Here is a 72089-nt window from a genome sequence, read left to right as displayed (position 1 = left end):
TTATCTTATACGTCTCTATAAGATTCCCCCTCAGCCTTCTAAACTCCAACGAGTACAGACCCAGTCAATGTAGTCTCTCTTCATAGTCCAACCCCCTCACTCTGGTATCAGCCTCGTGAACCTCCTCTGCACTCCCTCCAAGGCCAATATATCCTTGCGCAAGTGTGGCGACCAAAACTGCACACAGTACTCCAGCTGCGGCCTCACCAGTAGCCTGTACAGTTGCAGCAAGACCTCCCTGCTTTTATATTCTATCCCCCTCACTATAAAGGCCAGCATTCCATTCGCCTTCTTGATCACCTGCTGCACCTGGAGACTGGGTTTTTGCGACTTGTACACAAGGACCCCCAGGTCCCTCTGCACCATAGCATGCTGGAGCTTTTCGCCCTTTAAATAGTAATCCCTCCTACTATTATTTCTGCCAAAGTGGATAACCTCGCACTTGCTAATATTATACGCCATCTGCCAGGTCCTCGCCCGCTCGCTCAGCCTATCCAGATCCCTCTGCAGACTTTCCACACTCTCCATGCAATTTGCTTTTCCACTCATCTTCGTGTCATCAGCAAATTTCATCACCCTACCCTCAACCCCCTCCTCCAGATCATCTATATAAATGGTAAATAGCTGAGGCCCCAGCACTGATCCCTGCGGCACTCCACTAGTCACCAACCGCCAATTAGAATAGTACTCATTGATACCAACTTTCTGCCTCCTATTAGACAACCAATCCTCTCTCCACGCTAACACCTTACCCCCAACTCCGTGTCCCCTAACCTTCTATAGCAACCTTTTACGAGGCACCTTATCAAACGCCTTTTGAAAACCTAAAAACACCACATCCACTGGTTCCCCTCTGTCTACCGCACTAATCACATCTTCATAGAAATCCAATAAATTCGTTAAATACAGCTTCCCCTTAATGAATTCATGCTGCGTATGCTCGATCAAACCATTCGTTTCTAGGTGCCTCGCTATTTCTTCTTTGATGACGGATTCAAGCATTTTTCCAACTACAGATGTTAAACTCACTGGTCTATAATTCCCTGCCTTTTGTCTGCTACCTTTTTTAAACAGCGGCGTAACATTAACCGTTTTCCAATCTTCCGGCACTTTCCCCGAATCCTGCGAATTTTGGTAAATAATTACTAAGGCATCCACTATCACCTCTGCCTTTTCCTTCAGAACCCTGGGATGCATTCCGTCTGGTCCTGGGGACATGTCCATCTTCAGTCCCATTAGTCTATCAAGCATTACCTCTCTAGTGACAGTAATCGCATTCAGGACCTCATCTCCTACCATCCTTCTATCTTTAATACCCGGCAAACTATTCGTGTCCTCCTCCGTGAAGACCGAGGCAAAAAATTTACTTAAAGCCTCAGCCATTTCCTCATTTCCCACCACTAAATCCCCCCTCTCATCCTCTAAGGGTCCAACATTCACTCTAGCCAGCCTCCTCTTCTTTTACTGTCCTTTTTTATATTTAGTGCTAGTTTAGCTTCATAGTCTATCTTTCCTTTCTTTTTCACCTTCATACTTTGTTGATTTTTAAATTTTTCCCAATCTTCTCCTCGCCCACTACTTTTAGCCACTCTGAACACATCAGCTTTTAACTTAATACTCTCCTTTATTTCCTTAGATAACCACGGCTGGTAATTCCTTCTCCTACATTCCTTCTTTACCATCGGAATATATTTCTGCTGAGCACCGAAAAAGATCTCCTTAAAAATCCTCCACTGTTCCTCAGCAGTCCTACCAACCAATCTGCACTTGCCAATTCCTCTCTCATCCTATCGTACTTCCCTCTGTTCAAACAGAGGACACAGGTCCGGGGCCCTACTTTCTCATCCTCCATCTGCATCAAAAACTCAACCATACAATGATCGCTCTTCCCAAGAGGATCCCTCACAACAAGGTCCCTAATTCTACCTGCCTCGTTACATAACACCAGATCTAAGATAGCTCGCTCCCTCGTCGGCTCCAGCACACACTGTTCAAGGAAACTATCCCGACAGCATTCCAAGAACTCTTCCTCAAGCCCACCGCATCCGACATGAGTCAACCAATCAATATGCAGATTGAAATCCCCCATAATTATTGCCATTCCATTTCTGCACGCATCATTTATTTGCTTGTTTATAGCCCGCCCCACCTCCAAGTTATTATTTGGGGGCCTATAGACCACACCCACCAGCGTCTTCCTTCCCTTACTATTCTGACAGTGCAGCACTCCCTCAGCACTGACCCTCTTCCAGTGCGGCACTCCCTCAGCACTGACCCTCCGACAGTGTGGTGCTCCCTCAGCACTGACCCTCTGACAGTTTGGTACTCCCTCAGCACTGACCCTCTGACAGCACGTGTGTGTCTGTGTGTGTGTGTGTGTGTGTGTGTCTGTGAGGAAGAGGCTCTATCTCTGAATTTTGGAGAAGGTACAGAAGAGATTTACTAGAATGGTTCCAGGACTGAGGGATTGTGGATAGACTGGAGAAGCTGGGATTGTTTCCCTGAGAGCAGAGAAGAATCAGAGGAGATTTGTTCAAGATGTTTAAAATCATGAAGTGTTTCGAGTAAATAAAGATGAGCTGTTCCCATTGGCAGAGCACCGATAATTAGAAGTTATAGAAAAAAGATGATTGAAAAAAAATTAGCGTTGACTTGATGAATAATGTTTTTACACAATATGTGGTTAGGATTTGGAATGCATTGTCTCATAGGATGGTGAAGGCAGATTCAACAATAACTTTCACCAGATTCAAACCTGGACTCTAAGGTATACCCAGTGCTCCTCCTGACATCTCCATCCAGTGGTTTGATGATAATCATAGAATGAAGGCTGTGCCCGCCTGTGGGAATGTGGTGAATACAATCCTGTTGCTCTGATGGCTCACTGCACCTCATGGATAGCAAATTTTGGGATCTGTCCTCAGTCTACTTTCCCAGTGATGATTAACAGGGTGAAGTACTCACTCATCAGCTGGGAAGGGAGTTGTAGTTTTCCTTGAATTTGTTTGACCTGAAGACATGAGACTCCATTGAGTCAATATTGAGGCCTTCACGTGTCAATGGGATGGAACATTCCCAGGTATAGTGAGGGAGGAGTCTGGGATGTTTCCAGATTGATACGTTTCAGTGAGTATCACTGCTACTTGATCAGTCTGTGCAGCTCTCCTCACTTGGGGACTTGGCCTCAGATGTTGGGAAGAGAAACTTCACAAATTTCACTGGGCTGAAATCACCTTAATCTTATTCTGACACAATGTCAGGATTATCCAGATCTCCCTGATTTTCCTCTCATTGGATTTTGTAGTGACTGTTTCTCATGGTTTGCTGGGCCAGTTCAAAGGACAGCTTAGTGTCAACCATGTTGTGTGGGACTGGAGTCACATGTAGACCAGATCAGTTGTAGCAGGTTCCCTTTCCTGAAGGACAATATTTGGGTTTTGAGGACAATCTGAAAATGTTCATGTTTTTATTTTGATTCTATTGCAATATGCAAAATGTAGTAAATTCAGTTTCACGGTATGGAATGATTGAGACAAATTACTTTGATGCTTTGCAGGGGAATGAGATCTGCCCAGGAGGGGGAAAAGGAACGGAAGGATGTGCCAGTAGAATGAGTTGACAAGGGATGAGGGGAGGCTTGTGTGAAGCATGAACACCAGTATGGACCAATTGGGCTAAATAGCCTCTTTCTGCACTTTAATACTAAGTATGTAACTTTCCGTGGTTGAATTTGAACTCTCATTTTGGATCATCACCTTCAGCTGTAATTCCTAGAAGCACATTTAATGAAATGTCCGTTCATGCTTTCTTTAGGATAAACTGGTCTTTATGATATAAGCTGACAGTGAATTGATAGCTGGTTTTTACATTCCACCTGACTGTCTTTTTCATTTCCCCCACGGTGCCTGGAAATATGGGGTCTGGGTTGAGGAAAGAAAGTCACCACGTGGTCTGCCCTGGTCACTGTCCAGTGTCCCTGCTGGAAACAGAGGGTGTGTGACAGTCAAGTGAGGAAAAAGAAAGGACTTGTATCTGAACCCCACAGAGGGGATTAGCAGACTGGCACTCATTGTGGAACAATCTCTAACTGAGGAGTGAGTCTCTTCAGCAAAGGAGGAAAGGCAGTTGGTTTGATTTAATTGCTGAGCTTTAGTGAGGTTTTACTATTACCATACTTTCTGGCCATCATGAGGATTTGCTCCCCTGTGACAGACAGGGAAACAGTCAGTTTTTTTATGAAATATTAGTGACAAAGACCCAGGATAAATATCTGGTATTCAGGACACAGACTATTCTGCAGCAAGCTCTCCTGGAGCTTCTTGGTCATCTGACTTTTAATGTCAGAGTTACATCATTAATATCATCATGGTGTCATTAACCCATTACTCTAATTTCTATACAATTTATGGACAGTACAGTGGCACAGTGGTTAGCACTGTTGCCTCACAGCTCCAGTGACCCTAGTTCAATTCTGGCCTCGGGTCACTGCCTGTGTGGAGTTTGCACGTTCTCTCCATGTCAGCGTGGGTTTCCTCCGGGTGCTCTGGTTTCCTCTCACAATCCAAAGATGTGCGGGTTGGGTGTATTGGCCATGCTAAATTGCCTGTTGGTGCTGGGGGATTAACAGAATAAATGTGTGGGGTTACAGGGATGGGACATGGGAGGGATCGTTGTCAGTGCAGGCTCGATGGGCCGAATGGCTTTCTTGTGCACTGTAGAGATTCTATGAGTTATCATCTTAATTGTTATATTCTTTTATTAAACTATTGACATTACATTTCCTGGGCTCTGAACTCCTCCCCCTTCTGTGGTATTTTGCTGTCCAGCTTCTCCCCTCCACCCTTACCACCACCCCCCAGGTCACTGTTCCCTGGGTCTTACAGAGTTCTTGCTCTCTTGTTGCCCATTGTTAACATTTGCCTTCACTTGTCTCTTTCTGGGACACAAACACATCGGTGGAGTAGGACAGCAGCTTCTGACCACTGCTGCAATCTGGCCTGTGATCTTCACCATGATTTGACTGCAAGGATTGTGAAACCTATTCATTGAAAGACTGATTCAGGAGAGAAGCCTTCCAGACGTAAACAATCACACTCTCTTGATCAGGAAGAAAGATTCAGCCTGAGATGTTCTGCTTCCTCTTTGCAGACTGGGGAAAAGGCCTGAGAAGATGAAATATTTTCCTATTTGATGAAGAATTATTCATTGCTGCATGGGCGATGAAAGAAGTATTCAATACCTCAGATTGGAATCAATCTGGAAGATGTGAAGATAAATGACAAACATCCTAGAGACATTGCAGAATATGAAGAAAACAAAACTTCTCTGTGACTCTTGGGGTGCTACTTGCACCTTCTGAAGGTAGTGGTGTCATTTCCATGCTTGTTTCAGTGTGAAGCAGCTCCGCTGTAGGCAATGGGATGACGGCGTCAGCATAAGAAAGTAGCACTACACCACCTTCAACAATGGATAAAACCCCCAGAGCTGGACCCAGATGAAATTCCTCATTTTGGGACTCTCCAGCTGGAGAAACTCAATAGTTTTAGCCTCTGTTTCTGAACTGAAGGATGACTTGAGTGTAAGCAGGATTTGTTGATGGGATTCCAGTCTGGACTGTACCTTTCTTTTGTACAAATTAGCAAGCTCTACATTTTATCCAAAATCCAAATGTCTCATTCTCCCTGGATATCTCACTCTTGTCGACAAATTCAGCCCTTCAGTAACTTCTTCAGCAATGTGAACAAACTCCTCAAGACCAGAGAGATTTCATCTGCATTGACAGTGGAGACAAAGAACCAAGAGTTCCTCTTCCAATGGATCACTTGTTTCTGCAACAATTTCCTTCTCATATACTCTGTCAACAAAGAGTCAGCCAAGGTGTAGAAGCTCCTCTGGCGGATAGTTAGCGTATGTTTCCGTGCCTACATTATCTGTGTGTTCCAGCCCATCTGAGAAAAGAAGGTGAGAGATGTGCAATCTCCTCCTCTGGTCCAGTGGTTACTGGCTAGTCCAACCTTGTTGTGTGGAGCCAGGTTCAGTTATTTTTCTCACTCAAGGGGCCAATGAGCAGATATTGGAAACAAAAAGATTGGCACAACATTAAACATGAGTTCAAAAATAAACCTCAGATATGAAAAGAAACATCTTGCTGAGCAATAAACAAACAATCTTGGAGCAATAAATTGATAATGATAAAACACACGTAATAAATAATGATGACCATTCAGGGAAGAGTGTGTGTCTGTCTGGCTCACTCCCAGTATCAGTGGTTGTGTGTGTGTGTGTGGCGATGACGGTGAATGAGAACCTTCAGATTGAAAGTTATCCAAGACATTATCACTTACTCACAAACACCCCCAACATTCTCACATGTAAACACATACGATACACTCTTACATTTGCACATATAAACAGATACACATACAAACATACTCCTCTTTCTCTGTGCACAGACACACACACACTCTTGTTTCTCTGAGACACATTCACAAGTACTCCAATTTCTCTCCTCTCTTTCTGACACACACACATACCAGTTCTGCTCTATCTTACATACATTCACACTCTGCTTTATCGCACACACTACCTCTTTCTTGTACACACACACTGTTTCACTCACACACACTCTCACACTGATTCCAATCTCTCTCCTCTCTCATGCTAATACACACAAACACACCAAATCCACTCTATCTCACAACATACACTCCTTTTTCTCTCCCTCTCTCTCTCTCTCACGCATACACACACTCACACTCCGCAATCTCTCTAATATCAAACACACACTTATTCTCTCACACATACTCTCACACATACAGTCACACAAACATACTCCTGCTCTCAATCACTCAATCCTCTCTCTCTTACACACGCCTGTTTATCTCTCTTATGCAGACACATAAATCTTTCTTAAACACACACTTACTCGTCTCTCTCTGTCTTATGCTTTACACACAAACAACAAACATTGACAAACTATCTCACAGACACACATTCCTCTTTCTCTCTTTCTCACACACACACACGCACACTCCTCTTTCTCTCACACACATGCACGCACACGCAGACACACACACTTGCCTCTCTGTCTTAAATTTACACACAAACAACAAACATTGACAAACTATCTCACAGACACACATTCCTTTCTCTCTTACACAAACACACACACACATTTGCCTCTCAATCTTACATTTACACACACACTAAACATTGACACACTACTTTCACTCACACACACGCATACACATTCTTTCTCTCACTCACTTATTCCACTCTATCTCAGAGACCACAAACTCCTCTTTCGTGCTTACACACACACACACACACACACACACACACACACACACACACACACACACACACACATTGTAATCCCTCCAACATAGACACGCACACATCCCTATCCTGTTGCTCTCTCCACCAGTCTTCTCTCCCTCTCTCACACAGACACACCTCTCTCTATTTCACACACGCACAGGTACACACAAAATCTCTCCCCCTCTCTCACTCACATCCCCCTTTCGATGCACTCACTCTCTATCATACACACTTACATTCATGCACCTCTTGTTTCTCTCACACACATGCATGGTCACACTGACTCCACTCTCACTCAGACACACAAATACACACATGTTCTCCTCTATCTCATATACACACTCTGTTGCTTTCTTACACACACACACACACACACACACACAAACTCTCTGCCTCTTTCTCTCTTACACATATTATTTCTCTCACAGTCTCGCAGACTGATTCCAATCTCTCTCCTCTCTCACACAAGCAAACACACATACCAGCTCTGCTCTATCTCATACACATACACATTCCTTTTTCTCTCCTTTACACACACACTCTGAAACCTCTCCAATATAGACACATTCATTCTTGTTTTTTCTCACACAGACACACTCTGTTGACAAACATACAGAAAACATACTCCTTCTCTCACTTACTTGTCTCTCACACACACACAGATAAACACACCCGTTTATCTCTCAAACAGACATATACATCTTCCTTACACACACACTTACTCGTCTCCCAGTCTTACGTTTATACAGATCCAACAAACATTGACACACAATCTCGCAGACACACATTCCTCATTCTCTCTTTCACACACACACACAGACAGACACCTCTTGTTTCACTCACACATACATGTTTACACTCCTCCTTCACACAAACACCTTTGTTCATTGTTCGTCGGAGCAAGCAGAGAGGAAGAGCGATTTGTAGCGGGAGTGTGAAGCTAAGCAGTTGACTTTTTTAGTTTCTCGCGAGGTTTCTCTTCTTTACAAGTGGTTTTAACAGTGAAGCAGAAGTGGGCCGAAGGGTGACCAGGGAAGGGTTTTTAGTGTGCGAGGTTTAAAAAGCAGGCCGCACTATACAGCAGGCAGCGTCGGTAGCGGGCAGCGGAATGAGCAGGTGGCAGAGTGAGAGCTAAAGGGCTTTGGTTCAACGGACTTAGGCGGAAACAGGCGAGGCAGCGTAGGTTTAATTCTTAGTTTCTTTTTCTGTGTTCTTTGAAGAAAAGGGGAATTATGAGTGTGAAGCCAGTCTGTTGCTCTCAGTGTCGTATGTGGGAGGTCCTGGAGTCTCTTAGCCTCCCGGACGTCCATATCTGTGCCGGGTGTGTCGAGCTGTGGTTCCTAACGGACCGTGTTAGGGAACTGGAGCTGCAGCTCGAGGACCTTCATCTGGTCAGGGAGAACGAGGAGGTTACAGGCAGGTGGTCACACCAGGGCCACGAGAGGCAGGCAAGTGAGTCACGGTTAGGAAGGGGAAAGGTCAGGTGCTAGAGAGCACCCGAGTGGATGTGCCCCTTCACAATAAGTACTCCTGTTTGACTACTGTTGTTGGGGGGGGGGGGGGGGGGGTGGGGACAGCCCATCTGGTAGAAGAGCAGTGGCCATGCCGCCGGCAGAGAGTCCGACCCTGTAGCTCAGAAGAGTAAGGAAAGGAGGAAGGCAGTATTGATAGGGTACTCTACAGTGAGGGGGTCGGACAGGTGATTTTGTGGAGGCAGACGGGAAACTTGGATGGTAATTTGCCTCCCTGGTGCCGGGATCTGGGATGTTTCTGGTCACATCCAAGAAATCCTGAAATGGGAGGGAGAGGAGCCAGAGGTCGTGGTACATATTGGTACCACTGACATAGGTAGGAAGAGGGAAGGGGTCATGAAAAGAGAATATAGGGAGTTAGGTAGAGAGTTGAGAAGGAGGAACGCAAAGGTAGTAATCTCGGGATTGCTGCCTGTGCCACAAGAAAGTGAGAGCAGGTATGGAATGAGATGGAGGATAAATGAGTGGCTGAGGGATTGGAGCAGGGGGCAGGGATTCAGGTTCCTGGATCATTGGGACTTCTTTAGGGGCAGGTGTGAGCTGTACAAAAAGGACAGGTTGCACTTGAATCCTAGGGGGACCAATATCCTGGCGAGAAGGTTTGCTAAGGCTAATGGAGAGACTTTAAACTAGAATGGTTGGGGGTGGGAATCAAAATGAAGTGACTGGGAGAGAGGAGGTTAGCTCGCAAATAGAGATTGGCGACTGTGAGAGGGAGGATAGGCAGGCAATGGAGAAGGGGGGCACTTAGACTGAAGGTTTGACATGTATCTATTTTAACGCAAGGAGTGTTGTTAACAAAGTGGATGAGCTTAGAGCATGGATCTCTGCTTGGATGTGGTGGCCATTACAGAGACTTGGATGACTCAGGGACACTTCAAGTGCTGGGTTTCAGATGTTTCAGGAGGGACAGGGAGGGAGGCAAAAGAGGTGGGGGAGTGGCACTGTTGATCAGAGATAGTGTCACGGTTATAGAAAAGATGGACGCCATGGAGGGGTTGTCTATGGAGTCTCTGTGGGTGGAGGTTCAGAACAGGAAGCGGTCAATAACTTTACTGGGTGTTTTCTGTAGGCTGCTGAATAGTAAAAGGGATGTTGAGGAACAGGTAGGGAAACAGAACCTGGAGAGATGTAATAATAACAGTTGTTGTGATGGGAGACTTTAATTTCCCAAATATCGATTGGAATATCCCTAGGGTAGGGGGTTTAGATGGGGAGGAGTTTGTTAGGTGTGTTCAGGAGGGTTTCCTGACACAGTATGTGGATAAGCCTACAAGAGGAGAGGCTGTACTTGATTTGCTATTGGGTAATGAACCTGGACAAGTGTCAGATCTCTCAGTGGGAGAGCATCTTGGGGATAGTGATCATAACTCTATCTCCTTTACAATGGCATAGAAGAGAGATAGGATCAGACAAGCTAAGAAAGTGTTTATCTAGAGTAAGAGGAATTATGAAGCCATCAGTCAGGAAATTAGAGGCATAAATTGGAAGGAGGTTTTCTCTGAGAAATGTACAGAAGTAATGTGGCAGATTTTCAAGGAATATTTGTCTGGAGTTCTGCACGATAACGTTCCGATGAGACAGGGAAGTTTTGGTAGGTTACAGGAATCGTGGTGCATGAAAGTTGTAATGAATTTAGTCAAGAAGAAAAGAAAAGCATTCAAAAGGTACAGGGAGCTAGGTAATGTTAGGGATCCAGAGGAGTATATGACTTGTAGGAAGGAACTTAAGAAGGAAATTAGGAGAGCCAGAAGATGTCATGAGAAGGCCTTGGCAGATAAGATTAAGGAAAACCCCAAGGCATTTTACAAATATTTGAAGAGCAAAAGGGTGAGATCTAAAGGGATGGGACCTATCAAATGTGACAGTGGGAAAGTTTGTACAGAATCGGTAGAAATAGTAGAGGTACTCAATGAATCCTTTACTTCATTCCACTGTGAGAAAGAGTGGAGTGGTATGTGTGTGTGTGTGAAAGGGTGGAGTGGTGTGTGTGTGTGGGTAAGTAGAGCGGTGTTAGAACATAGAACATAGAAAAACTCACAGTGGAAAAGGATCTTGGTAGTTGTAGTGCAGACTTGCAGCAGACTGAAAAGCTTGACTATGTTGACATTAAGAAAGAGGATGTGTTGGAGCTTTTGAAAAGCACCAAGTTAGATAAGTCGCCGGGACCGGATGGGATGTACCCGAGGTTACTGTGGGAGGCAAGGGAAGAGATCGCAGAGCCTCTGGCGATGATCTTTGCATCATCAGTGGAGACAGGAGAGGTTCTTGAGGATTGTGGTTCCTCCATTCAAGAAAGGGAAGAGATAACCCAGGAAATTATTGACCAGTGAGTCTAACCTCAGTGGTTGGTAAGTTGATGGAGAAGATCCTGAGGGGCAAGATTTATGAACATTTGGAGAGGTGTAGTTTGATCAAAAAGAGCATGGCTTTCTCAAGGGTAGACCGTGCCTTACAAGCCTGGTTGAGTTTTTTGAAAATATGACTAAACACATTGACGAAGTAAGAGCAGTAGATGTGGTTTGTATGGACTTCAGCAAGGCATTCAATAAGGTCCCCCATGCAAGGCTTATTGAGAAAGTGAGGGGGCATGGGATCCAAGGGGACATTGCTTTGTGGATCCAGAACTGGCTTGCCCACAGAAGGCAAAGAGTGGTTGTAGATGGGTCTTCTTCATGGAGGTTGGTCACTAGTGGAGTGCCCCAGGGATCTCTTCTGGGGCCCTTGCTCTTTGTGATTTTTATAAATGACCTGAATGAGGAAGTGGAGGGATGGATTGGTAAGTTTGCCGATGACACAAAGGTTGGAGGTGTAATGGATAGTTTGGAGTGATGTCAGAAGTTGCAATGAGACATTGATAGGATGCAAGATTGGGCAGAGAAGTGGCAGGTGGACTTCAACCCAGATAAGCGTGTGGTGATTCATTTTGGCAGGTCAAATAGGATGACGGAATATAACATTAAGGGTAAGACTCTTAGCAGTGTGGAAGATCAGAAGGATCTTGGGGTCCAGGTTCCTAAGACACTCAAATCAGTTTTGCAGGTAGAGGATATGGTTAAGAAGGCATATGGTGTACTAGCCTCCATCAATCGAGGAATTGAATTTGGGAGTCAGGAGATAATGCTGCAACTGTATAAGACCCTGATCAGACCCCACTTGGAGTACTGTGCTCAGTTCTGGTCACCTTGTTACAGGAAGGATGTGGAAGCCATAGAAAGGGTGCCAAAGAAATTTACAAGGATGTTACCTGGATTGGGTGGCATGCCTTATGAGGAGAGGTTGAGAGAGCTCGGTCTTTTCTCTTTAGAGAGATGAAGGATGAGAGGTGACCTGATAGAGGTGTATAAGATGTTGAGAGGTATTGATCGAGTGGATTCTCAGAGGCTTTTTCCCAGGGCTGAAATGGCTGCCACAAGAGGACACAGGTTTAGAGTGCTGGGGAATAGGTACAGAGGAGATGTCAGGGGCTGGTGGGTGTGTGGAATCGGCTACCGGCAGTGGTGATGGAGGAAGATTCGATAGGGTCTTTTAAGAGACTTTTGGATAAGTACACGGGACTTAGAGAGTTATAGGCCGAAGGGTCTGTTTGTGCTGTAGTTTTTCTGTGTTCTAACACCGCTCTACTTACCCACACACATACCACTGCACTCTTCCCCCCCCCACCCAACACACACACACACTGCTCCACCCTTTCTCACACACACACACACCCCACTCCACCCTTTCTCACACACACACACCGCTCCACTCTTTATCACACACACACACACCGTTCCACTCTTTACACACACACCACTCCACCCTTTCACACACACACACCCCACTCCACTCTTTCTCATACATATACATAAGAACATAAGAAATAGGAGCAGAAATAGGCCATCCAGCCCTTCGAGCCTGCCCTGCCATTCAATAAGATCATGGCTGATCTGTCGTGGCTCAGTTCCACGTTCCCGCCCTCTCCCCATAACCCTTAATCCCCTCGCGTATCAAAAACCCATCAACCCGCGTCTTAAAAATATTTAGCGAGGTAGCCTCCACCACCTCAACGGGCAGAGAATTCCAGAGATTCACCACCCTTTGAGTGAAGAAGTTCCTCCTCAACTCCGTTCTAAACCGCCCCCCCTTTATCTTGAGGTTGTGCCCCCTAGTCCTACTGTCCTTTCTGAGCAGGAAGAGTCTCTCCACCTCTATCCTATCCATCCCATTCATCATCTTATACATCTCAATGAGATCTCCCCTCATTCTTCTAAACTCTAACAAGTACAAGCCTAGTTTATTCAGCCTCTCCTCATAGTTCAACCCCCTCAACTCCGGCATCAGCCTAGTAAACCTCCTCTGCACTCCCTCCAAGGCCAAAATATCCTTGCGTAAGTGCGGCGACCAAAACTGCACACAGTACTCCAGCTGCAGCCTCACCAATGCCCTATACAGCCGCAGCAAGACCTCCCTACTTTTATATTCAATCCCCCTCGCTATGAAGGCCAGCATCCCATTAGCCTTCCTGACCACCTGCTGCACCTGCAGGCTGGGTTTTTGCAACTCATGCACAAGGACCCTGAGGTCCCTCTGCACTGTCGCCTGCTGCAGTTTTTCGCCACGTAAGTAATAGTCCTTCCTACCATTATTCCTACCAAAGTGGACCACCTCGCACTTGCCAACATTAAATTCCATTTGCCATTTCCTGGCCCATTCGCCCAGCCTATCTAGATCCTTCTGCAGACTCTCCACACCCTCCGCGCAATTTATATACACATTGCTCCACTCTTTCTCACACACACACACCGCTCCACCCTTTCTCTCTGTCACACACACACACATGCACTGCTGTACTCTTTCATGCACACAAACTGAATCTCACTCACTCACATCCCTCATTCTGATTCACACATAAATGCACTCACCTCTATCATCTCCCACACACATTGTTTCTCTCACACATGTATGCTCACGCCCTGATTCCAATCTCTCTCCTCTCTCTCACACTCAAGCCAGATAAAAATACCAGCTCTATTCTACCTCACACACGTATACCCTCCTCTTTCATAGTCTCACTCACACACATTGCATTCTTGTTTTTCTCATGCGCACTCGTTCACACTGACTCCCTCTATCTCACAAACACACACACTCTTCCTCTTTGTCTCTTTCACACACACACGTGCTTACATACTGACTCCATCTCTCTCTCCTCTCTCTCTCTCACTCAGAGTGTTTAAGGAAATGCTCCAAGAACTAGGGGATATGTTGGTGGTCATCTTCCAAGATTCCATAGATTATGGAACCCTTCCCATAGACTGAATGGTAGCTAATGTAACCCCACTATTTAAGAAGGGAGGTAGAGGGAAAACAGGGAATTATAGAAAGGTCAGCCTGACATCAGTACTGTGGAAAATTCTAGAGTCCATTATGAAAGATTTTATAGCAGAGCACTAGGGGAACAGTGGCAGAATTGGCTAGAGTCAGCAGAGATTTACAAAAGGGAAATCATATTTAACAAATCTACTGAAATTCTTAGAGTTTTATTTAGTTTCTTAAAAGTTTATTTGTTAATGTCACAAGTAATCTTACATTAACACTGCAATGAAGTTACAATGAAAATCCCCTCGTCGCCATACTCCAGTAAGTGTACGCAAAGGAAAATTTTGCATGGTCAATGCACCTAATCAGAATGTGTTTCGAGTTGCAAAAGGAGACCCACACACATATGGGGAGAATGTGCAGACTCTGCACAGGCAATAACCCAAGCTGGGAATCAAACCCAAGTCCCTGATGCTGTGAGGCAGCAGTGCTAACTACTGTGCTACCGTGCCACCCCGAGAGGATGTCACTCATATAGTTGATTAGGAGGGGGGAAAGGCAGAGTGTGGTTTATTTGAACTTTCAAAAAGGTTGACAGGGCTGTGTTTGTGGTCTCATTTCCGGTGCCTGGTCTGACACAGAGTGGGATCAATCCAGTTATTGTCTTCTTTGGGAGTTTGATAAAGTCCCACATAAGAGTGTAAAATTAAAGCACATGGGATAGGGGGTAGTGTATTGAGATGGATAAAAAACTAGCTGGCAGACAGGAAACAAAGAGCAGAAGTAAACAGGTCATTTTCCAATTGCAGGCAGTAAAGAACAAAGAACAAAAACAGCCCAGGAAACAGGCCCTTTGGCCCAACGAGCCCGCGCCGCCATCTTAACACCACCAGTCCCCCCACCCCCCCCCCCCCCCCACTCCACCCATGACCCTTGTCTAATGTTTTATGGCCATCCACATTGAGGGAAACTAATTTAGGGACAATTTATTCCTGCCAATCAGCCTAATAGCACATCTTTGAGGTGTGGGAGGAAACCGGAGCACCCGGAGAAAACCCACGCAAGCACGGGGAGAGTGCGCAAACTCCCACAGACACCGGCCCAAATCCATGTGTCTGCACAGCAATCAGCGATAGTCACTGAGCTGTCGTCTTGCCCAGTATCTGGTCCAGTTTAAGCACACACTAACGACACGAAGCACTTGGCCAATCTCGAACAACCAAGAGCAGCCCAAGTACGACCCATCGCGTGTATGCCCCTCGTTGGACCCAAGGTGGACCGACTTAAAACCTGTGAATGAAAAGAGAAAAAAAAACATTATTATTGTACCATATCCATTTACCTTACCAGGGACGCCCCATTGCTAATGACCCTTATTTAAAACAATCTCCGATATCCACTCATCTCCAACCCACTCATGTGCCTGTCTAAGTTACTCTTAAACAACTCTAGCGTGTTTGCCTCCACCACCTTACTTGGCAGAGCATTCCATATCCCCACTACCCTCTGTGTGAAAAACCTCCCTCTAATATCTGTGTTGTACCTCTCCCCCCTCACCTTAAGCCCATGGCCCCTTGTCCTATGTGTCTCTATCATAGGCAATAGCTCACCTCTGTTTACTCTATCTATACCCTTCATAATCTTATATACCTCTATTAGATCCCCCCCTCAGTCGGCGTCTTTCAAGGGAAAAGAGCCCCAATTTATTCAATCTTTCCTCATACCCCAGTCCTGCCATACCAGGCAACATCCTGGTAAACCTCCTCTGCACTCTCTCCAGAGTCTCCACATCCTTCCGGTAGTAAGGTGACCAGAACTGGACGCAGTACTCTAAATGCGGCCTAACCAACGTTCTGTACAACTGCAACATTAGACTCCAGCTCTTATATTCTATACTTCTTCCTTTAAAGGCTAACATACCATAGGCTTTCTTCACCACACTCTCCACTTGCACTGCCACCTTCAAAGACTTGTGCACTCGCACCCCCAGGTCTCGCTGCGATTCTATATCCTTATGGGCTTACCCTTTATCATAACTCCCCCCTACATTATTCCGGCCAAAATGCATCACCTCACATTTATCCAGATTAAACTCCATTTGCCATGTGTCTGCCCAATATACCAGCCTATCAATATCCCGTTGTATTGCCAGACACTGCTCCTCACTGCCCTCCAATCCAGCCATCTTGGTGTCATCAGCAAATTTGCTGATCACACCACCTACTCCCTCTTCCAAATCATTTATACACACTACAAAGAGAAGAGGTCCCAGTACTGAGCCCTGCGGCACACCACTCGTGACAGACCTCCAGCTAGAAAAGGACCCTTCCACTACTACTCTCTGACTCCTCTTTGCAAGCCAGTTCTCTACCCAACTAGATACCTGGCCACGTATCCCATGAGCTTTAATCTTCTCTACCAACCTACCATGAGGGACTTTGTCAAACGCCTTTCTGAAATCCATATAGATGACATTAACGGCTCGTCCTTCGTCGACCGTTTTTGTCACCTCCTCAAAAAATTCTACCAGATTCGTAAGGCAAGACTTCCCCTTTACAAAGCCATGCTGCGTATCCTTAATCAGATTGCAACGCTCTAAATGCTCATACATCCTAGCCCGAAGAATCCTCTCCATCAACTTGCCTACCACTGACGTTAAACTCACCGGCCTATAGTTACCCGGGCTATCCCTCCTACCCTTTTTAAACAACGGTACCACGTTCGCTATCTTCCAGTCCTCTGGGACCTCACCTGTGTCCAAATAAGAGACAAAGATTTGCGTCAGAGGCCCAGCAATCTCATCTCTCGCCTCCCTAAGCAGCCTAGGATAAATGCCATCGGGCCCCGGAGATTTATCGGTTTTAATGCTACCTAAAAGCCCTAACACTTCTTCCCTCGTTATCGATAGATCTTTCAATTGGTCTACCGCTCCCTCGATGACCGTACCAGACATCAAGCCCCTCTCCTTCGTGAATACCGACGCGTAACAAGTGGGGTGCGTCAGGAATCAGTGCTAGAACACCAATTCACATTGTATATATTAATGATTTAGATAAGGGAACTAAATGTAATGTGTCCAAATTTGCAGATGAAACGAGGCTGGATTTGAGGGTGAGCTATGAGGAGGACGCAGAGATGATTCAGTGCAATTTGCACAAATTGAGTGAGTGACCAAATGAATGGCAGATGCAGTACAGTTTGAATAAATGTGAGGTTTTCCACTTTGATAGCAAAAACAGGAAGGAGATAGCTCTTGAAACTAAAGGAATCAAAGGATTATGGAGAGAAAGTAGGAACAGGAGCTGGATGATCAGCCATAATAACAATGAATGTTGGAATAGGCTCAAAAGGCCAAATGGCCTACTCTTGTTCTTATTTTCTATGTTCCAATGACATCTGCGCAGCTGCCATCCTTACCTGGTCAGGCCTATCTGTCACTCCAGACCTGCAGTAATGTGGTGGATCCTTAAGTGGCATAACAATTTGTATCAAACTCCCAAAGAAGACAATAACTGGATTGACCCCACTCGGTATCAGACTAGGCACCGGAAATGAGACCACAAACACAGCCCTGTCAACCCTGTGACATCAACTTACTAACATCTGTGGTGTTGTGCAAATTGGGAGTTGCCTCACCATCTGTTCCAGCAACAGCCTGACTAATTATACCCAATGGGTGGGATTTATTGCACAACCCACTGCATGTTTTGTGGCAGTGGGAGGTGGCTCACCAGTGTCAACGGGGTTTTGTATTGAATGCACCCTTCGCCACCTTGAAAGCCACATTGGGGGTTTGCCATCTTCCAGTCGTGCCGGCCAGAAAGTTCCATTTAATTTCTCAGTCCATCAGCAGGACAGAAGCAGCAGAGGTGATGTCACAGTGGAGGGAGCTCCCCAGGAGACCCCAATCTGGATCTCTGCCTTATGAAGTCCTATTGGATCCAGCCAACCTCCTGTGCCTTACATCCCTCAGCTGATGAATCATTACACCTCCATGTTGAATACCACTTGCAGGAAGCACTGAGGGTGTAGTATGTATGTACTCTGGGAAGGGAAGGGGAAGCTTCAATATCCATCACCAAGAGTGGCCTGGCTGCATCACCAAAGATTGAGCTGGCCGAGCCCTCAAGATCACAGAGTCTCTGTGGCAGGTGAATGAAACAACAAGAGGGAAAACATACATGACTTCTTCCTCACCAACCTGCCTGATGCAAATACATCTCTCCATGGCAGCAGTAGTAGGAGTGACCATTGTACACTCCTTGTGCAGACAAAGTCCCATCTTCACAGTGAATGTTGTGTGGCACTATCACCGTGCTATATTGGATAGATTTGGGTTTTAGGATTGAAGTAAAAGTTCAGAATCTTGTTATAAGCTAATTTCTGATGAGAGTTACAGAATTATGGGGAAAGATCACAGACAGTGGTTCTTAACGGGACTCTCTGCTGGTTGGAGTCATACCTGACACAGAGGAAGATGGTGGTTATGGGGGTCAGTCATCTCAACTCCAAGACATCATGCAGGAGTTCCTCAGGTAATGTCTCAGGCCCAACTATTGCACTTGCATCTAATTATGAACAATAAAAAGAACAGTTTATTTAACATCTTAATAGTTGCATAGTCATTCTAATACTGACTACAGCTTGTTCCCTGGGTCACCTATACTGCTCTCTTAAAGACGCATAACACCCCAAACTATATGTACAACATTTCAAAAACTCTCAATAACATAATTTGAACACAATTTTAAATATTATGCAGGCATTGAAGCCAACCTATATACATGGTAAGAACTACTTACAAGAAAACATGGAAACACATGGAAAAAAATTCCATCCCCTCCCCCCCCACCTTAAACATGATAGCCAATCATGGGGGGACATTGATATAACTAAAACACGGTCTCTCAACATCATAGGGCAAGGCAGATGGGTGTAACTTGTTTCTTCTATAGTAAAGACCAATTCAAAGAATCTGTTCCATTCGCATACCAGATCCTTATTTTCCATTATTAATTCTGCAGGCTCAATTTCTATTGTTAAACACTCACTTTAAATAATTTCTGTTTAAAATATCTGTGAAAACTCTCAACATCTATCTTCAGATTTGTGGTGAGCTTTCTACTGAACTCTAACCCTCCTGTCCTTATTCATCTTTCAGTCATTCTTTACTATTTTTGATATTCTGCCAAATCATCTGATCTGTCACTCAAATATGTTTTATCTTTAACTTTGATAATATCTTTAACTGTTCTAACTAACCACAGAGGGTGGGCCCTCCCCTGGGAATTTATCATTCTTGTTGGAATGTATCTATTCTGTGTACTGTGAAATATTAAACTTATTTCAGTTTAGAATATTGGACTCAGACACACGCTTCCTCCCCTCAAACTGAATGCTGAACACCATCAGACTGTTACCTGATAACTGTTACCTTAGGGTGCCTCCACTCTGAGGTCATTAATTAATCCTTATTTGTGTACTTTCCCAGGTCTAGTATATAGTATATATATCTAGTATATATACTGTAGTATATATAGTGTATCTCATAGGTGGCAAAACATGCTGTTCTAATAAACTGTCCTGAAAATATTTATGAATTCCTCATAAATATGAATTCCGCCAAGGCTACTGTTGTCCATCTGATTTTTCTTGTCTATATCTAGATTAAGATCTCTAATGATAATCACCATATCTTTCTGACAAACTCCCATTAGCCTTTATATCTTGTTCATACTGTGTGGTTACTGTTTATGGGCCTGTCAATCCCACAAGAAACTTCTTCCCTTTATCATTTCTCTTAAATTTCTTCCTAAACTGTTTCCACATCCAGGTTCCCTGAGCTGAGTCCATCCCTCTCTCTTGTGTTAATACACTCATTGATTAATAGAGCCAGTCCTCCTCCACCTTTTCCTCACTTTTTACCCTTCCCAAACATCTTGTAATCTTCAATATTCCAGTCCCATTCTATATCATCCTGCAGCATTCAATGGCTCAGATCATACTTATTTATTTCCATTGTTGTATTAAAAATAATAAAAACTAAACAAAAAGATGAAAAACTGATGCTACTTCACAGTCTCACATTCATTCATTAACTCACTGTAGAAAAGTCACTGGGTAAAACAGGAAATGTTCATAAAACCCTTGTTGATGTAATCTGGTGATCAAAGTTGCAGTCCCCTGATGAGAGATCTTTAGTGAAGGATCAGTGAAGAGATTTTGACAGGCAGGGCAGAAGATATTTGCTGGGATCCTCTTGAAGGGATGAAGTTGGTTTCTGGTTGTTTCTTCAATTGATGAACAGTCAATTCATGTTTGGGTTGATGTTCAGGTAGAGATTCGTCTGCTCCTTGGTTTGTCACCAGAATGGATGGTTTCTTCTTGTTGTGTCCTGAGGCTTCAGAGAATGTGGTCGGAAAAGCAGTTTAATGTCTTTCCTGGTGTGGTCGGCAGGATGTGTGGTTCCTTTTTGTCATGTCTGGATCCCTTCTCTGGCTTATGTCAGAATGACAACTTAATTATTTTTACTGAAACCAGTAAGTAACCTCAAACCAACAGTGGCTCAGATTTCTCTAGAGTCTGCTGCTTCACTCAGGTTGCTGTCACCGACAGTCACAATCCTTTCTCTTTGTGAGGCAGTGAGTCAGTTCCCTGACTGGGTTCCGGAATCCACACAGCAGTGTCACCTGATGGTCAGAAGCAATTTTGTGAATGCAGTGATCTTCTTTCTAACCTAATATTTTAACACATTCTCTGTCCAATGTCCATACTGAAGAAGATCCATATTTTCGATGCTGTGTGCCATGCCTTACATGGCAGTATCCTCTGTGCCTGGCATCACACCAGCACTGAAACCCAACCTCCCAGAGTGACCCTAAACTGATGGGCCGTAACCAGGGAAAACCTGTCTCCAGGTGACATCACAAAGCAGCCAGCAGCCAATCACACAGCGGCCTGCAATGATGCCACAAAGCGGCTGCTGTGGCCAGTGTAAATGGACGGGGGGGAGGTGGCTTGTGTCCGGTCCCAGCTCCAGGCACTGGACTATTCAACTTCAACACTATCAAGAACTCAGTGCAGCACCAGATCCCTCACCCCTGACATTACTGGACTGAGTGGAGGTGTATTTAAGAGACAGCATCATCTCATTGGCTGTTCTAAAAGGGAGAAAAATAAATCAAAATGGATTGAATTAGAACAGGAAATTGAAAATTTAGTACAGCAACAAAAACTCATCAGCTTTTGATGGCCTCCCTCACAAAGGCTCATAAAGCTCTTGATAGTTTGCTTTCAGAACAAGTCAAAGGTGTTTACAATTTGTGAAACAGAGATGAACGCAATAACAGGGTGAGCTGCTGGTTGACATTTCATTTAGGCAAACAGAAATCATGCAATGTTGTTCCGAAACTTAAGTCACAGACACCCCACCACTTTTTGACCAAACCAGAGCAAACCACTTCTGCTTTTGCAGACTGCTGTAGGAATTGATGCCTGTTGGGATAGGAGAAAAAAATGAATGACTTTCTGCGAAGCATCAACGTGACGAAGTTGTCAGACAATAGCACTGAGGAATTGGATAAACATATCATAAATTTGGAAATCAACGAGGCAATAGATGCACTTAAAAGTAACAAAAACCTCAGCCTAATGACTACAAATTACTTCAGCAAGCCTATTATCACTCACTAGAAAGTGGAGCATTGGCTCCTTTGTGGAGAGATGCAGTCATATAAGTCATTCATAAAGAGGGTAGGGAGCAACGGTATGTGAATCATATCGCTCCATATTGTTAATTAATTGTGATCTGAAAATTCCAACATCTATACCGACCCAGAGAGTAAATAAGATAATAACGGAGATCATACACCCAGACCAAACTAGTGGAACAGGGCATTACTCTAGGGACAATCTCCACACGCTCCTTAATATCATGACTCATGCCCAGGATAGTGGAGTTGAGGCCATGACCTTATCTTCAGATGCTGAAGAGGTATTTGACCAGGTGTATCTATTTCAGACTTTAGACGGCCTGGAGTTTGGACCCAACTTTGTGAGATGGATCCAGATCCTTTATTCAAATCAACAGGCCTCTGTCAGAGTGAATGGTCATATTTCTGAAGTTTTTGGACTCAGAGGAGGACAAGACAGGATTGTCCTGTCCCCTCCTTCTATTCACTATATATATGGAACCCTTAGCACAAATGGTGAGAGACAATGAGGACATAAAAGGTGTTATAGCTGGAGAAGAAGAGCACAAATTGACATATTCTGATGACATCCTGCTATACTTATCAGATCCTACAACATCTATATTCTTTCTGAAAAGAGAATATTAAAAAGTTTGGCAGTTTACTCAGGTTACAAAGTTAATATTGATAAAACTGAGTAATGGAAATAAGTGGATAGATCCCCAATCATAGTCAGACACAAAGTGCCTTTAAATGTCCGAGGATGGGCAGTGAATATTCTGGTATTCCTGTCCCACCATCAATCAATGCAAGCAATGGAGCAAATTACACCAGAATCATTAATCATGTCAAGAGTGATCTGGATCGGTGGCAGACCCTAGCCCTCTTTCTACTAGGTAGGATTGAAGTTATTTGGATGAATGTTCTTCACATCTTGTTGTACCTGTTTCAGAAGCTATTCAAATTCCAAAATCTACATTCAATATGTTGGAACATCTGATTGTTTTATATGGTAAGGAAATGACCCTAACCTAATTTAAAACATTACAGCTTACTACATTGGAAGGACGTTTAGCATTCCCTAATTTTTAATTCAGTTTTTGGGCAGCTCAACTTAAATTCCTGACAGCTTGATTAGCAGAGAGAATCGAAACACGGTGGCTGAACCTGGAGAAACTTGTATGCCAACTTCCATTAAAAGCATTGTCATTTATGGAAAATAAGCACTGCAGAATGAGTGAATGGACAAGATTGACTATCAATGTTTGGAAAGAAATTCAGAAATGATTTGACTTATCCAGTTAAATCTCAGTTCTGACCACTAATAAATAATTTCATATCCTCCAAAAACTTTGAGAAATGTTCTGAATATGACCTCACCTTCCTCCACCAGCTATTTCAGCAGGATACTCTAAAATCATTTGAGCAGATCAAAGGGAAATTTGGCCTTCCGAATACTAACTTTCTTAGAAAATTACAGATAAGCCGTTTTTTTCAAAACATGAAGACATTAACAAAGTAAGATGTCCATCTCTATCAAAGGAATACATTGTAAACATTCAACAAAATGTCACTGTGGAAGAAGTAATAACCTGTCTATATCAGACATTTCTCTCCATGGTTCCTAGCAATTTCTTACATATAGAAAGGAAATGGGATGTTGAACTACAACACAAGATACTGGAGGAAAACTGGAATGACATTTGCTCTGAATCCTATCTTGTCAACTGTTCAACTATCTGGAGAGAATATAAATGGAAATTCATTCCTAGGCATTTTAGAACACCACATATTAGTGTAAACAATAGCTTCTCCTCCACAAGTAGTCACGGAGTCTATAGCATAAAAAGGTCCTCTGGCCCACTGAGTCTGCATTGATAACAATTACTACTGAAGTCACACAGTATTTCAGGTGAGGTTCCTCCAATACGCTAACTAAACCCCAACCCCTTTGTAATAAAGGTCAAAATGCTATTTATCTTCTTAACTACTTTTTGGTAGCTAGCAACCCGCTTGCTAGCTTTTTGTGATTCATGGACTGGAACACGTAGATCCTTCTGTACATCGCTCATCTGCAGTCTCTCTCCATTTAGATAATAATCTGTCTTTTGATTCCTCCTACCAAAGTGCATGACATCACACTTTCCCATGCTGAATTCCATTTGTCAGGTTTTCACCTAGTCACCCAATCTAACTATATCTCATTGCAGAATCTCAACATGCCCTTTGTATCATCGGCAAATTTGTAAATCTTGTTTCATTCTGTTTCATCCTCCAGGTCATTAACGTAAATAGAGATCAATTGCTGACCAAGAACTGATCGTGGCAGTCCTCCACTAGTTACATATTTCCACTCTGAACAAGACCCATTTATTCCAACTCTCTGTTTTCTGACAGCCAGTCTTCACTCCATGCAAACACACTTACTCCAATTCCATGGACTTTTACTTCATGCATCAGCGTATTATGTGGCATCTTGTCAAATGCCTTTTGGAAATCTAAATATAGTACATCTAGAGGTTCCCCTCTATCTATTCTCTCGGTTACATTCTCAAAGAATTTGAAGGAATTTGTTAAATAAGATTTACCTTTCAAAAAACCATGTTGACGAGGTTTGAATAACTAGGTAGTCATGGAATAATCTATCAGGAGTTGGACTCGTCAGGAGTCAAAGTTGTGGGTTCAAGTCCCACTCCAGGATTTGAGTGCAAAAATTCCTGGTTGACTTTCCAGTGCAATAGATAGGTGGAAGAGATTATAGAAATAGGGAGGGGCAGGCCATAGAAGGATTTGAAAACAAACTCAAAAATCTTACTGAAACTAATACTGAGCTTTTCTGGGAAGAGTGGGTTATTCTTGAGTTTTATTCCTGACAAGACTGTTACAACTGTTCCTAAACAATCAAACTTTCATTCATGAATGAAATCAGAATGGTTAATCAACAGCACTGATGGAAGACAATTCCTTAAGACGTCCATTCTAGCTGTTCGTGGAATTTTCAACAAGGTGGCAATTAGACTCAGGAAACCAATGTCACAGTACAAAAGGTAAAACTTTTATTAAAAAACAGTGATCAATAAGAGAAGTTATCTTGATGGTCACAATTACCGAATTCTCAGACAAGTTCTGAAGTTATCAGTAAAATCAGAACAGTTATACATTTTCTTTATCAGATTCCCTGCCCTTCCTAAAATTAATTTCATTTATGATCCACACATCAATACAAATCTCTGTCAAGCACCTTGGCAAACTGCACTGTACCTGCCAGCATGATGATATTTCATTCATCCATAAAACTCGGACGTTAACTCCCTTCTTGGCTAAAGCTACTTTCCTGTTGCCTGGTTATGGTAGATGCTACCGTAAGGTTCAAAAACAAAGAACAACACAGCACAGGAAACAGGCCCTTCGGTCCAAAAAGTCTGCGCCGCCATTTTAACATTCAGTGAATGCCTCATCTACCTTCTTCTACCTATGACTTTTCTCTACACCAGATTTGGGGAGGTCTAATTTAGGGACAATTCATTAACATCAATCAGCCTAAAAGCACGTTTTTGGGGTGTGGGAGGAAACTGGAGCACCCGGGGAAAACCCAAGCAAGCACGGGGAGAATGTGCAAACTCCCACAGACACTGACCCAAGTCGGAGATCCGACCCAGGTCCATGTATCTGCACAGCAAACAGTGATAGTCACTGAGCTGTCGTGTTGCCTGTCAATTGGTCCAGTTTAAGCGTACACTAACGACGTGAAGCACTAGGCAGCTCTTGAAGCAACATCCAAGAGCAGCCCTCGCACGACCCACCACGTGTATGCCCCTTGTCGGCCTACAAGGCGGACCGAATCGCCTGTAGATGTAAAAAAAAGACATCAATAAACATACGCATTCAAAGTGAATGTTCTGACTGGCTCACTGCCAAGATAAATAGACAGCTGTTCCTGTATTCAGGGGCATATCTATTCTGTGAATGGCCACTGACTGAACATATTTGTTATTGTTGCAAAATATGATCCCTTTTAGCTCTGCCAGTGCCTGTACATCTAAAATCTTAAGAGAAATGTAACATAATAGCTTCCATATGCCCCCCTTCTGATCATTTGGCAAGTCCATTACTGAGCCAGTTATAAATGCTTCGAAAGAACTATTATATTTTTGATGATCATTGACAATACTGCATCTCATACCATGTTATCCCTCAAATGGATGATTGCCAGTACATATTCTCATACACTGGAAGGGCACTTGGGACTCTTCCTTCACTAGAAGAAATGCAACTGCTACGACACCTCCCACGTACTTGGTTGCTAAAGAATAGCAACATCTGATTGCCCGTACAACGAAAAAAATCAAAATGACTACAATGAAAATCACTTTCCCTTGCACTAAATTTGTCCCCAGTGAACGCATCCAGCCAGTTGCCCAATCCACAGAGAAAAAGATTTTCGTTGTTTAAATTACTCAACTGCTTTCTGAATGTGTGTAACCAAATCAGTTATGTTCTCCCAAGTGTCTGGAATGTATGTGCAACACCTTGATCAAATTAAAACACATGCTCCACCCCTAGCTGCCAAGATGCCATCTGATTCTGTAACACAACAGTGCACATTGCAACATCTCATCACTGATCTCCGTAAGGGTTCTATCAGTACCTTTGGCAACTTGTTCCAAAATCAATTAATGTCTTCAATCTTGATTGATAGTCTTATATATGCATACAGGGCCTTCATTATACCAAGGAAATTGTCTAATCCCACAATAGCATGTCTCTTCCTCCCAACTGGAAGCTGGTAGGAATGATAAATGTACGGGACGACATATCCAAGGTAACATGACCCCTTCCAACTGATAGGCAACCACAGATATGCCTTATTTTCACAAATCCAATAAGTACTATTGAAGGTTGGATATGTGTGTTCCCGTCTGAAGCAAAATGGAATACTGCAAGTCAATCATTACTTGGTGGATTCAGACAAATTTGTTTGGTTACATCTATTGAGTGTTAACACTTACTTGTGTCCAAATTCCCTCCAGGGCCTCTTTTATTGTCAACACACAATATGCCTCGCTGCTTTGATTCTGCTCCAATTAACTGGATGTGTTAAAGGCAGATGCATAGGCCCACCAGTACAGGATCTATTTCTATAAAAGTCTACTCTATCACAAGTTCTGGGAAAACCTAACACTACTGCCTCATGATCTCTAAAAGACTGAATAAGCTGATCCCACACAATTAAATCTGCTAATGACAAAGGCACTGGGCATACGGGTATCCCTCCCTCAACATGTATAGGAATGTATGAGCATATACACATTTAGATATAGAGGCAGTGATTGCATACTTTTATGCCACGCAGAGATCAGTATTACTATGCAGTTCTCGATGGACTGTCTGCATTAAACATCGTAACCTCAACAAAACAGAAAGTTCACAAACGTTCTGATAACTCTTAACTGATAATTCAATATTCTTCTTTTGTATCTCCCAGTTACCGGTCAGTATCAAAAAGATAGAAGTTCACACACAATTCCATACTACCACATCAACTTTGATTCTGAATCTTGACAATTAGGTTTGGGGACTTGGTTGTAGGCTGTCTTTCTTCTTTTCATCTGACCTGGAACAGATAGTTGGAGTTGAAGTCTCACTCCAGAGACTTGAGCACTGAGGCTGACACTCCAGTGCAGTACCGAGGGACTGTCAGACGTACCATCTTTCAGATGAGCTAAACTAAGGCCTTTTCTGATGTCTCAGGTGAATGTAAAAGATCCCATAAAACATTGTCGAAGAGAAGAGGAGCCCATATGGATCCCACAATCAAAGTCACAGAAAAAGATTATCTGGTCATTGCTACCTTAAGGTTTGAGAAGGCTTGAACAAATTGACTGCTACATTTCTGATATTAGTACTGTGTCTACACTTCAAAGTGCATGTCATTGACTAAAAATAGTGTTCTCAGATGCCCTGAGTTTGTGAAAGTTAGTATATAAGTGCAAAGCTTTCTTTCTGAGGGAAATGTTGCACCTCCTGTAAACTGGAAATTATAAATCCAGTGATATAGAAGTGATATTGACCAATATATTGTGTGCAGGACTTTTACTGAAGCTTCTGAGTGTTTCAGTGAATTGAAACACACCATACTGATGAATCAGATAGTTTGGGTTAAGTTTAAAAACACAATTTATTGTGAACGATAAATCTGTGCAGAAGATTGATAAAGCAGCAGGCTAACAACACAATCTGCAGCTTAATCCAAACTAGGAATCAACTAAAACAGAAATGCATTTTGAAAATGACTCTCAATCTTTCTCAGAACATGAAATTAATCTAGAAAGAGTGTTAAGATGAACATATCACACCATTATCACATCGAGTTATGATGGGTTGAGGGAACTCAGGTTTGTAGAGACTCACTCCCACTCATAAGAACATAAGAACATAAGAAATAGGAGCAGGAGTAGGCCATCTAGCCCTTCGAGCCTGCCCCACCATTCAATAAGATCATGGCTGATCTGTTGTGGCTCAGTTCCACTTTCCCGCCCTCTCCCCATAACCCTTAATCCCCTCTCTTATCAAGAACCCATCAACCCGCTTCTTAAAAATATTTAGCGAGGCAGCCTCCACCACTTCAACGGGCAGAGAATTCCAGAGATTCACCACCCTTTGAGTGAAGAAGTTCCTCCTCAACTCCGTTCTAAACCGCCTCCCCTTTATCTTGAGGCTGTGCCCCCTAGTCCTACTGTCTTTTTTGAGCGGGAAGAGTCTCTCCACCTCTATCCTATCCATCCCATTCATCATCTTATACGTCTCAATGAGATCTCCCCTCATTCTTCTAAACTCTAACGAGTACAAGCCTAGTTTATTCAGCCTCTCCTCATAGCTCAATCCCCTCAACTCCGGTATCAGCCTAGTAAACCTCCTCTGCACTCCCTCCAGGGCCAAAATATCCTTGCGCAGGTGCGGCGCCCAAAACTGCACACAGTACTCCAGCTGCGGCCTCACCAATGCCCTATACAGCTGCAGCAAGACCTCCCTACTTTTATATTCAATCCCCCTCGCTATGAAGGCCAGCATCCCATTCGCCTTCCTGACCACCTGCTGCACCTGCAAGCTGGGTTTTTGCGACTCATGCACAAGGACCCCGAGGTCCCTCTGCACCGTCGCCTGCTGCAGTTTTTCGCCACGTAAGTAATAGTCCTTCCTACCATTCTTCCTACCAAAGTGGACCACCTCACACTTGCCAACATTAAATTCCATTTGCCATTTCCTGGCCCATTCGCCCAGCCTATCTAGATCCTTCTGCAGACTCTCCACACCCTCCGCACAATTTGCCTTTCCCCCAATCTTGGTGTCATCAGCAAATTTCGACACCCTGCACTCGGTTCCCTCCTCCAGATCATCTATATAAATGGTAAATAGCTGAGGCCCTCACCATATGAAGGTTAGTAGTCTTCCTAGACAGGGGAGTTCAAACATTACCCATGATAATAATCCTAGGATTAGTTACAAACAAATAGGATTTGTTTATAATTCACATCACAAAATAAGCCAGGGTCAGATTCTGCCTCATACTAACTCACTGAAGTTGGTTCACTTCACTGACACACATACTCACATCGGGGGAAACTCTCTCAGAATACTACAGACAAGAGTTTCTTTAAATTCCCTATGCTTTAGTGTGGCCCCAATCCCCAAATTCAGAAAAGACACGGAATCTTATTTTGGAGTCACTTTCCATCATAAAAACCCATCAGTAGTTACAGAGAAGAAGTGGTCACATGGATCCATGGACCAAACGGCTCCACCCCAGGAAGCCGCTCTTCCCCAGATGTGATGGGCAACGTTTTCTAATCCCCAACTCTCTGCCCTTTGATCCTCCATTCACAATGTTCCTGGAGGCATCAATCTGGTTTAATCATTCCCTCATGTCCACCTTCTACGAAAGGCTTAATTAACCTTTTCGCGTGGAGGGGGTGGGGCTACATTTCAATTTTTCTCACTCAAAGGCTGATGTGCAAATTTCACCTATTAAACGTTTGACACATCGTTCAACGTGACTTATGAAGGGAAACAGCTTGCTGAGAATAAGGACAGGTCACGTTGATAAGTTCATCATTTATAAAAAATTGGGTGACAGATAACGATGACTGTTGGAGTGTCAGAGGGTGAAAGTGTGTCCAGTTATTTTCCAGTCTCAGATGTTTCTTCACTTCCCCAGCACCAGGTGAGTGTTGATGTGTGGGGATGAGAGTGATTACGAACACTGTGACTGAGTGAGCTAGAGACTGAGTGAATCAGATCATACTCTGACTTCCCTCTCACCACCACCCCACACACACACACACACACACACACACAAAACCTTCTCACGCACACAGCCATTTGCATCCTATCACATGCACACACATGCCCCTCACATACACGTACGTACCCAAGCTCCTCCACCTCAATACGTGTGCATGTACACACACTCCTCACAGGGCCACATAGAGGGCTTTGGTGGACCACATAGAAGGGCTCCTTGAGCTACAATCTGGCCCAAATGGAAAAGCTTCAAATGTCTGAGGGGAAGGTGAAAGTCTTGACAGAAATACCGCAGTTGAAGAGTTTCTCCCCTTTCTGAATCATCAGATGGCCCAGAAAGGCCGAAGTTGTCACTTACACTTTCCCCAATGTAACAACGCTGAAGAATCAGGAGACTTGATGATCGTGGGAATGACTTGTCACACTCCTCACATCTAGAAGGTTTCTCCCCGTCTGATGGAGCAGGAGACTTGATGACGGTACCGCACCGACCTCCTCAGAACACAAACACGGGACACGGTGGACAGAGTATCCTTCGTCGTCCAGTACTTCCTCAGAGTGGAGAAGCTATAACATCTTCTCCGGAGTCTTCAAAATATCATTGATGAAGATGAACATCTCGCCAGGGCCATCCCCACAGCCCCACTTCTTACCTTCAAACAACCGCACAACCTCAAACAGACCATTGTTCGCAGCAAACTACCCAGCCTTCAGGAGAGCAGTGACCCCAACACCACACAACCCTGCCACAGCAACCTCTGCAAGACATGCGGATCATCGACATGGATGACATCACATGTGAGAACACCATCCGCCAGGTACACGGCACATACTCTTGCAACTCGGCCAATGTTGTCTACCTGATATGCTACAGGAAAGGATATCCTGAAGCATGGTACATTGGGGAGACCATGCAGACACTACGACAATGGATGAATGAACATCGCTTGACAATCACCAGGCAAGACTGCTCCCTTCCTGTTGGCGAACACTTCAGTGGTCATGGGCATTCGGCCTCCGACCTTTGGGTAAGCGTTCTCCAAGGTGGCCTTCACGACACACGACAGTGCAGAGTCGCTGAGCAGAGACTGATAGCCAAGTTCCGCACACATGAGAACGGTCTCAACTGGGATCTTGGGTTCATGTTGCACTATCTGTACCACCGTGACTTGTTTGGGTTTGCAAAACCTCACTTACTGTACTGTCTGGAGACAATACACATCTCTTTAACCTATGCCTAATGCTCTTTCCACTCACATTCTTGGCATCTTTAAGACTTGAATAGCAGGTTAGTTGTAAAGACTCGCATTCTAATCAGTAATCTGTAAACTGTCTGTGCTGTTATATGTTCTGTCTGAAGCCAGAACTCTCCATTCACCTGATGAAGGGACAAACCCTGAAAGCTTGTGAGTTTACTATCAAATAAATTGGTTGGACTTAAACCTGGTGTTGTCTGACTTCTTACTGTGTTTACCCCAGTCCAATGCCGGCATCTCCACATATTGGGGAGTCAACAGATGGAGACCTTATGAGCCTATAGAGTCCTCCTGACACTTGAACAGCCTCTCCCCTGTCGGAATGAGTCAGTGATTCATGAGGCTTGATTGAAGCTCTCACCACAATTGGAGTCTGCTCACACTTTTTCCCAGCCTCACCCTGACAGAGCACCCAAAACCAAACCTTCAGAAAGGTTGGTTCTGGTGGAAGGTTCCTCACCACTGACCAGTTTCAGATCTGATGATAAGTCAAAGCTCCCCTGATCTGACCAATTTCCAGAAGAGACTGATTTCCAGAAGATAGTTTCACTGCTCAATCTTCTCTGTGTTGTGCAATGCTGTGAAGGGACTGGATGTCTCCCCACAGTTGTGCAGTCGTTCCTGGGTGATAGTCAGGATCTGTGTCTATCCTCACTGTGTTCTCTAGTGTAGTGCAGTGAAATAGAACCAAAGAAAGAAAAAATGATTTCCTCCAATCCCTCTCCTCTTTTGTTGAAGGGAGTAAAGCTTCAATTTTTCATTTGTATCTTCACAGGATGCATATGTCACTGGATAGAACAACATTTATTGTCCATCCTGAAATGTCCCAAAATGTCCCAAGATGGCATGTGACTGGTACTAGTGTTCCCATGTTTCTGCTATCCTGGTCTTCTAGCTGGTGAACATTTGAAGGTCATCTCAAAAGAGCCTTGGTGAGTTTCTGCAGAGCATTTGTACATTGTGTACACTGCACCAGTGATGAAGCAAGTGAACGTTTGTGGATGGGGAGGATTTCTAGAGTGTTGTTTACACTGGACTTATCTCGGCAAGTGGAGAACATTCCATCACATTCCTGACTTGTGTCTGGTAAATGATGAACAGGCTTTGAGCAGTCAGGCCGGGAGTTATTCACTGCGGAATTCCCAGCTTTTGGCTCTTGTAGCCACAGTATTTATATAGTTGGTCCAGTTGAGTTTCTGGTCAATGTTAACTGCCAGACTAATGATAGTGAGGGGAAGAATTTGCAGCTATTCTGCAATCAGCGGATCAAATCTAATCTCTACAGTTCTGCCACATGTAGTCATCAAATGGTAGTTGGCAATCAAACAATTAACTGGAGGATGGTCTTCAAAATATCCCCATCCTCAATGACAGAGGAGCCCATCACATCAGAGCAAAAGATAAGACTGAAGCATAGGCAACAACCTTCATACAGAAGTGTTGAGTGGATGACCCATCTCACCCTCCTCTGAAGGTTCCCAGCATCACGCATGTCAGTCTTCAGCCAATTCTATCCACTCCACGTGACATCAACAAACAGCTGAAACACTGTGCAATACAGTTACCATGGGCCCTGACAATATTCCAACAATAATACGGAAGACCTGTGCTCCAGAAATTGCTGCACCTCCAGCCAAGCTGTTCCATTACATTTACAACACAGGCATCTAGCCAGCAATGTCAAAAACTACTTTGTCCTGTAAACAAGAATTCTCACCAGTCTATCCTCGATTATTAGCGACTGCTGATAACTGTCATCAACAGCACTTTCAAGTGACATTTTTTGAGCAATAACCTGCTCACAGATGCTCAGCCTGTGTTCTGCCAGGGTCACTCAGCCCCTGATCGCATTACAGCTTTGGTTTAAACATGGATAAAACAGCTGAACTCCAAAGTTGAAGTGAAAGTGACTGCTCGTCACCTCAAGGCAACATTTGACCAAATGTGGCAACAAGGGATCCTCGCAAAACCAGAGTCAATGGGAACCAGGAGGAAAGATTTTTTGCTGGTTGGAGTCATGCCTCACACAAAGATAGCTGTGGTGGTTGGAGGTCAATCATTTCAGTACCCGAACATCCACTGCAGGGATTCCTCAAGGTAGTGTCCCAGGCCCAACCACCTTCAATGACTTTCCTTCCATTATAAGTTCAGAAGTGGTGACGTTTGCTGATTACTGCACAATGTTCAGCACCATTCACGACTTCTCACTTACTGAGGCAGCCCATGTCCATATACAGTAAGTGAAAAGACAAACAACATTCACGCCACACAATCACCAGGCAATGACCATCTCCAAAAAGAGAGAATCTAACTATTGAACCTTGACATTCAATGGCATTACCATCGCTAAATCCCCCACTATCAATATCTTGGAAGACCAGAAACTGAACAAGCATATACATACTGTGGCTCCAGGGCAGGTCAAATGCTAGGAATCCTGCTGCATGTAACTCAACTTCTGGCTCTCATAGCCTGTTTATCATCTGCAAAGCAGAAGTTAAGAGTGTGATGGAATACTCTCCCCTAGCCTGGATGAGTGCAGTTAAAACAAGAAGCTTGACATCATCAAAGAAAAAGCAGGCCTCTTGATTGGCATCTCATCCACCGCATTGAACACCTTCTTGATTCACCGCTGAAGCATAGTGACAGCAATTGCCCAGTGAATCTCAAGATGCACTGATCAACAAACTCATCAACCCTCCTTCACCAGAATGTTGAAGCCCATGACAGACAGACAAAGGCAGCAGACACATGGGAATACCACCGCCACTACAAGTTCTCCACAAAGTCACTGACTATCCTGACTTGGAAACATCTTGTCATTCCACCACTGTTATTGGGTCAAAAGCATTGAACTCTCTGCCTGACAGCATTGTGGGCACACCTGCACCACATGGATTGCAGTGATTCAAGAAGATAGTTCACCATCATCTTCTCAGGGTAATTAAGGATGTGCAATAGATGCTGGCTTCACCAGCGAAGCCCACATCCTGTGACATCCAGGAGCAACAGAGAAGAGAGTGAGAGAGGAGAATGGTGCTTGGAAGTAGCTCTAGGAATTATGCAGTAATGGTGTGATACAGGAAGTAAGACTGTAAAGTGGGGAGTAGTTCTGGGAAATCAGGGGTTATGCTGCATCTCAGGCAGTAAGACTGTGACTTGGGGAGTGACTCAGTGTTCAGGGTGGAAACGCCTTGGGAACTTCCTCTTGCTTCAGGAGTAACTGACTCCGGGGTGACCAAAAGGAGGTGCAAAGGGCATCTAGTCGTTAAGGTGGGGAGAAGGGCCAGTGCCTCTCCTGCTGAGAATTTCCAGTATTTGTTTTAATTCTAGTTTTTTGTGCAAAGCAACAGACCATTCAGCCCATCTACCAATGCTATGCTCCACATGAGCTTTCTCCCTGCTTTTTTATTGCATCCTATCAGCAGCAGATCCTTCTATTCATTTCTCCCTCATCTACTTACTTGGCTACACATCAAAACTATTTGTCTCAACCATTCCCAGTGAGAGCAAGTTCCACATCTGAATCATTCACCTGGGAAAAATGTTTCTCCTGAAATCCTCATTGGATTTATTATTGACCATCTTATATTTCCAGCCCCCAGTTTTGGATTGCCCCACATAAGTTTTTCATTTATCCCCAAATTTTTCATTTTAAAGATTTCAATTATGTTCCCCTTCTTTTTTGGAGGGAAGAAGAGTGCAAGCCAGTTCACTTTTTCCTGATCGTTACAATCTCACAATTCTCAATATCATTCTTGTCAATGTTTTTGCACCTTCTCCAGTTCCTTTCTGTCCTTTTTCAATGTGTTGATTTTGAACTGTGCACAGGTCTCCAAGTGTGGTTTAAGTTCAACATCACTTCTCTATTTTCAAATTATATTCCTCTCAAATCAATCCTAGTCTTTATTGTTTGTTTTTTTTATATAGAATGTCATTGTTGAGCTGCTTTGTTATTTTTCGTGATTGATGAATGGGTAGTTCTGCCCTTGCGCAACTTGTAAATATGACCTTTGGTCCTCCCTTAACCTGCCCACACAAAGCTGTGAAGACAAACTGTTGTTATTTTTAAAGCTCCATCAATTCAGCCCATGGTCTAACCTTCCCTAAAGAGCACACAGTCAGCTCTTGGAACCCAATGAGACAAAAATCCTGTGAATGCTGGAAATCTGATACTCAGAAAATGCTGGAAATCCTCAGCTCAGGAAACATCTGTGGGAAAAGAAGCAACCTCTCTGCAACCTTTGACAAGATGTGGAGATGCCGGCGTTGGACTGGGGTAAACACAGTAAAAAGTCTGACAACACCAGGTTTAAGTCCAACCGATTTATTTGATAGTAAACTCACAAGCTTTCACCTTTGACATGGCCAACCACACTATTTTCCTGCTATAACTCTTGCGTTGTCCACTCACTGGGACTGCTGTGACTTGTGTAACTTCCTCCTCTTCAGTTGTACACAGAGAATCTCCTGCAATGGTGAATCTTCCCACCGCCATCGCTCTGGTTCCTACCAACGGTCAGTCTCTGCTTTTCAATTCGGGGCTCGCGCTTCCTCACATTCCAACTCCCGAACGCTGAGAGCCAACCGCCGCAGTGCGCGGCAGAACTACAACTCCCATCAGGCACCGCAGGCTGACTCGCCCCTGATTCCGTACTGCTGCTCCTCACTGCGCAGGCTCCGGGGACACATGCAGTATGGGTAATGTAGTCCCCAGCGGGTAAGGGGCTGGAAAGCGGCTGCGCAGAACTGGGTGGCGCACAATGCAAAGCTGCTCCGACATGTGATTGGCTGCGCCAAATGATTAACATGGCCATTGAAGGCGGATCCTATGCTCCAGCATTAGTTGATTGGCTGGTTGTGCCGTCAATCAGAGCGTTGAGCTGTTTGATTGGAGCTGTGTGTTAGATATTGAGTGTGTTTATTGGAAGCATTTCCCTTCTGATTTACAGGCTGAGTTTTGTTGATGGGTCATTACTGAATATGAGAAGGTGAGGTGTAATTATCTGGGAGAGACAGAGTGTCTGAGGATTATTACTGATTTCCTATTGTTGAGTTCTGTGTTGGAAGCTGGTTATTACCCTATGGACTGGGAATGGTCAGTTCTCACTATGGGATGTTTTCAGTCGTTTCAAAGTGTTCCTACCTTTCCATCTCTGAATTTTGGAGAAGGTACAGAAGAGATTTACTCGAATGTTTACCCTCCAGTGCCCACAGAGGGGAGCTGTCCTTCCAAAACATTGAATGTCTCAGCAGTGTCTGTCTCCAATCTCTTCCACCATCAACTCCATCATTTCAAGAAGGTTAATTTAGTGTTTGACCGCATCTCCAAACATCACCAAAAGAAGACATCAATATGTATAGAAGCTGCTGTATAAACTCAGCATCTTTTCAGTGCAGCGTCAGGTACAAGTCACTCTCTGAGTCACTCTGACCAAGAAGGCAATCAGAAACCAGTACAATCACCAGGAGGAGGAGCCATTCCTGGGCTAGTAATGGAGGGACTTCAGTTAGCCTCTGCATCTCTGGTCTATGGGGCTGAGAATCAGCCTGGAATTCCATTCCTCATCAGTGAGTCCAGCTGGGAAGTGGGGGGAGGGCAGGATGTGTCTCGGCTGTGACAGTCTCCATTGTCTCACAACATTCACTGTCTGGGCCTGCATATGCTGAACGGCCAATCAGCCAGAGCACAAAAGGCCCAAGTCCACAGTCTGTACCTTGAAGACTGGAGGGAATGTGAGAGGACAACAACTTGTATTTATAGAGTGTTTTAATGTAGTCAAACGTCCCAAAGTGTTCCATAGAAATGTAATCAGAGAAAAATTAATGCCAAGACAAAAAAGGTAATATTAAGAAGGGATGACAAAAATATGGCCTTTTTTTGTTCTTTCATGGGACACAGGCATTGTTGGCTGCCCAGCATTTGTTCCCAATCTCTAGTTGCCCTTGAGTGTCCATTTCAGAGGGCAGTTGAGAGTCAATCACATTGCTCTGGAGTCACATGTAGGCCAGACCAGGTATGGACTGCAGATTTCCTTCCCTAAAGGGCATTAGTAACCAGATGGGTTTTTCCCCAACAATCAGCAATGATTTCATGGTCATCAGTAGATTCTTAATCACAAATATTTTTTATTGAATTTAAATTCTACCATCTCCTGTGGCAGGATTCAAACCCAGGTCCCCAGAATATTAGCTGAGTTTCTGGATTAATGGTCTAGTGGTAATACCACTAGGCCATCACCTCCCCTGATTTAATCCATCAGCCATGTCACATGCATCTTCTCTAATCGGCCCAATTTCTCTTTTCACTCATAAAATGCCAACAGAAGACTTTTGGATTCCCTTTTGTGTTACCTTCCACAAGGTTCTCATACTTTCTTCTCTTATTTTGTTTTTCAACTCCCCTCTGAACCTACAAGAGAAGAACTAGGTGCAGGAGTAGGAATTCAGGTCTTTGAGCCTGCTCTGCCATTCAATACAATCATAGCTGATCGCATCTCAACCTTCAGAGTGAGTGAGACTTTTTAAATAAAACACACACAAAAGATCCTCAGACATTGTCTTAGATATGGCTCACGGTTTGCTATACTTGCACCTTAACTAAAAGGGATAGTTGGACACATATGGGAATCTGTTCGAATGGACAAACGGAGAAGTGTAAACCCCTAAAAACAAAAATGTAAATGTGTAACTCTTTCTGGATGATACTCCGACCACATGGTGACTGGGCAGAATCCACAGGCAGCTCTGGGGGAAATACAAATTTTTAAATATTCGACTGTCAGGAACAATGGGAGAAATCTGGACACAGATCGACTCATTACAACAAAGGTGGATTTGGCCATGCTAAATTTTTCTTCAGTGTACCCTTCCACAGTAAGTTTGTTACATTGCTAATGTAAGCCTACTAGGGACACTGATAGATAAAGAAATAAACAAATAAATTATTAATGAAGTAATTTTTGCATGAACAACAAAAGACCAACCCTCATACCAAACCCATAAACTATCCAAATAAATGGGAAAGTTCCTACATCAACTTGCTCCGCCAACTAGTGCCCCCACACCAATCCAATAAATACGACCCAAATCCACAGCACGACATTCTGCCCACCACAACATAAAACACCCACAAAGAATAAAAAGTCACTCCATCCCATCTATTCTGGGAGCGATGACAACAAAACACCCTTCAACCACAAACCTACCCACCAACAGCCCTATCAGGAAACCCTCAGGACATTTTTTTCCCACCGCCACACCCTGACCTCTTGCCACACCCAGTAGCCCACCTACTATTCCCTCAGTAGCCCACCCACTAACAAAAATATCCCCCCCCCCCCCCGCTGAAAGACAGAATCTGACTCAGCAACAGACACAAAAGCTCCCCAGCCAAGAAACAACAAAAAACTCTACAACAAATACAGTACTTGGTCGTCCATCCCAACCCATGGAAACACCAACCTAGCAGTTCCCTCCTCCTAACACACACCACCTCAACAGCCAGTCCTCCCCGATCATTTAAAATATGACAGAAACAGACCGTTGCCATGTTTTGCTTTGTTCTTTCTTCTTCCCCCCCACCTACTTCTCCTCTTCTGCCACACTGCGGTACTTCCTACACACAGCCCACACAAGAAAAAACTAACACAGATAATAATATATAAGAATAAGGCCCAGTGGGCAAGAAGACAAAAAGATAAAGGCAAGGCATCACAGGGAACAATAAAGGTTGGACGTGAGCCGAAAGAGAAGTGGCAGAGCGTGAAGGAAAGGGGATGTGTCCTCTCACTGTCCGACCCAAAAAATCTCCTGTTCGTTCACCAAAGCCCTTCAAACCTTTACTAATTAAAAATCTGTCCATCTCTTCCTTAAATTTTCTCAATATCCCAGCATACACCGCTCTGTGGGGTAGTGAATTCCACAGATTCATGACCCTTTGAGAGAAGTAATTTCTCCTCATCTCTGTTTTAAATCTGCTACCCCTTAATCATAATACTATGACCTCTTGTTCTAGGTTGCCCCACAAGAAGAACATGCAGTCTACATTTACTTTGTCAATACCTTTCATCATTTTATGTACTTCAATTAGATCTCTCATTCTTCTGAACTCTAGAGAGTCCACACCTAAACTGCTCAATCTCTCATCTCTGGAATCAATCTCATGAACGTCCTCTAAATTCCTTCTAATGCCACTATATCCTTCGCATATATGGGGGTTAAAACCTGCCCAGTACTCCAGGTATGGTCTCGCCAATGCCTTATATAGTTGTAGCAATACCTTCTTCCATTTATTCTCTATTCCTTTAGCTATAAATATCAAAATTCCACTTGCTTCCCATATTACCTGCATACCAGTTTTCTACAACTCATGTATGAGGACAGCCAGATCAGTCTGCACTGAAGCACCTCAAAGTCTTCCTCCATTTAAATAATAAGTTGCCAGGTTGTATTTTCCACCTGACATGGGTCATAATCACATTTTTCCTCCATCACCTAAATCTCTGTCTCTTTCGTCATCCAGGGAACTCTGGATTTTTTGTCCTGCCTTTCCTCTTTGTGGTAACGCTGTGCCGCTTTTGTAAAAAGACTTATGCATCAATCAAACCAGCCTCCCACGCATTGACTCTGTCTAAACTTCCCACTGCCTCGGAAGAGCAGCCAGCATAACTAAGGACCTCACGGACCCCGGACATTTTCTCTTCCACCTTCTTCTGTCGGGAAAAAGATACAAAAGTCTGAGATCGTGTATCACCCTACTCAAGAACAGCTTCTTCCCTGCTGTGATCAGACTTTTGAATGGAGCTACCTTGCATTAAGTTGATCTTTCTCTACACCCTAGCTATGACTGTAACACTACATTTTGCACTCTCTCCTTTCCTTCTCGATGAACAATATGCTTTTGTCTGTACAGCATGCAAGAAACAATACTTTCGACTGTATACTAATACATGTGACAATAATAAATCAAATCAAAGGAGTCTCGAGCAGAGGCCATTTCACAGGACCCGTTGGGCACCACAGCCTTTGTGCATTTCCTAGCACCGAATTTCTGGTGCCAACAGTTCCGTGCCAGAACTTGGTGGGGAGCTCCCTCATGTATTCAGCAGCTCATTTTAAAATGATGTAAATGCTGTTAGCGGGCCCAGAACTGAAAACTTTGCCCACAACAGAAGTAAGGCTCAGTGGTCTATAATTACCAGGGTTGTCTCTACTTCCCTTCTTTTCAGTTCCACCTTCGCATGCCCTTCCTCTCTCCTGTGACCCTCTCTAGTTTCCCTCTCAGCCCTGTATCCATCTCCCTCCTTTGCATGTACTGATCCCAGCAGTGCACATCCTCATTGCCTTGGATGCTGTGGGTCTTCCTCTTCTGATCGGCTGTCCAACACGTCTGAGGCTACACATCCCACACTGATGTTGTCGGTTTGAAGCCTCCAAGTATGAAGAATGCTATTCCCACATGAGCAATACACCAGGAAGTACGACAAGGTGAAAGTCAATGTTACAGTGGGAAACAGGCAGCTTTAGTGAAGATGTGAATATGAAGTTCGAAACTTGCCTCATAATCAATTGTTTTTTAAATTGTGGGATGTGGTTGTTGCTGCAACATTTCCTGCACATTCAGAATTACTCTTGACCACTGAGTGACCTTTTCAGAGGATAATCAAGAGTCAACAACATTACTGCAGGTCTGGAGTCACATGTAGACAAGATAAGGTAAGGATGGATGATTCTTTTAGTGAACCAGATGGGTTTTTAACCACAATCAATGATAATTAATCACCATCATTAACAAATTCACCATCACCAAGCTGTGTCTAAACTATTGAGTTGATTGACACAGAGAGCAGGAGACAGACAAACCCACAGCTCACCATTACAAAAATGGTGGTACAGGATGGGCTGGAGTCACGTTTCCTGAAATTTCAATTTTTAACCTTTTCTTCCCACTTCCTGATTCTCTTCCTCCCCTCATGGAAGGTTAATATCAACACAATTCCCCTTCATGTCTGATACATCAGGAATCTATGGTTCAAAGTGATGAAATTTCAGAGGGGCAGCATTTTTACCCTCATCATATGTTCCAGCCCAGAAAAAGGGGAAGAGTTTCTCAATGAATGTATCAGTGGAAGTGTGGAGAATGGACATATCATCAGCATTATAAAAGGTCACCTGTCCCCCCTCATGGTCTAGGAAAACTCTGATGGTTCTGGGGTTCACACTGGGGGTCAGGGGTACTGATGAGATATCGAGAGCTCCATATTCATTCCCATTTCTCAGCCACACAGCCCAGTAACCACTTTCAGGGCTGGGTTTTGTCCTTCCCTTCCTATTGACTGACTCTCTGGTTACACCCAGTGCCCAGTCAGTGTTGTTCCCGACCCTCACCTCCCAGTAATGTTTCCCTGAGGTGAATTCCTCTGACCCCAGGACACAAAGATACACATCAAATCTCTCTGGATTATCAGGAATAAGCTGGGTTCCTCTGTAACTGATTTTCACACTGGTCTGGTCCTCACTCAGGATGAGGTCAGGATGTTTGGGTCCAGCGTCAGTGAAGCTGCAACTGGGAAATAAAAAAGACAAACAATCGATCTATTAAACAGAGGAAGCCGTGTGAACAGGTTACTAGCTGATATATGTGTATAAGGAATTGGCACAATGCATAATTTCTGCAAAAGCAAATATCTCAGCCTGGGTACAGTGTATGGTTAGATATATTCCCAGACTCCAGTGTGTACAGTGAACAGATATTACAGACTAGGTATGGTGTATGGTTAGATATATTCCCAGACTCCAGTGTGTACAGTGAACATTATTACAGACTGGATATGGTGTACGGTTAGATATATTCCCAGGCTACAATGTGTACAGTGAATGGTCTACATCAACAGGAACAAAGTAGAAAGGGTCGTGAGCTTCAAGTTTTTAGGTGTCCACATCATCAACAACCTGTTCTGGTCCCCCCTTGCAGACACTGTAGTTAAGAAAGGCCACCACTTTCCTCAGAAGACTAAGGAAATTTGGCATGTCAGCCACGATTCTCACCAACTTACACAGATGCACCATAGAAAGCATTCTTTCTGATTGTATCACAGCTTGGTATGGCTCCGGTTCTGCCCAAGACCACAAGAAGCTACAAAAACTTGTGAATGTAGCTCAATCCATCACGCAAACCAGCCTCTCATCCATTGACTCTGTCTACACTTCCCACGGATCCTGGGCATTCTCTCTTCCACCTTCTTCCTTCGGGAAAAAGATACAAAAGTCTGAGGTCCCATGCCAACCGACTCAAGAACAGTTTCTTCCCTATTGGCACCAGACTTTTGAATGGGTCTACCTTGCCTTAAGTCGATCTTTCTCGACACCCTAGCTATGACCATAAGACTACATTTTAAACTCTCTCGTTTCTTTCTCTATGAACGATATGCTCTGTCTGTATAGTGTGCAAGAAACAATACTTTTCACTGTATGTTAATACATGTGACAATAATAAATCAAATCAAATATTAAAGACTGGGTATGGTGTACGGTTAGATATATTCCCAGATGCCAGCGTCTGCAGTGAAATGATAATAAATGATCGCAATCTGATTGTTGACCAGTGATTCCTGATGGATAGTCTGAGATTTTGATTGTGAATTAAAAGCTGTTCAGATTCACTCATTCTTCAATCCCACAATGTGATGTGCACCGTTAATAATAGTTCTTTGAGTGATGTACCTGATGTTGCTGCCCCAGTGATTCATTCATCTTCTGGAGAGAGGATAAAGAGGGCAGGAAACTGTCCAGAGAGTGGACACAAAGCTGGGGAGTTTCCTACCTGGAAAGATGATCTGTTTCATTTCCTTCCACACTGCATAGAGCAATGGGCCTTGAAATCCCATGTATCTCTTTCTTTGTACCTCCATTATCATCTTCTTCTTCCTTTGAATCTCAGATGTTGTTACCTTCCTCCTCCTCGTCACTCTCTTCGTGTCCCCTTTCCTCTTCGTTAGCCCATAGCTGTGTAAATGGGATTGATTTAATCACTCTGTGCTGGATACAGACTGTGATCACAGTGTAAAACCCTGTGAGAGTTTGGATTAGATACTCACCTCTCTCTCAATGTTTTCAGTCGCTGTGGGACAGAGAATCAGAAATATTTTAATAAACATACACACTGCTGTTTAGATTGAGTGTCTTTGTACTTTTTTCCTAATAAGGAGTCAGAGAGAGTAATTCAGATCTCAGAGCTTTCCTGGACACAGTTCCATTAGTCTTTCTCTGGTGTGATTCTTTTCACACACAGTTCAATGTCATTTCAAAGACAGAAAACAACATTGTCTGTGCTGTCAGCACTGATGGAAACCTCGGCCCTCTGGAGATAACAAATGTCCACACTGTCTTACTGCATTTGTTAAGTACATCTAACATCCTGCTTAAAAATATATTTAAATCGTGAATACTGGTCATAAGAACATAAGAAATATGAACAGGAGTAGGCCATCTAGCCCTTCGAGGCTGCCCCGCCATTCAATAAGATCATGGCTGATCTGAAGTGGATCAGTTCCACTTTCCCACTTTCTCCCCATAACCCTTAATTCCCTTGTCTGTCAAAAACCTATCTACCCATGTCTTAAATATATTTAGCGAGGTAGCCTCCACCATTTCAACGGGCAGAGAATTCCAGAGATTCACCACCCTTTGAGTGAAGAAGTTCCTCCTCAACTCCGTTCTAAACTGCCCCCCCCGCCCCCTTATCTTGAGTCTGTGCCCTCTAATCCTGCTGTCCTTTCTCAGCGGGAAGAATCTCTCTACCTCTGCCCTATCCATCCCTTTCATTATCTTATACGTCTCTATAAGATCCTCCCTCATCCTTCTAAACTCCAACGAGTACAGACCCAGTCTATTTGATCTCTCTTCATAGTCTAACCCCCTCATCTCCAGTATCAGCCTAGTGAACGTCCTCTGCACTCCCTCCAAGGCCAATATATCCTTGCGCAAGTGCAGCGACCAAAACTGCACACAGTACTCCAGCTGCGGCCTCACCAGTGCCCTGTACAGTTGCAGCAAGACCTCCCTGCTTTTATATTCTATCCCCCTCGCTATAAAGGCCAGCATCCCATTCGCCTTCTTGATCACCTGCTGCACCTGCAGACTGGGTTTTTGCGAATCGTGCACAAGGACCCCCAGGTCCCTCTGCACCGTAGCATGCTGCAGCTTTTCACCCTTTAAATAGTAATCCCTCCTACTATTATTTCTGCCAAAGTGGATAACCTCACACTTGCTAACATTGTACTCCATCTGCCAGGTCCTCGCCCACTCGCTCAGCCTATCCAGATCCCTCTGCAGACTTTCCACACCCTCCGCACAATTTGCTTTTCCACTCATCTTTGTGTCATCAGCAAATTTCGTTACCCTACACTCAGCCCCCTCCTCCAGATCATCTATATAAATGGTAAATAGCTGAGGCCCCAGCACCGATCCCTGCAGCACTCCACTAGTCACCAACTGCCAATCAGAATAGCACCCATTGATACCAACTCTCTGCCTCCTGTTAGACAACCAATCCTCTATCCACGCTGACACCTTACCCCCAACTCCATGCCCCCTAACCTTCTGAAGCAACCTTTTGTGCGGCACCTTATCAAACGCCTTTTGAAAATCGAGAAACACCACATCCACCGGTTCCCCTCTGTCTACCGCACTAGTCACATCCTCATAGAAATCCAATAAATTTGTCAAACACGACTTCCCCTTAACGAATCCGTGCTGCATCTGCTCTATCAAACCATTCTTTTCTAGGTGCCTCGCTATTTCTTCTTTGATGACGGATTCAAGCATTTTTCCAACTACAGACGTTAAACTAACCGGCTTATAATTCCCTGCCTTTTGCCTACTACCCTTTTTTAAACAGCGGCGTAACATTAGCCATTTTCGAATCATCCGGCACTTCCCCGGAATCCAGCGAAGTTTGGTAAATAATCACTAAGGCATCTACTATCACCTCTGCCATTTCCTTCAGAACTCTGGGATGCATTCCATCCAGTCCTGGGGACTTGTCCACTGTCAGTCCCATTAGTCTATCAAGCACTACCTCTCTAGTGACAGTAATCGCATTCAGGCCCTCAACTCCTACCATCCTTCTATCCTTAATACCCGGCAAACTATTCGCGTCCTCCTCCGTGAAGACCGAGGCAAAAAACTTACTTAAAGCCTCAGCCATTTCCTCATCTCCCACCACTAAATCCCCCCTCTCATCCTCTAAGGGTCCAACATTCACTCTAGCCAGCTTCCTCTTCCTTATATATTTGTAAAAACTCTTACTGTCCTTTTTCATATTTAGTGCTAGTTTAGCTTCTTCATCTATCCTTCCTTTCTTTATCAACTTCTTAGTCATTCTTTGTTGATTTTTAAACCTCTCCCAATCTTCTACTCGCCCACTACTTTTAGCCACTCTAAACGCATCAGCTTTTAATTTAATACTCTCCTTTATTTCCTGGTCATTTGTCATTGGTCATTTGTACCTTGTTAGGTGACGGCACATCTGAGGAATCTATCGTTCCAAATTTAAAATTTGGAGCTTGGAAAACTTACATCCAATGAGAGAATAAACAAAACAGGCAGGTCCTCTTTCCTCATGCAGATAGCACTTCTTAAAGTAGGGTGACTTCAGCTGTATACAATATTAAAAATACAATCCAAGGTTCAAGATAGATTTGAAACAACTTCTCTGCTTCTAGATTCTTTCTTCCAGTCAAAGTGGACGCATGTGCAAAATGCGATCAGAACATTCCCTAGTGCATCTGTGCAACTGTATGTGTATGTGTGCACATGTGAGCATGGATATGTGTGTATTTGTGTGTGCACATGTGGGCATAGATATGGGCACAGATGTGTGTATGTGTGTGCAAATGTGTTTGTGTACACATGTGGATGTGCACACACATATGTGTCTATGTGTGCATGTGTGTCTAAGAATCACAGTCCCTGGACAGGAAGAACATTTTGAGGAGAATGGAAAAAAAGATTCAGCATTTTTGATTTGGCAATGTCTCCCACTTGCATGTCACTATCATTATGACAAAAGAGTAGTGTTGGGCAAGTTAACGGAGCTAAAGGTGGACAAGTGTCTTAGTTCTGATGGAATGCATCCCATCAGATGGTACTAAAAGGGATGGCGAGAGAAATAGCAAATGCACTAGTGGTAATTTATCAAAACTCGCTGGACTCTGGGTGGCTCCCGCAGATTGGAAAACATCAAATGTTACATCACTGTTTAAAGAAGGAGGTAGACAAAAGACAGGTAACTGCAGGCCAGTTAGTTTAACTTCTGTAGTAGGGAAAATGTTTGAATCTGTCATCAAAGAAGAAATAGCGAGACATCTGGATATAAATTGTCCCACTGGTAAGACGCAGCATGGGTTCAAGAAAGGAAGGTCATGTTTGACTAATTTTGTGGAATTCTTCGACAACATTACGTGTGCAGTGTACAATGGGGACCCTATGATGTGGTGTACCTGGATTTCCAGAAGGCATTTGACAGGTGCCGCACCAAAGACTGCTACATAAGATAAAGGTGCACGGTGATACGGGTAATGTATTAGCATGAATAGAGGATTGGTTAACTGACAGAAAACAAAGAGTGAGGGTAAATGGGTGTTTTTCCGGTTAGCAATCAGTGACTGGTGGTGTGCCTCAGAAATTGGTATTGGGACTGCAATTGTTTACGATGTATATAGATGATTTGGAGTTAAGACCAAGTGTCTTAAGTGTCGCAGATGACACTAAGATGAGTGGCAGAGCAAGGTGTGCATAGGATGCTGAAAGTCTGCAAAGGGATATAGATAATCTAATGAATGGGCAAAGGTCTGGCAAATGGAGTACAATGTTGGTAAATGTGAGGTCATCCATTTTGGTAGGAATAACATGGACTGTTATTTGGATGGTAAAAAATTGCAGCATGCTGCTATGCAGAGGGACCTGGGTGTCCTTGTGCAGGAATCTCAAGGAGTTGATTTGCAGGTGCAGTAGGTAATTAAGAAGGCAAATGGAATTTTTTCCTTCATTGCCAGAGGGATGGAGTTTAAAAACAGCGAGGTTGTGTTGCAACTGTATAAGGTGCTGGTTAGGCTACAGCTGGAGTACTGTGAACAGTTTTGGTCTCCTTACTTGAGAAAGGATATACTGGCACTGGAGGGGATGCAGAAAAGATTCACTAGGTTGATTCTGGAGTTGAGAGGGTTGGCTTATGAGGAGAGACTGAGTAGACTGGGGGCTATACTCATTGGGATTCAGAAGAACAAGGGGTGTTCTTGTAGAAACATATAAGATCATGAAGGGAATAGATAAGGTAGAGGCAGGGAAGTTGTTTCCAATGGTGGGTGAAACTAGAACTAGGGGGCATGGCCTCAAAATAAGGGGAAGCAAATTTAGAACTGAGTTGAGGAGGAACTTCTTCATACAAAGGGTTGTGAATCTGTGGAATTTGCTGCCCAGAGAAGCAGTCGAGGCTACCTCATTGAATGTTTTTAAGGCAATGATAGATAAATTTTTGAACAGTAAAGGAATTAAGGGTTATGGTGAGGGGGCGGGTAAGTGGAGCTGAGTTCACGAAAAGATCAGCCATGATCTTATTGAATGGTGGAGTAGGCTCAAGGGGCCAGATAGCCTACTCTTGCTCCTAGTTCCTTTGTTCTTATGTTTATGTTCTATCCTCTGATTTGTCTCCAATGGATCCAGCTTGCCCCAGGCTGTAAGCCCCAATCCTCCCTCCATCCTCGCTCTCCCCCACCATCATCCCCTACCTGCCCTTGCCCTCCCTCACCTCACCCATCCACGTACCTATCTAGCTTAAATGATTTCTAATCTACTGTTCCTCAAAAACCCTCCCTTGTTTCAGTGCCTCCATTTCTTCATTCCAAATCCCTTTCTGGCTTTTTTATTCTGGCTCTAGTCATAGTCAGTTTGAGGCATTCACTGTCTCCTCAAAACTCCTGAACTCAATCCTGACTCATATCTTTGTGTCCTCAGTTGTACTGCACATTGTTGTGATGGGGTTTGACCCTATGATAAAATGCAGTTTCTAATCACATCAACAGTTTGGGGTTTGGATTTAAAGGGTCACCTTGAGAAAGGAGACACTGTCTTGCTGCTCGATGTCTACACAAAGGTTCAATATCTTCTCCTTCAGTGAAGTCAGTTCCTCTTCAATTCTTCTCAGATTCTCCTCCATTGGTTGCAGATCTTCCTCCTTTTGTTTCCTCAGCTCTTTGATAAAATTTTTCTCTTTGTCTGCAAGATATTGATGGATTTTGGCAAATTGTGCAGAGATGTCTTGCTCCAGGGATCCAGTGAGTTGCTATGACAGTGAGAGAGATTGTTTAAACAGCTGGTTGTTAAAGGATTGCAGTGTTGAAAGGGAACTGGAGTCATACTCACCTCCAGTTCTGAAATCTCCCTCTCCTGCTGCTGTTTGAATACACTTTGATTTTTCTTTTCCTTTTCCATGGAATGCAATGATAATTTCAGCTGGTCCTAAAAATGGAATCAGATCTCAGCGTGATCCATTGTAATGTCTGCTGTTATATCTCAAACTGAGGAGAGGTGTTCAGGAAGAGACATTAACATGTGGCACGAGCACTTTATAATGGGCAGAGTAAAAGGTATTGAATCAGACCAGGTATAGTTTCAAACCAACAACAGCTTCATAGCTTATAGAATATATGAATGGATTTGATAATTTAGACATTGTTAATTGTGTTTGATTGCGTGCTGGTCCTCGTATTAATTGGGGACTTCGTACATATAGGCACAAACTAAAACTGACAGTTGGCTGGGAGGTGTAAGCTTGTGAATGTGAATTTAATCAGGGGTGGAGGTGGAGCGTATTGTTCAGCAAGGTAATGAAATTAGTTAGGTTGGACCTGATTTAAAGATATTACATTGCTGAGGATCGGACTTCTGCCCCTGAGTGGAGGTCCTGCCTGAGCGTGCAGCGAGCCAATCAGATTGGAACCAGATGCGAGTAGCTGCAAGGCGAGCCATGGAGATCAAAGGTGGACAGCGGATTGAAGTAAGTCCAGCGTTTTTGTACGGTGAGGAATTGAGCCCCATGGGGAAGGGAGGGGAGTGGGGACAGTGGTTTTAGAGACCTGGCCGGAAGGTGGAAGTCCAACTCTCAGCTTGTTAAGGCCATGCACTGCCCAGGGTCTCCGCGGGAGAAGTGACTTTTCATCCAGCTGCACAATGCACCCAAAGTTCAGTCTGACAGGTTTACAGGCCTCGGAACGGACAAAGGTGGGGTAGGATCTTCAGAGGTCCCCACAGTGCACCAAGGGCATCCCCTTCCTCCATCTTTCTGCCCTTCCTCCAACTTTGGTAACAGTGGACTGGCCTCACTTGTCCGTTCCACTGCCCACTGGAGATAGAAAGAAGCTCAGAATTGCCACTGAATTGGGCAGTTAAGCCCCTAAATAAGCTAAGGGATGGCTGATTACCCACCCATATTATAGATTCTGCCCAGGGTGGCAGGAAGGCAGTGGGCTAACTATTTTACATCCCCCCACCAACAATCTGCCTCACTATAATAAAGGAAACTTACTTAGAGCTACATTCCACTATAGTAATAGTAGAAACACAGTGACTAAGAAAGGAAATTTGCACAAAGCCACATTACACTACAGTAAGTGAAAACACGTTCAGTAATAAAGAAAACCTACTTAAAGCTACATTATACAAGAGCAATAGTTTAAACAGTCTGCAATGACAGATTCGATGGGCCAAATGGCCTACTTCTGCTCCTATCTTATGCTCTTATGATAATGAAGGAATTTTCCTTATAGTATAGTGTAGTGGAAGCACAGTCTGCCATGAAAGAAGTGTTTTTTATTCAATTATTGGATTTGGGCATCACTGGCCAAGACCAGCATATCAAACAGTTGTTGCCCATCCCTAGTTGCTCTTAAGAATGTGATGGTGAGCTGCCTTCGTGAACTGCTGCAGTGTCTGAGGTGTAGATACATCCAGATTGCTGTTAGGGAAGGTGTTTCAGGATTTTTACCTGCGACAGTAAAGGAACAGGGATGTATTTCCAAGTCAGGATGGTGAGTGGCTTGGAGGAACCTCTAGTTGGTGTTTTCCTGGGCCTCTGCTGCTCTTGTTCTTCTAGATGGCCGTGGGTTTGTAAGGTGATGCTTAAGTAGACTTGCTGAATTACTATAGTGCATCTTGTGGATGCTACGCACAGCTGCCCCCATTCGCTGGTAGTGGAGGAACAGAATGCTTTTAGAAAGGGTAGCCATCAAGGGTAGCTTTGTCTGGCATCTCGAGTACTTACGTAAAGCTACATTATATTTCAGTAATAGTGGAAATATTACATTGTAATTAAGGAAACTTACTTAAAGCTACATTAGTAGTAATAGTAACAGTCTATGATGAAGGAAGCTTACACAAAGCTACATTACAGTAAAATAATAGTGGAAACATTCTGCAATGAAGGAAACTTATGTAAAGCTACATTACACTACAGTAATAGCGCAGACACATTCTGTAATGAAGGAAACTTTCTTAACATTGTGTTACAGCTAGAGTTACCAACCCTCCCATGATGTCCTGTTGTTTCCCTGAATTGGAGATTAATCTCCAGGATTCTGCTGCCATCGATCCAGAAGAAATATCACTGGGACATGAGAAACTGAGTTTATCATTTTTTGGGAAAACAGAGGTGTTGGGAAATGACTGACTGTAAAATAAAATTAGCCAATCACTTGTTAAAGGCTCTCTGTCATTTCCCAATTGGTTGGGAAGACAATACTGATGAGGATTGACATGTGCGTTGACCAATGGCTGGTGTCTGAGGGCGGGGTTTAGACTGTAAGAAGTCTAACAACACCAGGTTAAAGTCCAACCAGTTTATTTGATAGTAAACCCTCAAGCTTTCGGAAACGCTGTTCTTCCACACCTTCCACACACCTGACGAAGGAACAGCGTTTCCAAAAGCTTGAGGGTTTACTATCAAATAAACTGGTTGGACTTTAACCTGGTGTTGTTAGACTTCTTACTGTGCTTACCCCAGTCCAACGCCGGCATCTCCACATCATGACGACCATCGGCGGGGTTCAGAGACAGGCAATCAGGTGCTGAATTCTCCAGGTTCAGAATCAATTTCAGTGCCTTCCCCAACTCCAGAAATAATCTCAACACAACACAGCCCTAATGAAGAAAACTGAAATCTGGGACTGCATCCATATCATGTCAGTGTAAATAGAGGCTGTAAGACCTTTCACACACTATTAATATTAACACTCACTTTTCCCACTGTCAGATGTCAGCATTGAGCTGAAAGCGAGCAATAGGACAGAGCAACATTTGTCTACTAGCTTATTACAGGCCAATAAACACCATGAACATGGAGATGGGTAACTCACTGGGTCCCCTTACCTTGTACCTTTCAACGGCCATTGGTAGAGTTAGGAATCTGTGAGCTAAATGTGGGGGAGAGTCTAGACAACTGGCACAGATCAAGATCTCATCATCCTCACAGAACAGGATCAGTTTCTCCCCGTGTTCCTCACAGAGAGACTGCTCCCTCTCTGTGTCCCCATCCAGCTTCTCCCTGTGTTCCTCCTCCAGTTTCAGCTCCAGTTGCCTGGTTTTCTCACAGAGATTAGCTAGCACTCTGTTACTGGTGAAACTTCTCCGGGGGATAAGCTGCTGACATTCCGGGCAGGACGCAGCTTGATGCTGCTTTCCTCAACACTTCTGGATACAGGATTTACAAAAGTTGTGCTCACAGACCAGCCGCACCGCCTCCAGAAGCAGAGACTGACAGATGGAGCAGGTTAAATCCTCACTGAGCGATAGAAGTGGTTTACTGATGGCCATCTCCGTTGCTGCCCCTGCTTCTGTTATTTGCTGAACTTTCAGTTTCATTTCACCCAATTTAGCATGAAATTCCCTTAAAGGGCACTGTCGTCATGCAAATGTATCCTTGAACGCCCATTACAAAACAACGGCCAAATTCTTGGATCTGGGGGTTGCAGATTGAAGACGAAAATCTGGAGAGAGGTCAGGATCAGCATTAACCCCTTCACTGCTGGCTGTAAAATATGTATGATATGGAGATGCCGGCGTTGGACTGGGGTAAACACAGTAAGAAGTCTCACAACAGCAGGTTAAAGTCCAACCAGTTTATTTGATAGTAAACCCACAAGCTTTTGGGGTTTGCCCCTTCGTTAGGTGAGTGGAGAGTTCTGGTCTCAAACGGAGCATATAAAAGGCACACACAGTTAACAGAATATTGATTAGAATGTGAGGCTTTACAGCTAATCTGCTGTTCAAGTCTTAAAGATGCAGACAGTGTGAGTGGAGATAGCATCAGACACAGGCTAAGGAGGTGTGTATTGTCTCCAGACAGGACAGTAACTTACTGTCACTTACTGTCCTGTCTGGAGACAATACACTCACATTTTCTGCATCTTTAAGACTTGAATAGCAGGTTAGCTGTAAAGACTCACATTCTAATTAATATTCTGTAAACTGTGTGTGCATTTTATATGCTGTGTTTGAGACCAGAACTCTCCACTCACCTGATGAAGGGGCAAACCCCGAAAGCTTGTGGGTTTACTATCAAATAAACTGGTTGGACTTTAACCTGGTGTTGTCAGACTTCTTACTGTGTTTACCCCAGTCCAAAGCCTGTGTCTCCATAAGAACACAAGAAATAGGAGCAGGAGTAGGCCACCTAGCCCTTCGAGCCTGCCCCGCCATTCAATAAGATCATGGCTGATCTGAAGTGGCTCAGTTCCACTTTCCCGCTTTCTCCCCATAACCCTTAATCCCCTTGCCTACCAAAAACTTATCAACCGCGTCTTAAATATATTTAGCGAGGTAGCCTCAACCACTTCAACGGGCAGAGAATTCCAGAGATTCACCACCCTTTGAGTGAAGAAGTTCCTCCTCAACTCCATTCTAAACTGCACCCCCCCCTCCCCATCTTGAGGCTGTGCCCTCTAGTCCTGCTGTCCTTTCTGAGCGGGAAGAACCTCTCCACCTCTACCCTATCCATCCCTTTCATCATCTTATACGTCTCAATGAGATCCCCCCTCATCCTTCTAAACTCTAACGAGTACAAGCCCAGTCTATTCAGCCTCTCCTCATAGCTCAACCCCCTCAACTCCGGTATTAGCCTTGTGAACCTCCTCTGCACTCCCTCCAAGGCCAAAATATCCTTGCACAGGTGCGGCGACCAAAACTGCACACAGTACTCCAGCTGCGGCCTCACCAGTGCCCTGTACAGTTGCAGCAAGACCTCCCTACTTTTATATTCAATCCCCCTCGCTGTGAAGGCCAGCATCCCATTTGCCTTCCTGACCACCTGCTGCACCTGTAGGCTGGGTTTTTGCAACTCATGCACAAGGACCCCCAGGTCCCTCTGCACTGTAGCATGCTGCAGCTTTTTGCCCTGTAAGTAATAGTCCTTCCTACCATTATTCCTACCAAAGTGGATAACCTCACCCTTGCCAACATTGTATTCCATCTGCCAGGTCCTCGCCCATTCGCTCAGCCTATCTAGATCCTTCTGCAGACTTTCCACACCCTCCACACAATTTGCCGTTCCACTTATCTTTGTGTCATCAGCAAATTTCGACACCCTACATTCAGCTCCCTCCTCCAGATCATCTATATAAATGGTAAATAGCTGAGGCCCCAGCACCGATCCCTGGGGCACTCCACTAGTCACCAACCGCCAATCTGAATAGCACCCATTGACACCCACTCTCTGCCTCCTATTTGACAGCCAATCCCCTATCCACGCTAACACGCTACCCCCAACTCCATGCCCCCTGACCTTCTGTAATAACCTCTTGTGAGGCACCTTATCAAACGCCTTCTGAAAATCAAGAAACACACATCCAACGGTTTCCCTCTATCCACCACACTAGACACATCCTCATAGAATTCCAATAAATTCGTCAGACACAACTTCCCCTTAAGGAAACCATGCTGCGTCTGCTCTATCAAACAATTCTTCTCAAGATGCCACGCTATTTTCTCCTTGATTACGGATTCAAGCATTTTTCCTACAACAGACGTTAAACTAACCGGTCTATAATTCCCTGCCTTTTGCCTGCTACCCTTTTTAAACAGCGGCGTAACATTAGCCGTTTTCCACTCTCCACATCATGTAAAATACACATACAGGAATCTGAGTAAATCTGCCCTCACTTGATGGTTCCATTAGATTCCCCAGGGATCCAAGCAACAAATCATTCTTAAACTAATCCCATTGCCCCACACCCAAATCCCAAATGCCAGTATCAACACAAAACATTTCTCTAATATAGAAACCCTACAGTACAGAAAGAAGCCATTCGGCCCATCAAGTCTGTACCAGCCACAATCCCACCCAGGCCCTACCCCCATGTCCCTATGTATTTAGCCACTAATCCCTCTAACCTACGCATATTAGGACACTAAGGGGCAATTTTAGCATGGCCAATCAACCTACCCACACATCTTTGGACTTTGGAAGGAACCGGAGCACCCGGAGGAAACCCATGCAAACACGAGGAGAATGTGCAAACTCCACACAGACAGTGACCCAAGCCGGGAATCAAACCGAGGTCCCTGGAGCTGTGAAGCAGAAGTGCTAACCTCTGTGCTACCATGCCGCCCCTCTCTGCTCTGCTCCCTCCCCAAGCCATGCACCATAAGAACATAAGAACATAAGAAATAGGAGCAGGAGTCGGCCATCTGGCCCTTCGAGCCTGCCCCGCCATTCAATAAGATCATGGCTGATCTGTCGTGGCTCAGTTCCACATTCCCGCCCTCTCCCCATAACCCTTAATCCCCTCTCTTATCAAAAACCCATCAACCCGCGTCTTAAAAATATTTAGCGAGGTAGCCTCCACCACTTCAATGGAAACCTCCCCCCCTTTATCTTCAGGCTGTGCCCCCTAGTCCTACTGTCCTTTCTGAGCGGGAAGAGTCTCTCCACCTCTATCCTATCCATCCCATTCATCATCTTATACGTCTCAATGAGATCTCCCCTCATTCTTCTAATCCCAATCCCAACTAAATCCATTGCTCCACACTCTCCCATTATGTCTGTATATGTGTGGTCAAATTCCCCTCCAACTCCATTTTCAAGTTAACTGATGACACCACTGTAGTGGGTCAGCTTTCAAACAATAAGAACATAAGAAATATGAGCAGGAGTAGGCCATCTAGCCCTTCGAGCCTGCCCCACCATTCAACAAGATCATGGCTGATCTGAAGTGGAATAGTTCCACTTTCCCGCTTTCTCCCCATAACCCTTAATTCCCTGGTCTATCAGAAACCTATCTACCCGTGACTTAAATATATTCAGCGCGGTAGCCTCCACCACTTCAATGGGCAGAGAATTCTAGAGACTCACCACCCTTTGAGTGAAGAAGTTCTTCCTCAACTCCAATCTAAACTGCCTTCCCCTTATTTTGAGGCTGTGCCCTCGAGTTCTGCTATCCTTTCCAAGTGGGAAGAATCTCTTTACCTCAACCCTACCTAGCCCCTTCAAAATCTTATATGTCTCTATAAGATCCCCCCTCAGCCTTCTAAACTCCAGCAAGTACAGACCCAGTCTATTCAATCTGTCCTCATAGGCTAGCCCCCTCATCTCTGGTATCAGCCTAGTGAACCTTCTCTGCACTACCTCCAAGGCCAATATATCCTTTCGCAAATGCGACAACCAAAACTGCACACAGTACTCCAGTTGCGGCCTCACCAGTACCCTGTACAGTTGCAGCAAGACTTCCCTGCTTTTATATTCTATCCCCCTCACTATAAAGGCCAGCATTCCATTCGCCTTCTTGATCACCTGCTGTACCTGCAGACTGGGTTTTTGCGATTCGTGCACAAGGACCCCCAGGTCCCTCTGCACTGTAGCATGCTGCAGCTTTTCGCCCTTTAAATAATAATCCCTCCTACTATTATTTCTACCAAAGTAGATAACCTCACATTTGCTAACATTATACTCCATCTGCCAGGTCCTCACCCACTCATTCAGCCTATCCAGATCTCTCTGCAGACTTTCCGTGCCTTCCACGCAATTTGCTTTTCCATTCATCTTCGTGTCGTCAGCAAATTTCATTACCCTACACTCAGCCCCCTGCTCCAGATCATCTATGTAAATGGTAAACAGTTGAGGCCCCAGCACTGATCCCTGCAGCACTCCACTAGTTAACAACTGCCAACCAGAATAGCACCTATTGATTCCAACTCTGCTTCCTATTAGACAGCCAATCCTCTATCCACGCTAACACCTTACCCCCAACTCCGTGCACCCTAACCTTTTGCAGCAACATTTTGTGAGGCACCTTATCAAACGCCTTCTGGAAGTCTAAAAACACCACATCTACCGGTTCCCCTCTGTCTACTGCACTAGTCACATCCTCATAGGATAAATTCGTTAACCATGACTTCCCCTTCACGAATCCGTGCTGCATCTGCTGATCAAACCGCTCTTTTCTAGGCGTCTCGCTATTTCTTCTTTGATGACGGATTCTAGCATTTTTCCAACTACGGATGTTAGACTAACCAGCCTATAACTCCCTGCCTTTTGTCTGCTACCTTTTTTAAACAGCAGCATAATATTAGCCGTTTTCCAATCTTCCGGCACTTCCCCAGAGTCCAGCGAATTTTGATAAATAATTACTAAGGCACCTTACTATCACCTCTGCCATTTCTTTCCGAACCCTGGGATGCATTCCATCCGGCCCCGGGGACTTGTCTACCTTCAGTCCCATTAGTCTATCAAGCACTAACTCTCTAGTGACAGTAATCGCATTAAGGACCTCATCTCCTACCAACCCTCTATCTTTAATATTCGGCAAGCTATTTGTGTCCTCCTCCATGAAGACCGACACAAAAAACTTATTTAAAGCCTCAGCCATTTTCTCGTCACCCACTGCTAAATCCCCCCTCTCATCCTCCAAGGGTCCAACATTCACTCTAGCCACTCTTCTTCTTTATATATTTGTAAAAACTTTTACTATCATTCTTTATATTTAAAGCTAGTTTAGCTTCATACTCTATCTTTCCTTTCTATATCGCTTTCTTAGTCATTCTTTGTTGTTTTTTAAATCTTTCCCAACCTTCTAATTGCCCACTACTTTTAGGCGCTCTGAACACATCAGCTTTTAATTTAATACTCTCCTTTATTTCCTTCGATAACCACGGCTGGTTATCTCTTCTCTTACAGTCCTTCTTTACCATCGGAATATATTTCTGCTGAGCACCGAAAAAGATCTCCTTAAAAATCCTCCACTGTTCCTCAGCCGTCCTACCAACCAATCTACATTCGCCAATTCCGCCCTCATGTTATCATACTCCCCTCTGTTCAAACAGAGGACACAGGTCCGGGACCCTACTTTCTCATCCTCCATCTGTATCAGAAATTCAACCATACAATGATCACTCGTCCCAAGAGGATCCCTCACAAGAAGATCCCTAATTCTACCTGCCTTGTTACACACCTAATTCTACCTGCCTCGTTACACAATGGCAAGATGGAGTACAGAAAAGATGTGGAGATGGCGGCGTTGGACTGGGGTAAGCATGGTAAGAAGGCTCACAACACCAGGTTAAAGTCCAACAGGTTTATTTGGTAAAACAAGCCACAAGTTTTCAGAGCGCTGCTCCTTCATCAGGTGAGTGGGTCTCTCTATGTCTCTGCTTCTCTCTCCGCGTTCTCTCTGCGTGTCTGTATGTGTGTCTCTCTCGATCTTTGTGTGTCTCTTCTCTTTGTCTGTGTGTGTGTGTGTGTGTGTGTGTGTGGTCTCACACCTGTGGTGCTCGCTGGGGATATGGTCAGAGTTAGGAGATGCATGGTGGTGACCAGTCAGTCCATCTCTCTCCCTGGTGTCGATCAGGAATGGGAGGGGTAGGTTCTGCCTCTCAGAGTGTCGTTGTGCGGGTGTTATGGGCTTTTTCTAGATGGGGACAACCCCTCCCCATACACAACCGCCCATTCCCATTACCCTCCCATCTTGATATAATTGGATCCTGATGAATTTGGGCTCACTCACTGATCCACCACGCAGTGTGTGTCACCTTCCCCCACCTCCACCCAGGTCGTGTGAGTTGGCACAGTGAGGGAACATTGCATGAAATCATGATCTTGGAATCCATTAACATTGCTGAACTAGAGCCAGATACAAAGAACAAAGAAAGAAGTATAGCACAGGTACAGGCCCTTCAGCCCCTCCAAGCCCATGCCAATCATAATACCCAGATAAACTAGAGAAAAACATCTTCTGCCCTTACTTGGTCTGCATCCCTCTATTCCCTCTCTATTCATGTACTCATCCAAAGGCCTCTTAAATGTTGTTCATGTGCCTGCTTCCACAACCTTCTCTGGCAGTGCACTCCAAGCACCCACCACTCTTTGCATGAAAATCTTCCCCCGCACATCTCCCTTAAATTTTTCCCCTTCCATCTTGAACCTGTGCCCCCTTGTAATAAACACTTGAACTCTGGGGAGGAGAAGCCTCTGACTATCCACTCCTCCCCATTTCTAAGTATCAATCCCAATCTAATCCCACTGCCCTGCTCTCCCGAGATCCCTGATTCAATCCTAAATTAATCCCACCCCTCCACTCTCCCTCCATCCATTTCAATCCCAAACTAATCCCACGGCCACATTCTTTCTATATCCCTGTTTTAGTCCCAACTAAGTCCACTGTCCCACTCTCTCCCTGTGGTCCTGTACAAATCTCAAACTAGTCCCACTGCTGCACTCTCTCCCCATAGCCCTAAATGAATCTCAAACTAATCTCACTGCCCCACTCTCTCCCCATAGCCCTAAATGAATCTCAAAATAATCTCACTGCCCCACTCTCTCCCCATATCCCCTATCAATCTCAAACTAATCTCACTGCCCCACTCTCTCCCCATATCCCCTATCAATCTCAAACTAATCTCACTGCCCCACTCTCTCCCCATATCCCCTATCAATCTCAAACGAGTCTCACTGCCCTACTCTCTCCCCATGTTCATATTTCCCATCTTCTTGTTTTCCCTTATCACTTGCTTCAATGTCATAGCCTCCCTGTCCCAGGATTCATCGTCCTCCAGCTCTGTACCCTGATAGTTCACTCTTGTGGGGAGGTGGGGGGTTGGGTACATTTGGAGGGGGGTGGATACAGTACCAGCACTGACTCCCATGAGCTCAACGAACCCTCACTGTGCCTGTATCCTGCACATTTACACAGGTAGATGTGTCACCTGCCCTGGCACTGCTAGTTAGCTGTGGCTGCCACTTTCTCCTGAGGGAGGGTGAGGGAAGTGTGATCCGTGAGTTTGAGGCACAACGTGTTTGAGGGATGGGCCTCCTGCAGTTGAACAGCTGGCAGCATGGGCCAATCGTGAGGCAGCAGATCAGATGCACACATTGTAGAGAAATGGAGCACAGCACAGGAAAATCAATCTCTGACCAGGAAATAAGATATGACAAAACAAAACTGATAAACTAGTAATACAGAGTCACATAGGACAACACAATCCTACAGCACAGAAAGAGGCTATTCAGCCCATCAACCCTGCACTGACAGCAATCCCACTCAGGCCCTCTCCCCATAACCCTAAGTATTTATCTTGCTGGACTCCCTGACACTCAGGGGCAATTTAGCCTGGCCAATCAGCCTAACCCACATATCTTTGGACATGGAATTAACAGTTAAGTGCAGAAGTCTGGTGGAAGGTCACTGGTCTGAAATATTCACTCTATCCCACTTGTCACGCATACTGTAGCAATTTCTAATGTCCAGCCTCTGCAGTGTTTTGCTTTTACAATGCAGATATAAATATAATCGAGAGATACACAATGCTGGATTTAAACTTGAGCATGCCTTGTGAGGAATTGGTGATGCAGAGGTATCGTCACTGGACAAGTCATCCAGACACTCAGGGTAATGCTCTGGGGACCAAGGTTTGAATCCCACCACGGCAAATGGTGGAATTTGAATTCAATAAAGATTGCTATTAAAAATCTAATAGTGACGATTCTTGTAAAAGCCTATCTGGTCTGGCCTACATGTGATTGCAGACCCATGGCAACGTGGTTGACTCTTAAATGGCCCAGCATGTCAATCAGTTGGCATGCTGGGCCATTGGGGATGGATCAGTGACTCCCACAGCCCACACAATAATAAAATACAGTAGTTATTCGCGGCCGAGGCATGTGAAATTGGAGAGAAAAGAATGGATTTGCAAGAGTTACGATCCACATGAATGCAACAGAACTGCCTCAGGAAGTTCTCCCCTCTCAATGATAGCGGTAAAAGTGACGATGAATAGGTACAATAAATTAGTGGTCCAGGACCTCCATCGCAAGTCGTTTACATTTTTAAAGTTTTGTCACCTCGCTCCCCAGTTTCAAGATGATTTGTTGCTGAAGCACCCCCCCACCCCCTCCCCCTCACCCGCCGACTGGGAAGTCAAAAACTTGCACCAATTGAGGAAGTTTCAACAGTGTCACAGTCTCACCTGACAGACTCCAGTATTTAACCCCGTGCTGTACCTATACTGGGAGTGTTTGATGGGGACAGTGTCGAGGAAGCTTTACTCTGTATCTAACCCCATGCGGTACCTGTCCTGGGAGTGTCTAATGGAGACAGTGTAGAGGGTGCTTTACTCTGTATCCTGTGTTGTATCTGGCCTGGTCATGTTTGACATGGATAGTATAGAGGGAGGTTGACTCCATTTGTACCCTTTGAAACAGGGTGTGTGTGAGTAAAAAGTGACTGGATTGTAACAAACAAGAGAGTGAGAGTGTGAGTGACAAGGTGGAGGTGGACAGGTTGTTTACTCTTGTGGAAGAATCTAGAACCAGGGATCACTGTTAAAAATAAGTGGTCACCCATGTTCGACAGAGATAAGGAGAAATCTTTTTCGATCAGAGGGTCATGAGTCTCTGGAACTCTCTTCCTCAAAAGGCATTGAAAGCAGAGTCTTTGAATATTTTTTAGGCAGAGCTGGATAGAATCTTGATTAATCGGAGGCAGGTGGTGTGAAAGGTTATTGGGGGATCGACAGGGAATGTGGGGTTGAAGTTACAATCAGACCAGTCATGATCATGTAGAATGTTGGAGCAGGCTCCAGAGGCTGAGTGGCCTACTCCTGCTCCTAATTCATACGTTTTTATGTATGAAGCTGACATAAGGATCTCTGGCTCTATTCTGTACTAAGGGAGAATGGGAGTGTGTACTTGTTGGCAGGAAGGGATAGGGAAAATCCTGGAACGTGGGCATAAACTGATCCCGAGCTGCATTGAGATGTAATGATTTATGTTCGCAGAAGGAGCATTTAGATAAATTTAGACTTGATTTAATTACTGCATCCTAAATTAACCTTTAAACTGTTCAAGTTCTACAGATGTAACAATCGGGCAAAGACTCAGACAGTGAATTAGCAAATAACAAAGTTTATTGAACATACGCAAAAGAAAACAACATTATACTTTTCAATTAACTAAAGACTAATCTATTTACTAATAAACAGAAAGAAAAGGTATATTTGAATATGGCAGAAGAAAGAGACAGATTGTTGAAGCTTTTTAATCTTTTTAGATCAAAGAGTTGATTGGCCTCATTTGAATTCCAATAAGAGCCCTGGCAGTTAACTGTTCCCTGGTGCACAATGGAGTGAACCCATCTGGTTCACTAATGTCCTTTCAGAAAGAAAATCTGAAGTCCTTTTCTGGTCTGTCCCACATGTCACGCCAGATCCATAGCAATGCATTTGACTTTTAAATGATTTGATTCTGAATTACTTATCATTCAATTCCACAGTAATTCAGGTACTTTCTTCTAATGCAAACGTTTCATTCTCGGCGATGATTACTGGACAGCATGATAGTAACATAGCTCATTGATTAGTAACATCAATATGGCTTGTTTTTTGATCTACACTAATTTGATCTACCTGATTTTGTTTAAAAGTTTCTATTAATGGGCAAGTTAAGCAGTTAACTTAAGTCCTATTAAAGTTAAATTGAATTGCCAGGAAGGCCTAAATGGGGTTTGGTGAAGGGAGTGCTATGGGGATAGGGGTTAAATTCCTGCTACTTTCGACTCATGGGCAGCACTGAGAAGGCAATTCTTATTTGATTTGACTGCTGCCATCTCAATTTAGCTCCCAGGAATGTCTCAGGGAGCAGTATTAAATTTCATTAGGATTCCCAATGACACTGAGAGAGGGACACAAACAAGCCCATGATGTGACACGCTGCCACATTAATGTATCTACGGTGGGCTACCGGGCTGACACATCATGACACTGTAGTTCTAAGTTCCTGGTCCTCTCCCACCCCTCATTGGAGAAGCGCAGGAAAAATATTGATCCCCATTTTTCTGCAAGTTCTCACACGAGGTTAGAAAGCTACTGTTCAAAATGAAGCAGTTTAAGGGGGACAGCATTTTCATCACACGACCCAACCCAAAAATAAGGGAAGAGTTTCTCAGTGAATGTGTCCGTGAAAGTGTAGAGGATGGACATATCATCAGCATTGTAAAAGGTCACCTGTCCCCCCTCATAGTCCAGGAAAACTCCAATGTTCCTGGGATTCTCACTGGGGGTTAGGGGGTCTGATGATATTTCAATAGCTCCATATTCATTCCCATTTCTCAGCCACACAGCCCAGTAAGCAGCTTCAGAACCCAGTGTTATCTGTCCCTTCCTATTGGCCGACTCTCTGGCCACACCCAGTGCCCACTCAGTCTTGTCCCCAACCTCCACCTCCCAGTAATGTTTCCCCGATGTGAATCCCTCTGATCCCAGGACACAGCAACACACATCAAATCTCTCCGGATTATCAGGAACTTGTAATTCTGTGTCACTGAGTCTCACACTGGTCAGGTCCTCAGACAGCACCAAGTTACGATGGGCTGTGTTTGGGTCCAGTGTCAGTGGGGCTGTAAGGGAACAAATTAAAAAGAGATCAGGTTAAATATTGTAACATGGGAAGGTGCATGGATACAGAATATTATCCGATATCTTTACAAAGGACAAGTGCCAACTCCATAGTTCAGTATCAGAAAGTATTATAGACTGGGCAACGTGTACGTAAATAAAAGTAAAATACTGCATTGCTGGAAGTGTGAAATAAAAACAGAAAATATTGAATAAACTCAGCCAGTCTGACAGCATCTGTGCAGCAAAATTAATTTAATGTTTTGGATCTAAATGTCCTTTCTATCCCAAAGTTTAACTCTATTTCCCTCCAGAAATATTCCATGGTGTACAGTTAGACATATTTCCAGACTCCAGTGTGTACAGTGAACAGATGTTACAGACTGGGTACGGTGTACAGTTAGATATATTCCCAGACTCCAGTGTGTACAGTGAACAGATATTACAGACTGGGTGTGGTGTACAGTTAGATATATTCCCAGACTCCAGTGTGTACAGTGAACAGATATTTCAGACTGGGTATGGTGTACAGTTAGATATATTCCCAGACTCCAGTGTGTACAGTGAACAGATATTACAGACTGGGTATGGTGTACGGTTAGATATATTCCCAGACTCCAGTGTGTATAGTGAACAGATATTACAGACTGGATATGGTGTACGGTTAGATATATTCCCAGACTCCAGTGTGTATAGTGAACAGATATTTCAGACTGGATATGGTGAGATATATTCAGATATTTTATCAGACTCCAGTGTGCAAAGAACAGCTCTTGGATCAGGTACTTGGTGCTGCTGCCACAGTGATCTGGATCAGTTACAGACAGCACCTTCAAGAGAGGGAGGATGAGAGTCAGAAACTGTACAGAAAGCAAGCACAAAGTTGGGAAGTTTCTTACTGTTATGAAGCAGAAGTTGATCCCTCTCTGAGAAGTAACACTTAACCACTCAAAGAGAAGTATCTCACCTCATAATTTGTTAAAAATGTATGAGAAATAGTTCGATCTGCTCTTCAGCAACTTTTAGTGGTTAAATCAAAATAACTACCTGAGACTGTATAATCAACAAATAACACTTTATTTATCTAACAGTGAACAGATTAACAAAAATATTAATAAACCGATTAAAATCACAATTCTAATGGAATGCTGTTTAGATAATATAATTCCTATTATTAACAAAAAATATGGGATTTTTGTCACACTTAATTACAACCAGGTTTTTGTATTTTCTGGAATCTTTTGTCTTCTTTCTTCTGTCAGAAACCTCTGTCTTCTTTTGAGTACCTTTGCCATTCAGTTGAGGCTTTGAGCTAAAATCTATTCGCTGTGATAGAGATAGTTGCTGTGTCAGAGAGCACCTGCTGCGTCTCTCTGGATCTGAGACCTGTCTCTTATACCCCTGATGTCATACCAACATCCCCACAATAGGATTGGTTCTCATTACCAAAACATCAAATTTAAATCTAATAGCTAAGTGCCTAGTTTAAACTGATTGGGCGAAATTCAAAATACACCCTGTTGTCTTGGCAACACTACTGCCTGGCCTCTCGATACAATGTTTCAGTCTGTGTACTGCAGGCACAGCACCTCTCCTTTTTTAACTCTAAATACAGAGAAAAACCTACCTTTTAAAGGGACCATGCAATTTTACAATTTTTAAATAATTTTACAAACAGCAACTTTGCAACACTTACCTGGAGAGATGATCTGTTTAATTTCCTCCCACACTGCATGGAGTAAGGGGCCTTGAAATCCAGTGTAATTCCATCTTGGAATTTCCAGAATATTTGCATCTTCACTTTCATAATATGAGGTCAATTCACCTGAATACTGGATTTCATTGTTATCTTCCCAATATGTATATTCACTTTCAGAGTATAGGCTTAATTCATCTAAGTACTGGATTTCATTGTTATCTCCTTTATCTTCATCTCTGATCTGTTTTATTGCCTTCAATACTGCATCAAGGAATGGGCTTTGGTACCCCGTGTACTTCTCTGTTGGAAACTCCCGCATAACCTCATCTTCACTTCCCTCTGCAACTTTCTCCAGGTAGCTGTGTGAATGGGATTGATTTAATCACTCTCTGCTGGATACAGACTGTGATCACAGTGTAAAACTGTGTGAATTTGGATTAGATACTCACCTTTCTCTCAATCTTTTCAGTTCCTGCAGTACAAAGAATCAGAAGTATTTTAATAAATATAGACGCTGCTGTTTAGAGTGTAATTTTAAATGATGTAGAATCAGTGACTTTAGTTAAATATGAAGCAATTTGGGTAGAGTTTGCAATGTACTTCCACAACCCTTACCTTACTTTCCCATCCATTGACTCTGTCTATACTTCCCGCTGCCTCAGCAAAGCAGCCAGCATAATTAAGGACTCCATGTACCCTGGACATTCTCTCTTCCAACTTCTTCCATCAGGAAAAGATCCAAAAGCCTGAGAACATGTACCAACCGACTCAAGAACAGCATCCTGCCTGCTGCCATCAGAGTTTTGAGTGGACCTACCTTGCATTAAGTTGATTTTTCTCTACACTCTAGCTATGACTGTAATACTACATTCTGAACTCTCTTCTTTCCTTCTCTATGAATGGTATGCTGTATCTGTATAGCATGCAGGAAACAATACTTTTCACTGTGCACTAATACATGTGACAATGATAAATCAAATCAAACTCAAAATCAAAACCTCCAACCCCAAATGCACCCACACTGTTTCACCTGAAAACCTGAAGAATCAATGATCCTCATAAGACCAGCACCCATGGGACTCAACCCCAACGTGTCAGTGCTCTCAGCACCAGCACCCATGGGACTCAAATGGAACACATGGCTACACTGGGGATCAATAATCATGGAACAATACTTCACCCATTCAAACAAAGGGAAGTAGGAAAGAAATATGAAAGGAGATGACCTTTATTTGAAAAGAGAGAACCTCTGTAACTCCATTTGAGATATTTAGATGCTGACTGAACTGATACAGTAATCTGGTAATCACTGTTAATGTTGTAACACTAATAAGGGTTAGAGCAACAGGACAAGATTAATTCTTTGCCCTCACTCAGCTGGTCTGAATCATAAAGGGATTTTCAGCAACAATGGTTTGTAACTGGAAAGTACACACAGCTGGGAGTTCTCCACTGTCCGGTTAAAACCCAAAGTCCTATCACATCAAGACTTCTGTTTCTGTTTTCTCTGCAGCCAGTGTGAGGTGAGACAGTGTGGGACAGCTTCCTCAAACACTCCCAAACTCAATCCTGACTGAGACCTCAGTTATGCTGCACACTGTGTATTGTTGTGATGGTGATTAAACCCAATTATAAAGTTTTTATACTTAAAGCAACTGTTTGGGGATTGGGTTATAAAGGGTCACCTGGAGAAAGGAGATATTGTCTTGCTGCTCATTGTCTGCAGAAAGGTTAGTCAGTTCATCACAAAGCATCTGTGCGTCTTCCATCTTTCTCAGGTTCTCCTCCATCAGTTGCTTATCTTCCTCCTTTTGCCTCCTCAGCTCTTCGATTAAATGTTTCTCTTTGATTTCAAGATATTGATGGATTTTGGTAAATTGTGCAGAGATGTCTTGCTCCAGGGATCCAGTGAGTTGCTATGACAGTGAGAGAGATTGTTTAAACAGCAGGTTGTTAAAGAGTTTCAGTGTTGAAAGGGAACTGAAGTCATACTCACCTCCAGTTCTGAAATCTCCCTCTGCTGCTGCTGTTTCAATTTATTTAATTTATTCTTATCATCCTCTGTGATAGCAATCGATATCAATTTGTCCTGAAATTGAATCAGATCAGAGCATAATCCACTGTAATGTCTACTGTTGTATCACAAACTAGTGAGGGTCTAGTTTCCTATAACCCAGGGAAGGAGCAGCATATAAACAGAAGGCAGAAGTGATAGAACTGTGGGCTCGAACTGCACAACAGAGAAATTGGGTGGGATTTTCCATAAAATATTCGAAGCGTCATAATGGCAAGAAAACAGGCAGTCAGTGCCCATTGAACAACACAGAGGACCAGTGCCCAATGCTGGAAGATTAACTACCTTGTTTGGCAGCAAGGGTGAGAGTCCACTTTGTCTGGGCATCAAACCTGTCTGTCACACCTCCAGTGTCCATGTTGAGCCATGCCTTGACACCATGTGGCCCTGTGCACCTGAACCCCCAGCACCTTCCTCCAACCTCTCTGGCACCCCTCGTCACAACCCGTGCCAACCGAGGCACAGCCCGACGCACTCCACAGCCAACCCAAGCCCCGACATCCATCCACCTTCCAGCCATCAGACATTCAATCCCCACCCCTTCTGTCCCCACGGGAGGAGTTGGCCCATAACCACTGGAATGGGAGAACATAAGAACATAAGAAATAGGAGCAGGAGTAGGCCATCTAGCCCCTCAAGCCTGCCCCGCCATTCAATAAGATCATGGCTGATCTGAAGTGGCTCAGTTCCACTTTCCCGCTTTCTCCCCATAACCCTTAATCCCCTTGCCTACAAAAAACCTATCTATCCGTGTCTTAAATATATTTAGCGAGGTAGCCTCCACCACTTCAACGGGCAGAGAATTCCAGAGATTCACCACCCTTTGCGTGAAGAAGTTCCTCCTCAACTCCGTTCTAAACTGATGGGGGTGCAGTTTCCAAGCTGCGAATCTTCACTCTGTTCAAGGAGCGAGCACTTCATTGCAGAGTAAGCTTCACACTCATTTTGGGTGTGATGTGGCTCTCACCATTGGAAAAAGGCTGGGATTCTAGCAAACCATTTTGCACCTGGCACAATTTATTTCTTTTACCATCTCACATTATTTTCCCAGCTGGCCACACTGATCGCTGGGCAAACCCATCATCAATGGACAAAAGGGGGAGCGTGGTGTGAAAATCATTGTAAGCTTCTAATTTAATCAAAAATCAATTAGTTATTTCATATAAACATAAAGCAAAATTGATCATTTAACAGTCAATTAAATTATGTACAATTGATTAATCAGATCTTGGGGAGAATTTTAAAATTAAATTATAATAATACCAGTAGGTTCTGAATTTATCAATAAATTGAGATCTGTGTTATGTAGGTGTTATGAGTTGAGTAAAACCATTTAAATTATTCAATAAAATGTCAGCACAAGGGGGGCAATTGACAACTGAGTCGCTGGTGAGTGTTTATTTATTCAAGCCTTAGCATTATTTCTGTTAATTCAATTAATAGTTTAATAAATAGAGGGATGGCAGGTACTCTCGGAACTGTGGAGTTCACATCCTGCTCCACGTGGGAACTCCAGGTTACTGCTCCAGTCCTGCATAGCCACATGTGCAGGAAATCTCTTCAGCTGTAGTAGCTGAGTTGACAGGTTTCACACATTGAGCAGCAATTGCTGTCACTGCATTGCGCTGTCAAGGCTAAGAGTTAACTTGTTTCTGGATGCAGTCACCCTACAATCTTAAGCATGTACTAGCAGAGTAAGGGTGGGTTACTGTCAGACAATTGTAGATGATCTGACAAGTAGTTGAGATGGACCCTGAATGTATCCCATTCCCCAATCTGCCCTCCTTACTTGGACTGTTTGACATGTGATTCCAGATCCACAACAATGTTGTTGCTTCTTAAACACCCTCTGAAAAAGCCTAGTGAACCATGCAGTGCAAGGCCATTTAGGGATGGGCAATAAATGCTGGCCCCACTAGTGACAGCCATATCCCATGAACGAATAAAAAATAAACTGGGGATACACCCTTCTAGAATAGGAGAAAAAAATTCAGAGACCCCCTGGATGGGGCAGCATAGGGACACAGTTGTTAGCACTGTTGCCTCACAGTGCCAGAGACCCAAGTTTGATTCCGGCTTTGGGTCACTGTCTGTATGGAGTTTACACGGTATTTCCATGTCTGTGTGGATTTCCTCCAAGTGCTCCAGTTTCCTCCCACAATCCAAAAGACGTGCTGGTTCGGTGCATTGGCCATGCTGAATTGCCCGTTAGTGTCCAAAGATGATTAGGTTAGGGGGATTAGCCATGGTAAATGCACACAGTTATGGGGATAGAGTGTGGGGTTCACCTGGGTTAGATGTTTTGGAGAGTTGGTGGACCATGTGGCCTCTTTCTGCATTATAGGGATATGATTCTATGAGAGAGAATGAAAGAAGGTTTTTGCACAGGAATAAAAAATGCTTAGGCTCTGACCAAGGGCACAAGAAACTGAAAAGGGGGGTTGTGAATGTTATCCAATCCATCACACAAACCAGCATCCCATCCATTCACTCCGTCTACACTTCCCGCTGCCTCGGCAAAGCAGCCAGCATAATTATAGACCCCAGGCACCCCAGACATTCTCTGTTTCATCTTTTTCCATCGGGAAAAAGATACAAAAGTCTTAGGTCACGTACCAACCGATTCAGGAACAGCTTTCCTGCTGCCATCAGACTTTTGAATGGACTTACCTTGCATTTTCCTACACCCCAGCTATGAATGTAACATTACATTCTGCACTCTCTCATTTCTTTCTCCCCATGCCGCAGTGGTTAACACTGCTGCCTCACAGTGCCAAGGACCAGGTTCGATTCCCGGCTTGGGTCACTGTCTGCGTAGTTCGCGCATTTTCCCCATGCCCGTGTGGGTTTCCTCCAGGTGCTCTGGTTTCCTCCCACAGTCCAAACGACATGCTGGTTAGGTGCGTTGGCTATGCTGAATTCTCCCTCAGTGCACCTGATCAGGTATGCTGACTAAGGGATTTTCACACAGTTAATTGCAGTGTTAATGTAAGTCTCCTTGTAACTATTAAATAAATAAACAAACTTTATGTATTCTATGTATGGTATCATTTGTCTGTAAAGCACGTAAGAAAACACTTTTCACTGTATCTCTGAACATGTGACAATAATCTGCTTCCAGACAGTAAGTCTCATTTACAGAGTGACTCAGTGAATTGGCTCCAGATAAGAACCAAGTGATCTAGTTCGATCCTGGGATGGGATTTCAGACAGGCAGCCAATGATGCGCTGGGAAACAAACATTTCAGCTCCTCTGTCCCTCGCCCGGAGGCTGCACCCACCCACTGGGGAGGGGGGAATTGATGAATCTCTTTCCTCTCCCTCTGCACCCACCCACCACGTCCCCCTTACCTTGTACTTTCTCACCGCGTCTGCCACGGGCAGGAAGCTGTGTCCTGAGTGTGAGGGTGAGTCTCTACAAATGACACAGACCAGAGTCTGATCGTCCTCACAGAAGAGTTTCAGCTTCTCATCGTGTTCCTCACAGTGAGAGTCCACCGCCCGTGGTGCCGGCTTCACTTCCAGCTGTCTGGCTTTCTCACACAGATTGGCCAACACCCTGGCATTTTTAAACGACCTCTGGGGGAAAACTGTCCGACATTCCGGGCAGGAAAACTTCTTCTTCCGGCTTTCCCAACACTTCTGGATGCAGGATTTACAGAAGTTGTGCTCACAGTCCAGCCGCACCGGCTCCACAAACAGAGCCAGGCAGATGGAGCAGGTTAAATCCTCACTCAGGGTTAAGACTGATTTACTGGCAGCCATCTCAGTTCCTGATCCTCGACTTAATTTTAATTTCACTTTCCAGTTTATTGTGAAACTCACTGAGCAACCTAGCTTTTATCAGGCAAACTGGTCGAGGTTCAGTTTAATTTACATGCTTGTAAATTTCTTACTCTTCTACTGGATATGGGTCTTACTGGTTAGACCAGCATTGATTGCCCCTGACACAATCGCCGCTTAATTTCCCAATCTCTCCTACCAATGGAATTTAATGTTGGCAAGTGCGAGGTGGTCCACTTTGGTAGGAATAATGGTAGGAAGGATTATTACTTACGTGGAGAAAAACTGCAGCAGGCGACGGTGCGGAGGGACCTCGGGATCCTTGTGCATGAGTCGCAAAAACCCAGCCTGCAGGTGCAGCAGGTGGTCAGGAAGGCGAATGGGATGCCTTCATAGCGAGGGGGATTGAATATAAAAGTAGGGAGGTCTTGCTGCGGCTGTATAGGGCATTGGTGAGGCCGCAGCTGGAGTACTGTGTGCAGTTTTGGGCGCCGTACTTACGCAAGGATATTTTGGCCTTGGTGGGAGTGCAGAGGAGGTTTACTAGGCTGATGCCGGAGTTGAGGGGGTTGAGCTATGAGGAGAGGCTGAATAAACTAGGCTTGTACTCGTTAGAGTTTAGAAGAATGAGGGGAGATCTCATTGAGACGTATAAGATGATGAATGGGATGGATAGGATAGAGGTGGAGAGACTCTTCCCGCTCAAAAAAGACAGTAGGACTAGGGGGCACAGCCTCAAGATAAAGGGGGGGCGGTTTAGAACGGAGTTGAGGAGGAACTTCTTCACTCAAAGGGTGGTGAATCTCTGGAATTCTCTGCCCGTTGAAGTGGTGGAGGCTGCCTCGCTAAATATTTTTAAGAAGCGGGTTGATGGGTTTTTGATAAGAGAGGGGATTAAGGGTTATGGGGAGAGGGCGGGAAAGTGGAACTGAGCCACGACAGATCAGCCATGATCTTATTGAATGGTGGGGCAGGCTCGAAGGGCCAGATGGCCTACTCCTGCTCCTATTTCTTATGTTCTTATGTTCTTATGTTCTTATATGGGTCTTACTGGTTAGACCAGCATTGATTGCCCCTGACACAATAGCCGCTTAATTTCCCAATCTCTCCTACCAATGGAATTTAATGTTGGCAAGTGCGAGGTGGTCCACTTTGGTAGGAATAATGGTAGGAAGGATTATTACTTACGTGGAGAAAAAC

General features: G+C 44.1%; 1 protein-coding gene and 1 pseudogene across 2 annotated transcripts; both read right to left on the bottom strand.

The window, feature by feature from the left end:
- Window positions 1-40816: 40816 nt before the first annotated feature.
- LOC145348119 (zinc-binding protein A33-like) lies at window positions 40817-52317 on the bottom strand (annotated as a pseudogene). The gene is made up of 6 exons (XR_013887909.1): window positions 51826-52317; window positions 48826-48921; window positions 48512-48745; window positions 43500-43522; window positions 43226-43407; window positions 40817-41968 (listed from the first exon to the last, which is right to left on the bottom strand). The product of XR_013887909.1 is annotated as a zinc-binding protein A33-like (transcript).
- Window positions 52318-61911: 9594 nt separating this feature from the next.
- LOC145348115 (zinc-binding protein A33-like) lies at window positions 61912-71076 on the bottom strand. Its single transcript, XM_080196260.1, has 6 exons — window positions 70458-71076; window positions 67029-67121; window positions 66718-66948; window positions 65482-65504; window positions 65030-65391; window positions 61912-63335 (listed from the first exon to the last, which is right to left on the bottom strand). The coding sequence occupies exons 1-6, from the start codon at window positions 70869-70871 to the stop codon at window positions 62803-62805; spliced, it is 1656 nt and encodes a 551-aa protein (XP_080052386.1). The 5' UTR covers window positions 70872-71076; the 3' UTR covers window positions 61912-62802.
- Window positions 71077-72089: the final 1013 nt, after the last annotated feature.

This window comes from Carcharhinus amblyrhynchos, chromosome 9 (assembly GCF_965287045.1).
Source record: "Carcharhinus amblyrhynchos chromosome 9, sCarAmb.v2.hapA, whole genome shotgun sequence".
NCBI lineage: Eukaryota > Metazoa > Chordata > Chondrichthyes > Carcharhiniformes > Carcharhinidae > Carcharhinus > Carcharhinus amblyrhynchos.
The sequence above is the reverse complement of the archived record's forward strand: the minus strand, read 5'-3'. Positions and strand labels throughout refer to the sequence as shown.

Coding starts and splice junctions, on each gene's coding strand:
- LOC145348115 (XM_080196260.1), bottom strand. CDS start 70,871: ATGGCTGCCAGTAAATCAGTCTTAACCCTGAGTGAGGATTTAACCTGC. Junction 66,949..67,028: donor GGGAGATTTCAGAACTGGAG/GTGAGTATGACT, acceptor TCACTGTCATAG/CAACTCACTGGATCCCTGGA. Junction 65,392..65,481: donor CTGAAAAGATTGAGAGAAAG/GTGAGTATCTAA, acceptor CCATTCACACAG/CTACCTGGAGAAAGTTGCAG.